Genomic DNA, 70,275 nt, shown 5'->3' with positions numbered 1-70,275 from the left:
ACACCTTAGGCTTTCGGTTGGAGGTGGGGAATGCTAATGAGATAATTACCAACTCCCAGGCGCTCCTGGACCGTGAATGGCCCTTCCCACGATGCTTCCATTTTATGGGCCTGGAGCGCCTTTAAGACCATGACCTGGTCACCTACTTTGAAGGAACGCTCTCTGGCATGTTTATCATACCAGGCTTTTTGCTCTTTTTGAGCTTCCCGTAGGTTTTCTTTAGCAAGGGCTAAAGAGGTTCGGAGGGTGTTTTGTAGGTTGGTTACAAAGTCCAGAATGCTAGTTCCTGGAGAAGCTGTAAATCCCTCCCATTGCTGCTTCACCAACTGTAATGGCCCTTAACCTCACAGCCATATACAAGTTCAAATGGGGAGAACCCTAAACTGGGATGTGGTACAGCTCTGTAGGCAAAGAGCAACTGCTGCAACACTAGGTCCCAATCATTACAGTGCTCATTTACGAATTTACGTGTCATGGCCCTCAGAGTTCCATTTAACTTCTCCACCATGCCATTTCTTTGATGGTGGTAAGGAGTGGCAACCAAGTGATTTACCCCATGAGCTTCCCAAAGGTTTTCCATAGTTTCTGCCAGGAAATTAGTCCCTGCATCTGTGAGGATGTCAGAGGGCCAACCTACCCTGGCAAAAATGTCTGCTAGTGCCTGGCACACACTTTTAGCCCTGGTGTTGCTTAGAGCTACTGCTTCCGGCCATTGGGTGGCAAAATCCATGAAAGTCAGTATGTACTGCTTTCCTCTGGGTGTCTTTTTCAGAAAAGGACCCAGAATATCCACAGCTACTCGCTGAAATGGAACTTCAATGATGGGGAGTGGCTGGAGAGCGGCTTTGACCTGGTGTTGGGGTTTTCCCACTCTTTGGCATACTTCACAAGACCGGACATAGGTAGAAACATCCTTGCCCATTCCCTCCCAGTGGAATGACCCCCGCAAACAGTCTTTGGTCCTGTTCACCCCAGCATGGCCACTAGGATGATCATGGGCTAAGCTGAAGAGCTTGGCCCGGTATTTAGTTGGAACTACCAACTGTCTCTGAGGATGCCAATCTTCCTTGTGTCCACCAGAAAGAGTTTCCTTGTATAAAAGTCCTCTTTCTACAACAAACCTGAATCGATTAGAAGATCTGAGAGGCAGTGGGTTGCTCCATGCCACCCTCCAAGCTCTCTGGAGGTTTTCATCTGCTTCCTGTTCGGTCTGGAACTGTTCCCTTGATGCTGGAGACATCAGTTCCTCATTGGGTTGTGGACCTATGCTTGGTCCCTCTGGAAGCGATGTAGGGGATGGGGCTGTTTCCGTTGACTGTGAACCTCTCTCTGCTGCGGCACTATGTTGGGGTTCAGGCTCTGGCTGAGCCTCTTGTGTAGGGTTATGGGCTGCTGCCGGTTCAGGTTCAGTGGGGCCCTCTGGTGTTGGGGTTGCAAGAACTGGATTCAGTGCTGGCAATGGGTCTGGTGCTGGTTGTTCCGCCATTTCCGATTCTGGGACTGGTTCCATCTGGGTCTCTGGGACTGGATCCACGACTGCTGTTGCAGACATTGGCCTGGGGTCCAGGTCCATCACCTCTGACCGGATCCTGATAGAAGTTTCCAGAACAGAACTAGGCGTCACGGCTTGTTTAGCCTGGCTGCTGGTGACCATTCCCCCCCTCTTGGCCCGCTTCACATGATTGGCCAAGTCTTCCTCCAGCAGCATGGGGATGGGATAATCATCATAAACTGCAAAAGTCCACATTCCTGACCAGCCCTTGTACTGGAGAGGCAACTTGGTTGTTGGCAAATTGAAAGAGTTGGACTTGAAGGGGTGAATCGTCACTTGGATCCCTGGGTTGATTAAACTGGGGTCCACTAAAGAAGCATGGATAGTCGACACCCATGCTCCTGTGTCCCTCCACGCGGTGACCTTCTTCCCGCCCACACTCACAGTTTCCCTCCACTCCAAGGGTATCTAGGAGGTATCTGGGCCTGAGGACCTCTGGGGTGGTTCCGGTGCAATGAACTGTAATCTGTTGCGGTTCTTGGGGCAGTTGGTCTTTACATGCCCCAGCTCGTTACATTTATAACATCATCCAGCTGACGGGTCACTGGGGTGAGGTGGGTTGCTGGAGAACGGTGTGGCGGGACGATAAGGTGGCTGGAGGGTTCCTTGTCGGGGTAGATGGGGCCTTGGGCAGGCCCCGGTAGTAGGGTGTGGTCTGAGGTTGTCCCTGCTGGTCTCCGCTCCAAATGTGACCAGTTTTTTTTTCTCTCTGCCACCTCCACCCATTTGGCTCCAATCTCTCCTGCCTTGATTACAGTTTTGGGCTTCCCATCTAGGATGTATCTTTCTATTTCCTCAGGAACACCCTCTAAGAACTGCTCCATTTGCATTAGGAAGGGCAACTCTTCTGGAGATTTAACACTTGCTCCTGATATCCAGGCATCCCAATGTTTCAAAATGTGGTAGGCATGTCAGGTAAATGACATGTCTGGTTTCCACCTTAGGGCTCTGAACCGCTGACGGGAATGCTCAGGTGTTAGCCCCATTCTGACTCTCACCTTGGTTTTAAACAGTTCATACTTGTTCATATGGTCCTTAGGCATTTCAGCTGCCACCTCAGCTAAGGGTCCACTGAGCTGTGGCCTCAGCTCTACCATGTACTCATCTGTAGAGATGTTCTACCCAAGGCATGCCCTTTTGAAGTTTTCTAAGAAGGCCTCGGTATCATCACCTGCCTTGTAGGTGGGGAACTTTCTGGTTTGGGAAGTGATACCTGGAGAAGGATTGCTAGGGTTTGTTGGTATATTTGGTGGAGCCCTTATGTTCTCCATCTCCAGTTCATGCTTCTTCTCTTTTCCTTCTCTTCCTCCACATGCTTCCTCTCTTTTTCCTTCTCCTCCGGTTCTTTGGCCCTTGCCTCCATATCTTTTTTCCTTTGCCTCCATAGCTCTCCTGTGAGCAGCCGCTTGGTGTTGTTCTGCCTCTTTCACTGCCTCCCTTTCTTTGTCCTTTGCCTCCATAGCTCTTCTGTGAGCAGCTTCTAGGGCTTTTTCTGCTTCTTTCACTGCCTCCAGTTTCGCTAACTCCTATTTGTGTAGAGCCTTGGTATCTGTCATCTTTACCTCTCTGTTTTTAACTAAGTTTACACTCGAGGGTTAGAAATAAAACAAACAAAACTTGGCTTGTAAAATTTTGCTGTGCTGTAATCGGACACCTGTTCTCTGATAGTGATTGTCAGCGTACAGAAAAATCCACACACACACCCCAAAAAACCAACAACAAGAATAATAAAAAAAAATTCAAAAAAAAAAAACCCAACCCCCCCCCCAAAACCCTAAAACCTTTTTCTCCAGGCAAATAGGCAGAAAACCCCTCTAGTTACTTTTAGGCAAAAAAAAAAAAAAAAAAAGAAAACTTCAGGTCTGTGAAGACTTGTGAATTCCCTGCAGGAGATTAACTACTCTGCCTTTAGGTAGAGAAAACCTGCAATTCACAAAAGATAATTCCGTTTTGTCTCTGCTCTGGCCCCAAAGCAAAGTAAAAAAGCTTCCAACTATTCACAGTTGGAGATCTGCTTTCCAGCAGCCCCAAAGGAAAAAAAAATATTTCCTTTTAAAATCTGTGTTTCTGGTTCTCACCAAAACCTTGCACCCCCCTTTCTGGGGAAGATCTGGTAAAAAAAACCTCACCAATTTCCATAGGTGACCATAGACCCAAACCCTTGGATCTTAGAAGAATGAGAAAGCATTCAGTTTTCTTACGAGAAGACTTTTAAGAGAAGTAAAAAGTAAAAAAGAATCACCTCTGTAAAATCAGGATGGTAAAGACCTTACAGGGTAATTAGATTCAAAACATAGAGAATCCCTCTAGGCAAAACCTTAAGTTACCAAAAAAGACACACAGACAGGAATAGTCATTCTATTCAGCACAGTTTATTTTCTCAGCCATTTAAAGAAATGATAATGTAATGCATATCTAGCTAGATTACTTACTAAGTTCTAAGACTCCATTCCTGTTCTGTCCCCAGCAAAAGCACCACACAGGCAGAGGCAGACCCTTTGTTTTTCTCCCTCCTCCCACCTTTTGAAAGTATCTTGTGTCCTCATTGGTCATTTTGGTCAGGTGCCAGAGAAGTTATCCTAGCTTCTTAACCCTTTACAGGTGAGAGGATTTTTCCTCTGGCCAGGAGGGATTTTAAAGGTGTTTACCCTTCCCTTTATACTTATGATACATGCCTTGTGAGGTATCATTTAAGAAGTCTTTCTCGGTTGAAAATGAATATCCTGTTGAATGGTGAGTGCTATCACTGTAGGTGAAGTTACAAGTATTTCAATATATTTGCTTCTGAAATATGTGGTAAGTGGGAAATGCACATTATTCCTTATCCACATTTATCTGAGGCTGGGCCAGACACGTATTGATGGCCAATCAAGAAGAATCCAGACTCCTAGTGACATCACCACTTGGCCTCTCTTTTCCTGCATCTCAATATCATTGGGAAGACAGACTTTGAACTGGGGAGATGGGTCCCAGGCTGAGAAGGAAATCCAGCCTGTGTACAGAGAACTGTCAACAGCCTGGAACACCCAGTGGGGTGAGAAATGTTCTTGGATTCAAATCTTCTAAGTTTAACAGACTAAGCAATTTAGACTGCGATTCTATTTTTATTTCTTGTGTAACCAACATTGACCTCTGTGTTTATCACTTCTAATCACCTAAAATCGATCTTTCTGTAGTTAATAAACTGACTTTAACACTTTATCCTTACCAGTGAGTTTGCCTAGAGGGCTTGGGGAATCAGCTCAGGCTAGAAAGGCTGGTGCATGTCCACTTTCCTTTGACAAAGTGGTGAAGTAAATAATGAACTTGCGCTGTTTAAGAGAAGGTCTTGAGGCATGGAAAAGGGTACATTTCCTGGGTCCAAGGCTGGGGAGATTTGCAGATGTCTGTATCTGTCTAATTAGAGCATTCCTGCAATTTAGCTGGGTGTCTCCTTGCCTGTTGTTGGCAGAGTGAGCTCAGCCCCTGGATGGGTTTTGCTGCTTGTCACTGGCAAAGCATTGTAAGAGACAGTCTGGGTTGGAGAGGTAAGAGGGCACAGCGGTGCCCCAATTCAAGGTTCTACCCTGGGGATCCAGTCACAGGGGGCAGTACAGAGGCATGGGAAATAAATTGGGGAGGGTCCAGGAGAACTCAGAGTCACACCCCCTTGGAGGAAGGGCCCAGGAGCAGAGAAGACCATGCCCTCTTCGGGAGAGGGGGCGGCTATGGAAGTAGAGTCCCACCCTACTTGGGAGTACAGACCCACACTCCCAGAACTGGAGTTGGAGGGAACGGGCCCCAGAGATGAGACAGCCACGCCCTTCTAGTCTAGGGAGATGACCCCAGGAGAGGAGGAGCCTCTGGGAAGAGCCCCAGATAGGGCAGGGAGCACTAGGGCATGAGAATCATGCTCCCATGAGGGTATCAAACAGCCATGTCTCTTCAGTGAGGGGTTGGGGCTTGGGACCATACAGCCACATCCCATGGGGTTCAGGAAGGGGTAGGGCTTAGGCAGGCAGCTGAGGGGATGGGGGGTTAGTGTGAGTCTGCCCATTTCAGGGAAAGAGGCCACCCCAGGTCCAGCCCCAGCACAGAACTCCTGGGTTCTGGCCCCTGTTATGAGAGGGGAGTGGGGTCTAGCGGGACAGAGTAGGGGGGCTGGGAGCCAGGGTTCTCTCCAGTCTCTGGGTGGGGAGGAATCACAGAAGCCCCCAAGTAACAAAAAGAGATGATGATTTCATATTCTTTTCACAGCATCAGCGCGAGGCCAATTTACAAAGAAGCTTTAGACGGGGGTTACCATGAGCTTCCCTTTACGGTTAAGTTCAAAACCCTCAGCCCGACAATCCCTTCCAGCCCCGCAGCATCCCCACTCCAAAGCGCCGCAGGGAATCAATGAATTGCTCTCACAGACTGCTCCAATTGCCTCCAGCAGGGGGCAGCGCCACCCCCCACACACTTATACGCATGAGGACGGTATTTCACCAGTCAGACACGCCCGATGGGGTGGGGCCTGGAACCACAGAGCCACGCCCCCTGGGGAGTGAGGGGCCAGTAGAGCCACAATCCCGGGGAGGGAGGGGCATTGAACCATGTGTTGTTAAGAACATAAGAATATAAGAATGGCCAGACTGGGTCAGACCAAAGGTCCATCCAGCCCAGTATCCTCTTTGCCAACAGTGGCCAATGTCAGGTGCCCCAGAGGGAGCGAACCTAACAGGCAAAGATCGAGTGATCTCTCTCCTGCCCTCCATCTCCACCCTCTGAAAAACAGACGCTAGGGACACCATTCCTCACCCATCCTGGCAAATAGCTATTAATGGACTTAACCTGCGTGAATTTATCTAGTTCTCTTTTAAACCGTGTTATAGTCTGAGCCTTCACCACCTCCTCAGGCAAGGAGTTCCACAGGTTGACTGTGCGCTGTGTGAAGAAGAACTTCCTTTTATTTGTTTTAAACCTGCTACCCGTTAATTTCATTTGGTGGCCCCTACTTCTTCTATTATGGGGACAAGTAAATAACTTTTCCTTCTTCACCCTCTCCACACCACTCATGAATTCATATACCTCTATCATATCCCCACTCAGTCTCCTCTTTTCCTAGCTGAAAAGTCCTAGTCTCTTTAATCTCTCCTCATATGGGACCCGTTCCAAACCCTGAATCATTTTAGTTGCCCTTCTCTGACCCTTTTCTAATGCCAGTATATATTTTTTTGGGATAAGAAGACCACATCTGTATGCAATATTCAAGATGTGGGCGTACCATGGATTTATAAAGGGCAATAAGATATTCTCCATCTTATTCTCCATCTTTTTTTTAATGATTCCTAACATCCTGTTAGCTTTTTTGACTGCCGCTGCACACTGCGTGGACGTCTTCAGAGAACTATCCACGATGACTCCAAGATCTCTTTCCTGATTAGTTGTAGCTAAATTAGCCCCCATCATATTGTAAGTATAGTTGGGGTTATGTTTTCCAATGTGCATTACTTTACATTTCTCCACATTACCTTTCATTTGCCATTTTGTTGCCCAATCACTTAGTTTTGTGAGATCTTTTTGAAGTTCTTCACAGTCTGCTTTGGTCTTAACTATCTTGAGCAGTTTAGTATACTCTGCAAACTTGGCCACCTCACTGTGTACCCCTTTCTCCAGATCATTTATGAATAAGTTGAATAGGATTGGTCCTAGGACTGACCCCTGGGGAACACCACTAGTTATCCCTCCCCATTCTGAAAATTTACCATTTATTCCTACCCTTTGTTCCCTGTCTTTTAACCAGTTCTCAATCCATGAAAGGATCTTCCCTCTTATCGCAGGACAACTTAATTTACATAAGAGCCTTTGGTGAGGGACCTTGTCAAAGGCTTTCTAGAAATCCAAGTACACTATGTCCACTGGATCCCCCTTGTCCACACGTTTGTTGACTCCCTCAAAGAACTTTAATAGATTGGTAAGACACAATCTCCCTTTACAGAAACCATACTGACTTATGCCCAACAATTTATGTTCTTCTATGTGTCTGACAATTTTATTCTTTATGTAAGCAGGGGAATAGTCCCGCTATTGTTGGGAACTTTCCTGGCTTCTGCACTAACCCGGTGAAGTGGGTTAGCGAAAGGATCTGAGTCCTCGCTCCCACTTCCTTTACCCAGTGGCCTCCCTGCCCTTGAGGACTCCCCTTCCACTCTCCTGTCTGGCAGAGTCCTCGTAACCTCAACAAGGCTGGGCCCAGGATTCCTGGGGGGCTCGACCCCCAACCCTGCTGTGGTCACCTAGGACAGGGGCTAGGGTGTCCCCACTCCGGGGTACTCTCTCTGCACTGGGCGCTTCTCTGACCCACTGACCATTACATACAAGTTAAAGCAAATGCAAGTTATTTCATCAACAATTAATTTAAAAAAGAATAAGGAAACATGGGAAAGGTTAAAGGAAACACATCACCCCGCTCTGTGGCAGGGAACATCACAAACAGCGTCTCTGGAACGTCAGGGCGGTTCACAGTCTGTTCCTTGTAAGTCCCAGGCCTTCTTCTCTGGCCCTGGCTGTGCTGCAGGGATGCTGTGAGTTGGACACTCGCTCTGGTGGTGGCTGCACGCTCTCAGGCTCTAAGTGTCGGGGTTATGATCCAAGCCTGGCCTGCAGAGCCTCTTGGCTGAGGCGTCTCCCTGTGCTGGGCCCGCTGCCCAGGGTCCCCCTCGCTCTCCCCAGCTGCTCCAGCCCCAACTCCACCACTCGGTCTCTGCTGCTCTGCCCCCAGCTCCCTGGGCTGCTTCTCTGGCCCCTCTGGCTCTGGTGGCTGCAGCTCTGCTCCCAGGACAGGGGCTGCTCTCTCTGGGCTGCTTTTCTGGTCCCTCTGGATCTGGCCCAGCTCTGCTCCCCAGCTCAGCTTGGGCCCCTGCTTTCTCCTTAGCTCGGCCCCCCTCTGTCTGACCCAGGCAAATCCAGCTCACAGGGAGGATGGGACCTCCCTGGCCTCCTGACTCCCTGATTAGCCTGCCTGCCCTGTCATTCAGGCTGACCAGGAGCATTGGCCTCCCCCCATTGTTCCTGGGGACTGTCAGTTTCAGGGTTCTGGTTTCCCATCGACCCTTCCCCTTTTAGTACTGGGAGCTAGCAACTAAAACACCCCCACTGAATGTTAGGAAGGGGGCAACAGTCCCCTTACATTTACTATTGTTTCAACTAATCTGCCCGGTACTGACATTAGACTTACCGGTCTGTAATTGCCGGGATCACCTCTAGAGCCCTTCTTAAATATTGGCGTTACATTAGCTGTCTTCCAGCCATTGGGTACAGAAGCTGATTTAAAGGACAGGTTACAAACCATAGTTAATAGTTCTGCAATTTCACATTGGAGTTCTTTCAGAACTTGTGGCTGAATGCCATCTGGTCCCGGTGACCTGTTACTGTCAATTAATTCCAAAACCTCTTCTAATGACACTCCAATCTGTGACAATTCCTCAGATTTGTCACCTACAAAGATCGGCTCAGGTTTGGGATTCTCCCTAACATCCTCAGCCATGAAGACTGAAGCAAAGAATTCATTGAGTTTCTCCGCAGTGACTTTGTGGTCTTTAAGTGCTCCTTTTGTATCTCAATCGTCCAGGGGCCCCACTGGTTGTTTAGCAAGCTTCCTGCTTCTGATGTACTTAAAAAATATTTTGTTATTACCTTTTGAGCTTTTGGCTAGCTTTTCTTCAAACTCCTTTTTGGCTTTTCTTATTACATGTTGACACTTAATTTGGCAGTGTTTATGCTCCTTTCTATTTACCTCACTAGGATTTGACTTCCACTATTTACAAGATGCCTTTTTATCTCTCACTGCTTCTTTTACAGGGTTGTTAAGCCACGGTGGCTCTTTTTTAGTTCTTTGACTGTGTTTTTTAATTTGGGGCATACATTGAAGTTGGGCCTCTCTTAGGGTTTTCTTTGAAAAGGGCCCATGCAGCTTGCAGGGATTTCACTCTAGTCACTGTACCTTTTAATTTCTGTTTAACTAACCCCCTCATTTTTGCATAGTTCCCCTTTCTGAAATTAAAGGCCACAGTGTTGGGCTGTTGAGGTGTTCTTCCCACCACAGCATTTCATCGTCACTATCACTGTCCTGGTCCGGTCGACAATAGATCCCTACTGTTATATTCTTACTTGAGCCTGGAATTACTATCCACAGAGATTCTATGGAACATGTGGATTCATTTAAGATTTTTACTTCATTTGATTCTACATTTTCTTTCACATATAGTTCCACTCCTCTGCCCCCCCTCGCACGACCTGTTCTCCTTTCATAATCTCCCCAGCCTCCTACCCCTCCCCAGGGCAGCAGAAGGACAAGAGAAGGAGACTGCTTGGTGTAGAGCCCACGCTCAGTTGGGGAACAGGCCCCCCCATGTCTTGGGGAACAAAAAGCAACCCCCCGTGGGGGCTCAGGAGAGGGAGGGGCCCAGGAGATGAGACAGTTACAGCCCCTGGAGGAAGTGTCTCATAGCCACACCCTTAGAGTGAAGGGGAGGAGCCTGGGAGCACAGAGCCATGCCCCCATGGACCCAGAAGAATGAGGGGTTCTAGGGGAGCAAACAGCTATGTTCCAGAGAAAGTGTGGGTTAGGGGCTCAGAGCCATGCCCCCCAGGGACTCAGGAGGGGGAGGAGCCCTGGGGGGCATATAGCCATATAGAGGGGTGGGGATCCTCTGAGGGCTGAGCAGAGCAAGGAGCCCCAGGGGGATCAGAGGCCATGCCAACATTGGGGGCGGGGGTTACCAAAGAGCCAAGCCCCCAGAGGGGGTGGGCCCCAGTGGCACACAGAGCCACCCCCCGCAAAGAGAGTTGAGGGGCCCCAGTGGTGCAGAGATCCATGCCCCCAGAGCGGGGAGGGGCCGCAGCCACGCACAGAGCCACTCTGTTGAGAGGGGGTGTGGGGCTCAGGCCGGCATGGTTGGAGAAGCCCTTGCTGCATTTGGGTCATTCGCAGGCAGGGGGAGACGTTCGGGCTGAAGCAGATCGTAGGGCAAGGCGAAGGCCTCCCCGCCCTAGGGGCAGGTGGGCGCCCCGGGACCTGCCTCCTGGTGCTCCCCCTGCTGGAAGCGCCACAGTGCCCCTGCATCAGGGAAGGTGCCCGGCAGAGGCAGCAGCCGTACCGCGCCATGGCCCCTGCCTCCTCCCCATCCCGCCGCTAGCCATGCGTCCGCTCGTGCTCGTGGAGGCTGGAGGAGACCACAGAGGTTTTCCTGCAGCGGTCGCACTGGAAGGGCCGCTCGCGCGAGTGCGCCCGGTGGTGCCGCATGAGATCCCAGGAGGCCAGGAAGGTCTCGTCGCACTGCAGGGACGTGTAGGGGCGCTCGCCAGTGGGGATCCGCTGCTCCGTCCTGTCGAACGTCTTCTCCAAGAACAGGAGGGCGAGCGACAGACCATCCCTACACCTGAGCTCCAGGAGGTCCCAGACCAAAAACAAATGATCAAAGATGGTGAGGCCTAGGATGGTGTACGTCTCGTTGGATGGACCACATCCACCAGCACGGACCCCAGCTGCAGCGAGATGGCCTTCGCAACGACGTTGTAGACCGTACTGAGGAGGAAGTCAAGATGCCAATTCTGAAGGTCACAGAGGTCCCCCTTCTTCGGTAGCAAGGCGAGCACGGCTCGCCTGCACGACAGAGGGAGGATCCTGCTCCCTGAGGACTAGCCCCAGACAGTGACAAGGTCAGGCTGAGCATGTCCCAGAATACGCAGTAGAACTCCAAGGTCAGCCCGTCCATGCCCGGAGATTTATTGGTAGGTATACGGTAGGAACTCTTTCTTTCAAAGCTTGGTCCCCAGACCAGTTTGTGGAAAAATACTGACATCCCAAGTGGAGCCCAGAGACCTGTGGTCTGATCACATGCCCTTGCCTTGTTGTAGCAGCCATTGTTTACAAGCTGGCCAAAATGCCCACAGGAAGGTTAAGCTATTCCAGTCCATTGTCTTTGCTGATGGGCCACCAGCACGGTCTGGCTTCTTCATTGTTGTACCAGAAAGTCTAGTTGTGCGTGTCACGTAGAATAAGCACAATTGAAATACAGAGATATCGTCAATATTCCTAAATTTAGATACAAAAAGGATACATACATACACATAGGATAATCACATTCAGAAAACTGTATCTTTTCCAATGACACCTCACATGACCTATCTTGTAGAAAATGCATTATAATTATGCCATAATCATTTCATAATAATATTACGATGAGAAATATGGCATGCAGTATCACACCCATGGGTCCAGCTAGCCCAGTATCCTGCTCCAACCGCACCACTCCTGAGCAGACCCATGGTCCCATCTAGCCCGGTATCCTTCCCCCTCCATGCCACTCTGGATTAGACCCATGGGCCCTTCTAGCCTGTTATCCTGCCCCCGAGAAGAGCCATGGGCCGATCTAGCCTTGCATTTTGCCCCTCCATGTACTCTGATTTGGGGGGAAGGTATTGGGGGGGTTTCATGCAGGTCCCCACATCTGTACCCTAGAGTTCAGAGTGGGGAAGGAACCTTGACAGCATGTATTGCACAAAACATTTCATTGTCATATCACAGTGTTGAATATGGGGGTTCCTGGCTGTTATTTTGAGGTACAGTGTGCCAGACCCCCACCCCCAGCTTGTATCTCCATGGGGGGGAAGGAGACAAAAGCGGATAGGGGGCATGCTGGGATGGAGTGAGGGAGACCCTTGGTAGAATATATGGTGATGCAGAAAGTGGGGTGACCCCTGGCAAGATAATGGGGGTGAAGGGTGATGGGGTCCTACCAGCAGGGGGTGAAGGAGTGAGCAGAATCCCCTGATAGGGGAATATGGGAGCTGTGGGACCCTGGGGTTGGAGTCCCAGGGCATGAAAGGGTGGATAGAACAAAACTTGGGAGAACAGAGACAGAGAAAGAAACCTCAAACCTGCTCTATTGCAGCCAAGGGTCATTGTCCCCCGCTCAGTGCCCAATTTCCCCACCTCTGCCCCAGCCTGCCCCACAGGGCCAGGGCATTGAGCTTGCTCTGGATTTACCCAGGGATCAGAATCCTGGCCTGATTCCATTGGCAGCGGTGGGGTGGCTCTGTATTTACAGTGGGGTCCCTGAGGCACTAGATGCTGGCCCCAGTGTGGCACTAGGGGGTGCTGTGCTGCAGGGCTGTGGCTCAATAGGGGGCGCTCTTCCCGGGCATGCAGTGCTGGCCCCAATGACTCAGTGCAGGATTTGTCTCACTGTGGGTTCCTTTTCAGCCTCTCTAACTCCTCATAACCTGGGTTGACACCCATGGTAGGTGCGTTTGTTTCACTACATGAGTGGAACAATTGCTGGCCACAGCTTCCTTCCCAGCTAGCTGTGGCTGGGGGTGTAAAGGGGGGCAGGAGCTCAGTGCTGGGTGGAGTGTGAGGATGGTTGAGCCACTGAGAACACAGGAGACCTTTTGCAGTGCCTTGATCCACCTTCAAAGCGCGTCTCTCCCAGCAGAGACACAGACCAACCCTGGCTGCCGACGGGCCCCAGAGCTGAAATCTACCTCAGCTTGAATCCTGAGGCAGGTGAGTGATGGGTGGGTCTGCTCATACCCCAGCTGAGATCGGGAACCCCACTGCACCAGGCCCTGCACAGACCCCAACCGAGATCAGGGACGCCATCGTGCCGGGCACTGCACAAACCCCGACCAAGATTGAGGACCCCATCACTCTGGGTGCTGCACAGACCCGTCCCAACTGAGATCTGGGCTCCCTAATGCTGAGCACTGCACAGACCCCTCCCCCCATTGAGACTGGGGGCTCTGTCACACCGGGTGCTACACAGGACTCAACCAAGATCATGGTCCCCTGTCCCTCCTGCTATAACCCACTCAATCCCACTCCCCTCCCACTACGACAATAGAACCCAGGAGTCCTGACTCCCCCACCACCCTACATCCTCTAACCCATTTCACCCCAAACCCCTGCCAGAGGAAAAAAAGAACCCAGGAGTCCTGAGTCTCAATCCAGTGCCCCAGCCAACTCGCCCACATTGCCACTCAGCTTTTGATCATTAATTTACCTAGTTGATACCTTTCATATCGGGGCATCTTGCAATTTCAGGCTGTTTCATTTTCTATTGGCAACAAAGCAGTGGGGGACAGCAGATCTGGACTGAGGAGCACCGGCAGAGTTGGGGGGGAGGGAACCCCAAGGCTTGGATTGCAGGGGGCTGGGGGCTGTCCAGAACCAAGCAGTCCATATTCAAATAGGTTTTTCCTGCCTGGTTCAGCTGGGGTGAGTTCAAACATTTACTGTCCCCTCCCAGTCCGAGCCTGCTACCCTGACAGGAGGCAGAGCTGTTACCCTTTCCTGCCCCTCAGCCAGCATTGCTGTACAGTTCCAACCCAAGTGGAACATAATTCAAATCGACATTTAACACAGCATCCCTTGTGGTTAGTACGGCAGGGGATGCAAAGAGAAGTGTGAGATGCTCAAAGCATCTGGGGCGGAAGGAATAAGACAGTGGTTCACAGGCTGGAAGGGCATAACAAGTGGGGTCTCACAGGGATGGGTTCTGGGTCCGGTTCTGTTCAATATCTTCATCAATGTTTTAGATAATGGCATAGAGAGTGCACTGATAAAGTTTGGGGACGATACCAAAGTGGGAAGGGTTGCAAGTGCTTTGGAGGATAGGATAAAAATTCAAAATGCTCTGGACAAACTGGAGAAATGGTCTGAAGTCAATAGGATGAAATTCAAAAAGGCAAAATGCAAAGTACTCCACTTAGGAAGGAACAATCAGTTGCACACATACAGAATGGGAAATGACGGCCGAGTAATGAGTACTGCAGACAGAGATCTGGGGGTCAGAGCAGATCACAAGCTAAATATGAGTCAACAGTGTAACACTGTTGCAAAAAAAGCAAACATCATTCTGGGATGTTGTCATAAATATAAAGGGAAGGGTAAACCCCTTTAAAATCCCTCCTGGCCAGAGGAAAAATCCTCTCACCTGTAAAGGGTTAAGTAGCAAAAGGTAACCTCGCTGGCACCTGTCCAAAATGACCAACGAGGAGACAAGATACTTTCAAAAGCTGGGAGGAGGGAGAAAAACAAAGGGTCTGTGTCTGTCTGTGTGATGCTTTTGCCAGAGACAGAACAAGAATGGAGTCTTAGAATTTAGTAAATAATCTAGCTCAGTATGTGTTAGATTATGATTTCTTTCAATGGCTGAGAAAAGAGCTGTGCTGAATGGAATGGATATTCCTGTTTTTGTGTCTTTTTTGTAACTTAAGGTTTCGCCTAGAGGGATTCTCTGTTTTGAATCTAATTGTCCTGTAAGGTATTTACCATCCTGATTTTACAGAGGTGATTCTTTTATTTTCTTCTATTAAAAGTCTTCTTGTAAGGAAACTGAATGCTTTTTCATTGTTCTAAGATCCAAGGGTTTGGGTCTGTGGTCACCTACGCAGATTGGTGAGGATTTTTACCAAACCTTCCCCAGGAAGTGGGGTGCAAGGGTTGGGAGGATTTTGGGGGGAAAGACGTTTCCAAACTACGTTTTTTCAGGAACCCGGATAAACGTTTGGTGGTGGCAGTGGAAGTCCAAGGGCAAAGGGTAAAATAGTTTGTACCTTGGGGAAGTTTTAACCTAAGCTGTTAAAAGTAAGCTTAGAAGGTTTTCATGCAGGTCCCCACATCTGGACCCTAGAGTTCAGAGTGGGGAAGGAACCTTGACAATGTATTAACAGGAGTGTTGTAAACAAGACATGAGAAGTAATTCTTCCACCCTACTCTGCACTGATTAGGCCTCAAGTGGAGTAATGTGTCCAGTTCTGGGCTCCACATTTCAGGAAAGGTGTGAACAAATTGAAGAGAGTATAGAGAAGAGCAACAAAAATGATTAAACGTCTAGAAAACATGACCTACGAGGGAAGATTGAAAGAACTGAGTTTCTTTAGTCTGGAGAAGAGAAGACTGAGGGGGACGTGATAACAGTTGTCAAGTACATAAAAGGTTGTTACAAGGAGGAGGGAGAAAAATTGTTCTTCTTAACCTCTGAGGATGGGACAAGACGCAATGGGCTTAATTGCAGCAAGGGCAGTTTAGGCTGGACATTAGGAAAAACTTCCTACTTGTCAGAGTGGTTAAGCCCTGGAATCAATCGCCTAGGGAGGTTGTGGAATCTCCATCACTGGGGATTTTTAAGAGCAGGTTGGACAAACACCTGTCAGGGATGGTCCAGATAATCCTTAGCCCTGCCTTGAGTGCATGGGACTGGACTAGATGACCTCTCAAGGTCTCTTCCAGTTCTATGATTCTATTATTCTATGGGTCTACTCTGGGTAGCAGGGAGGGGTCAAGATAGTGGGCTAGATGGGACATTGGCCTCCTCCAGGGCAAAACGGAGGGAGCAAGATAAGAGGTTAGATGGGCCCAGGATCTCTTCCGGGGTGGTAACATTTCCTGCCTTCTTTCCCCAACAGCTGCAGTGTCAAGGTGGCAGCGCCAGACGCTAGGGCTGATGCTGGCCAGGAGAAACCCCAGAAAATGACCCTCCGTCAGTAGTTCAACACAACCAAATCCACCACTTGGCGTGGCCACAAGGGGGCCCCAGTAGTTTCTACGCCAAAGCCAGTCATGCCTAGCATGACCCAAGCTCCCGCTGCTCTTGCTGGTTAAAAAGCCAGGACATGGGTTGTGCGTGGCTTTGCACTGCCCACTAGTGGCCAGACCCAGCCACTGAATCAGCTCACTCAGTACAAGCCATGTGGCACAGCCCTCTAGTGGCCCCATTGGGGAATTGCAATGACGTATTATTATATTGCGCACCGTAGAGTAGGCATGTGAAACTCTACCTCCTCCTCGTAGTTAGTCCTGGTATTACAACATCTGGGAAGTAGGGAGGGGAGGGAATTGATGCAAATTAGGTAATCTGTAGTCAAACATGCAAATGAGGCATAACGTCATTTGTGTAATGCCTCCTGGAGCCCAGAGTTTTCGTAGGTGTGCAACAAAACATGGCTGATGTCGTCGGTGGTAGGTGGATGTCTCTGTCTCTACAACAGAGATAACTTACAGAACTGCCTGCCACTGGATTGTCACTAATTCTGGACCTCTGTGTGTCTGTTCCTCTAGGCTGTTCAGAGGCTGACGGCCTCTCCTTGGTGCGGGAACCCATCACATCAGCCATGCCCAGATTTGGTGCCTTCATCCCCCTCCTCCTCTTCGTCTTCCCTGGGGCCTCCTCTCATTGTCACACAAGTACGGTCAATGAATGCAAGAAAAACACAGCCTTTGTGCCCGGGCACAGCCTGGCTGGGGAGGGCATCGATGTGACCACGATGGCCAGAAAGGGGGCCTATCTGGTAGACAGCAGCCTCTGGCAACATCAGGACGGCACCTGCACCCTGTGCCGCAACCGACTTCAAGGAGGGCAGTGGCAGAGGCTGCCACTGGCCGTGGTGGACTGGAGGGTCCGTGTCTCGTGCCGCCGGAAGCTGAGCAGCTCGGTGCAGCAATCTGCGATGGGCATGATGGATTTGGCGGCGTCCGCGGTGCAGAATGACTGGAAGGTGGGGCTGGACGTGCCTGTGAAGCCCAAGGTTAATGTGCAGGTGGCCCTGGCTGGATCGCACTCCAAACTGGCCAGTTTCGTGGTAGACCACGCGCGAATGGACAAATACAGCTTCATGAGCCACAAGGTCTCCTGTGGCTATTACAGGTGAGAGCCAGCCTGGGTCGAGAGGGTTCACCTCAAATTGGGATCACAGCAACACCACACAGTGATACGGGGTCTTTCCCCTCTATGGGGCACCAGCTCTGATCCAGGCCTAGGAGGGCTGGCTCAGGGGGGCAGAGAATGTGACACAGAACCTTTCCTCTCTAGGGAACACTGGCTTCAATCTGGCAGCAGGATGGGGGACTGATTAAGGATAATGGGGAATGGGACACAGGAGCTTTCCCTTCTAGCGGGCACCATCTCTGATCTGGCCCCAGGCCAGGGGACTGGTTAGCTAGGAAGGCAGGGAATGCTACACAGGACCTTTCCCCTCTCGGGGGCACTGGCTCCCACGTGGGACTGGACAGTTATGGGGATTTTCTTCTCATGCATGTCAGGACAGCCCAGTGACCTGCTATGACCAGAGCGGGGGCAGTCTGTCAGAACAATCAAGCAGCCGGTGGTATCCCCAGCAAGTTTGTGAGGTTCAGCACAATGGATGGCTGTTTTGAGTAGGAGCCACCTGCTTAGACCCTTTCGTCTGGGTTGGCTGGAGCCTTAGGACTGGCAGCTATTAAACACAGCTGACTCACCGGGCGCACAATCCACCTCTTGTGTCCCTGACCAGGTTCCGGGTCAGCGAGACGCCCCCGCTCACCAGCCATTTCACTCTGGCGCTGGAGAACCTCCCGGAGCAGTACAACAGCAAATCCAAGCTGGAGTACCAGCAGTTAATCAGCAACTACGGCACCCACTACCTGTCCCAGCTGCTGCTTGGGGGCCGGCTGCAGTACGTGACAGCTGTGCGGGTCTGCGAAGCGTCAATGAGCAGCTTGACTGGCGACAAGATCAAGGACTGCTTGAACATGGAGGCAGCCGTGAGTATCGGAAAGGGCTCGATCAACGGTGGGTACAGCAAGTGCAAGGAGGAAAAGAAGAAGGGGAAGGTCCAGGGGAGCTTCCACGAGACGTATCGGGAGCGCCACGTGGAGGTGGAGGGAGGAGAGAGCACAACTGATGTGCTCTTCTCCAGGAGTGATGCCAAGGTCTTCTCGGCCTGGATAGAGAGCCTCAAAGACAGCCCTGGCCTGGTGTCCTATTCGCTGCACCCCATCCACATCCTGCTGGAGCAGGACGACCCCAAGCGGGAGGCGCTGAGGCAGGCGGTGAGTGAGTACATCCGTGAGAGAGCCCTGTGGAGGAATTGCACCCGAAGCTGCCCTCCAGGGACTCAACGCAGCGCCCATGACCCCTGCTCCTGCGTCTGCACTGGGGATACCATGACCAACACCATGTGCTGCTCGCGGGAGCGCGGCCTGGGGAAGCTCACGGTGACAGTGAAGATGGCCAGCGGCCTGTGGGGGGATTACTTTACTGCTACGGATGCCTTCGTCAAGGTCTTCTTTGAGAGAAGGGAGATGCGGACTGGCACCATCTGGAACAACAACAGTCCCATCTGGAACGTCCACTTGGACTTCGGTACCGTCCGCATCACCAGCGCCAGCAAGATCCGAGTCCAGGTCTGGGACGAGGACAACAAGTGGGACGATGACCTGCTGGGAAGCTGCGACATCCCGCTGGAGGCTGGGGGGCCCCACCAGAAGGATTGCTACCTGAACCATGGCCGCATCTGGTTCCAGTACAGCCTGCGCTGTGGGCCCCACCTCGGGGGCCAGAGCTGCTCTGATTATGTCTCCCAGCCACCCCAGCTGGGAACAGCCAAGGGGAATGAGGTGGAGGCCTTCTGGTGAGCCCCTTAGATAGGGGATCGGAGAGGGGCATGGGTGTGCATTGGTCAATAGCACTCCCTGTCCAACCATTTGCTAGTTCCCGCTCTGCTGATGCTGCTGATCTTCATGCTGTCCCTCTTGCTCGGGAATCGGGGTCTCCTATGCCCATAAGAGACGTCTGCTCCTGTGGGTCCGTTATCCTCACAGCTCCCTCTGGGAAAACATCCCATCAAGAACCGTCCATTTCAAATCCATCAGACCAGCCTGTCCAATGATTCCAACCATCCAATGGATCCCTCCAATCAACAAACTAATGTGTGTATCTACTGCATACCTGTTCTCAACCTATTTACCATTTTGCGTTGCATATGTAGGGGAGGTTGCATTGTGGGTTGCATATGCGGCTCTCTATGTGTTATTCTGGCCACATCCGCAGTGCATATATACTATCTGTATGGCCCTCAGATGTGACACGAGCTTCAGCTGTGTGCTGACTGGGGCACGAGCGACTTCGGGTTGAGAACTACTGATCTAGTGCATCCAATATAACTAACCAAGCAACCAACTAAGGTCTTATATACATCCAACCAACCAACCAAGCAATATGTGTAGCCAGTGCAACCAACCAACCAATGAATGTCCCAAGTACATCCAACCAACCAGCCAACCAAGATGTGCAGGCCAGGCAACCAATCCACCACCCCATGTCTCCAGCCACCAATGGTATTTATCTGTCTAGTGTATCCACTGGAAAAACGATGTTCTCTGCAGGAAGGGATAAGTTCCAGAGCTTAGCCCTGTCCTATTGCGGCTTCAGTGATCAACCCTCTGTAGAAACCTGAAGATATTCCAGGGTGGACATGGTTCAAAACACCCAGCAGATGGGCCAGAGTCCCAGGGGGAGGATTCATTAGGGGGCTGTTCCCTAAATGTTGTTTCTGTTGCTTTCCACAATTACCCAGCTGCTTTGGGGTTAGTTATATCATTATAAATACACAGGCCCCACCCACCAACCAGATGGATGTTCTCTGCTCAGATGGTCGTCACAGATGATGACGTATCACTCACCATCAGGAAGCTTCAGAGTTAATACACAGGAGGACATGCCACAGGGCTATTGATTGAGGCTGTCAGCAGGCTCAGGGAGATGGCACTGCATTGGGGTCACATTTGGGAAGAGCAAATTCTCCCTAATTCGGGGATTCAAGATTCTTCCTGTCTCACTTCTACCTGCCTCTGTTGAGAGCCTAGATCAATAGCTCCACGGTGCACCTCACTGATGATGGGTGTGGTTAACTCTGAACCCTACTGACTGCAAGTTAAACATCTCCAGCCTGGAAAACTGCCATGCAGCTTTGCAGCACCACTGCAAAATGATTTGTTTCTGGGAGGATTCCAGGTCTCTGGATCTTTGCAAATGTATCTCCCTGCCTCAATAAACATGTGTGAAATCAAATTTCTAAGCAGGAAGTCTTGTGATTCTTCTAACCTCAGTGGGCTGGACCTAGATCTAGAGTAGAAACGAGTGGCTACAATACATGCTTGGGAACACTAGGGGGAGCTCTGGGATGGAGGGAAGCAAGGCATGGCAAGAGAGGGGAGCTAGACAGCTGGATGAATTTGCTGCAATGGGGAATCTGGTGTAATGTGGCTAATGCCAGTCAAAGGGAGTGGCTTCTGTCCGGGAGAGAGTGTGGTGGGTGGGTGTGACTCTCTTTACCTCTGGGGAACATCCTAGGTTGCTGACCTAGGCAACAACAAAAGAATCTGTTAGACTCTCCAGGGAGTCACCCCCTTCCTTTGGTCAGTTTGGGACTGCAATGAGGTAATGCTCACCTGACTCTGAAGGGGCTCGGGGCCTGGGGGGCAAAGCCAAGAGAGAAGAAAGGACATGGTAAAAGGGAGAGACATTTGCCACGCTCTCTCTCTCTCTTCCACCTACATCTACGGACACTACAACAAGCGAATGAAGCGCTGATCAAAGGGGAGATTTTGGCTGCAGAGCAACCAGCCTGTGGTAAGTAGCATCTAAGGGCTTGGCTACACTTGCGAGTTACAGCACAATAAAGGAGCCCCGGGTGCACTAGCTCACTCCCCGTCCACACGGGCAAGGCACTCAGAGCGCTCTGACTCCACAGCTACAGCGCTGCTGGTACTCCACCTCGGCGAGTGGAATAGCGTTTGCTGCACCCCCGCTGGAGTGCCGCGGCGCCAGTGTGAAAGAGGTGTTGCATTACTGTGCTCTCGTCAGCCTCCGGAAACGTCCCATAATCCCATTAAGTCAAGTGGTCACTCTTGTCATTGTTGTGAAGTCGGCTGCAGGAATGCGGAAATGCCCGTTGAGAGCTCCGTTTCGGAGAAGCCGGAGACAAAGTAAACATTTACTGTTTGCTTTGAGTGAGTGAGAGAGAGGCGGGGGGCAGAAGGGGGGTCTGAACTTACAAGACAGCATGCAGACACACTCTCAGAACCCCAATAACCCACTCTCTCTCCCCCCATATACACACAACACACTCCCTGTCACACTTCACCCCATCCCACCGCATTGGAAAAGCACATTGCAGCCACTTGCCCGCTGGGATAGCTGCCCACAATGCACCGCTCCCAATGCCGCTGCAAGTGCTGCAAATGTGGCCACGCCAGTGCGCTGTCCCTGTGGACAGACTGCAGGGTTTTCCCGACTGCGCTCTGCGAAGGCGGGTTTAACTCACAGCACTCTACATCGGCAAGTGTAGCCAGGCCCTAAGTTTGTAAGGGCACTGAAAGCATTAAGATCAGCTTAGAATGTGTTTTGCTTTTATTTCATTTGACCGATACTGACTTGTTGTGCTTTGACTGATAATCAGTTAAAATTTATCTTTATAGTAATATATCTGTTTGTGTATTCTACCTGATGCAGTGCGTTTGGTTTGAAGCATGTCAGAGACTCCCCTTGCGATAACAAGCCTGGTACATATCAATTTTATTGTTAAATTGACGAACTTATATACGCTTGCAGCATCCAGCGGGCATAACTGGACACTGCCAGACGGAGGTTCCCAGGGTAGTGTCTGGGACCGGAGATATTGGCTCGTGTCATTCGGTTGCACAATACAAAGAGCAGCTTGAATGCAAGAGGTTGTGTGTGAACAGCCCAGGAGTGGGGGTTCTCACAGCAGAGCAGGGTCAGGCTGGCTCCCAGAATCAAGCATTGGTGTGACCTAGCAGATCACCAGTCCAGATAACACCAGAGGGGAACATCACAGTGGGAAAGACCTACAGGGAGATGGGCTATGTTATTAGGGGGTATTAATATCCCCCAGCTGATATTTGCAAGACACTGCTATTGCCAAGGGATCCAGAAGGGGATATGAGGAATTTTCCTTCTAAGGGGATTCAGCTCTGATCTGGCCCTAGAGCAGGGGGATTGGCTATCTCAGGGGGCTGGGGAATTGGACACGAGGCCCTTCCGCTCTTGGGGGCGCTGGTTCTGATCTGGCCCCATGACTCTCATCTGGGCCTTTGTTCCAGTCTCTTTCAGGCATCTCTTGTGGGTAGAGAGGCCATCTCTTGAGCCAGCTGAAGACAAAATGGAGGGGGTTCCAGGACCTTTTATATTCTTCCTCTTGTGGCCAGAAACCCCTTGTTCTCGTGTGCAAAATCACAGCAACAAGATGGAGTTTGTAGCCACATGGACAAATCACATGTCCATGAATGATTCAGCTTTTTGCAGGCCGACATCAGTGTTTACATGTCAGTTTGAATGTTCCCAAGGAAAGCTCAGATGTGGAATGGCGTCTCCCAAAGTCCACTGTCAATTAAGTATTTCTTGACTGGGCACTTACTGAGAATTGTCCTTTCTCAGGAAGCTGACCAAATGCTTCCCTGAGGCTAATTAGAATCAAACACTTTGAGATACAAGTACATAGCCAATATTCATAACTTAAAATACAAAAATGGTACACACATACAGACAGCATAAGCATAACCAGCATATACAGTCTTCCCATAGACACCCAATTTGACCTCCTCTGTACAAGACCTGGTGCAGCCATAGGACCCTGGTTGCAACAATGATCTATACTGTCAAAGTTTGACTCAGACTCACAATTTATCAGACCACTCTGTTTTATTAGCAAAGCTGCTCTGCTAATACATTTAGAAGTGAGCCCCCCGAGTGGGGCTTGTGTCTCTTAATTTATACAGTTTTTTGGAGAACAAGTTACAGAGAAGTTACAGACAAAAGAAGAAAAAGATTTTAGTCACCACCCTTCGAGATCCCTGAGACCAGTCACGTATCTTCAATTACCTGCCACCCTTAACAATCTCCTTTAACAGCTTCCAGTTAACTTAACTAATTGCCCTTCACACCTTCCATTCTGATGCCTGCTTCTTAGACGTGCTGGCTCTATCTTAATTGCTTCTCCATTCAAAAGCTAACTGTCCCTACATGTGCTCCCTCAGATACTTTGTAACATGTTTTGGCATGCCCTCTCATATACAATGTATCCAGCATGTCCCCTTATACAACGTTATACTTATACAATATTATACTTCCACAATACGGTCACAGTTCATGTCAATAATGTCACAGCATGGTGGACTGGTGAGGATCTTTCCATAGTGTCCTCCTGCCCCACCACACACCCAGTGGCTTCAGAGCATATCCCTGCAAAGTACCAGTCCTTAGCTGGCACGGCCCACTTCCAACCCACTGCCCCCTGGCCCTAGCCCTTCCCTATACCCCAGTGCCCTGGGGCTAGGATTCACACTGAGTGTGAATCAGTGAGTTGCTGAAGCGCCCTGACAGGGAAAGCAGGATGGGCAAAAGTGGGAGTCCCATGGCAGGTGGTGGAGCTGAAATGAATGGGAGAGGAGATAAGGACATAGTGAGGCTGATGAGACACTGGGGCCAATACAGGTGACTTGTAGTGTTGCTCTCCTCATACAACCACGAGCAGTGGTGGGGGGGCGGGGTGCAAAAATTCATCCCAGAGCCCAGATCAGGAAACGAGGAGCCACAAAGACCAGGTCAGGATGGGGGCTGGGAGGCAGGAGATCCCAGTGCAGCATGCTCCCACCTGTAAGCTACCTCTGCTCCAAGGGGCTGAATGCTAAGGTCACGGAGCCCAGGTCGGGAAACTGGGAGCCATGCGGCCCACACCAGTATGGAGCTGGGACGTAGCCCATCCCAGAGCAGAATGCTCCTGCTGGGAAGGAGGCCAGGAGAAAAGGGGGCCTGGGAGATGTGACACGATGGGGGTGGGGTTCCCGTATCCCCCTCCCCTAGACTCATGGCCCCCTGCTCATAGGGGTCAAGCTGTAGCATCAGAGCCACACAGCCGAGTTTCTAGAGGCAGGGAGAGCGGTTCTGACCACCAGGCTTCCTCTTGCCCCTCTCTGCAGCTGCTCGGCACTGGGGCAGGGAGAGAGCGCCTGCGATGTCAATGATTGGGTTGTGGGGGGAGACCCCAGAGCTCCCTGCCACGCCCGCTGTCAGGACAGTCACAGCTGCCCCTCTGTCCAAGCCTGGGCCTTTCTCATCAGGAGAGAACCCAGGGGTCCTGCCTCCCACCCACCCAGCTCACCCCAAACATTAAGCCTTTGTCATGAGCACTCACTGGAGAGGTAGAAATCTTTACTGTGAGATCTGTTAAATTGCTTCTTTCTCCCAGATCTAGACCCCAGAGATATGAAATGTTCAATGTCTTAAGAAGTTCTATCTATCTGTCCCCATAACATATTTACAGATCAATCTAATCTATCTATCCATCCACATTCACCCCCATCTCTCTCCCAATACACCCTCGTAACCATCTATCATCTTATAAGTCTCTGGCTTTCAGTAAACTGCACTTTTGTGGTATCGCTTCTGTCATTCAATTGTGTGAAAAACACCGCCCCACCAAACAAGGAGTTTTACTAACAGAAAGTGCCGGTGTGAACAGCTCTTGGTCAAAGAGATTTTCACATCTTCAATGTCAACACCTGCAATCCACAAACAGCATGTCAGGGGCGTAGTCCTGCCCCCCCGAATCAGAGGGAGACCTTGTGCGCTGCCTTGATCCACCTTCAAAGTGCGTCTCTCCCAACAGAGAAGGTCAGGACTCCTGGGTTCTATTGTCACTCTGGCAGGGGAGTGGGGTGGAGTTGGTTAGAGGATGGGGGGCAGGGAATCAGGACTGTTGACTTCTATTGTTGCACTGGGTGGGGAGTGGGATCGAGTGGGTTAGAGCAGGAGGGACTGGGGACCATGATCTTGGTTGCGGTCTGTGTAGAACCCAATGTGACAGGGCCCCCAATCTCAACAGAGGGGTCTGTGCAGAGCCCGGCATTAGGGGGCCCCCCGATCTCAGTTGGGATGGGTCTGTGCAGCACCAAGAGAGACGGGGTCCTCAACCTGGGTCGGTAAGACTGTGCAGCACCCGGCGCAATGGGGTCCCTGATCTCTGTCAGGGTCTGTGCAGGGCCTGGTGCAAAGAGTTTCCTGATCTCAGCTAGGGTCTGAGCAGACCCACCCATCACTCACCTGCCTCAGAAACTGAGCTGAGGAATATTTTAGTTCCGGGGCCTGTCGGCAGTTAGGGCTGGCCACAAGGGGGCCCCACCAGTATCTACGGTAACGCCAGTCACGCCGAGCGTGGCCCAAGCTCCCACTGCTCTGGCTGGCTATAAAAGCCACCACTCGCAATCCACGGGTTGTGTGTGGCTTTGCACTGCCTACTAGAGGCCAGACCCAGCCACTGCATCAGCCCACTAATTACGAGCCACGGTTTCTTTTCACAGTGCACTGCCCCCTAGTGGCCAGACCCAGCCACTACCTCGGCTCACTAATTATAAACCACAGAATCTGTCCACATTGCACCGTCCTTTAATGGCCTCTCTGAGGAACTGCAATGACCCATGATTATATTGCACGCTGTAGAGTTGGCATGTGAAACTCTACCTCCTCCTCGTAGTTAGTGCCTGTATTACAACATCTGGGAAACAGGGAGGGGAGGAATTGATACAAATTAGATAATCTGTAATCAAACATGCAAATGAGGCACCAGGTCATTTGTGGAATGCCACCAGAGTTCCTAGAGCCCAGAGTTTTTTGTAGGTGTGCTACAGAACATGGTTGATGTCATGGATGGTAAGTGGATGTCTCTGTTGCTACAACAGAGTTAACCAACGGAACTGCCTGCCACTGGATTGTCACTAATTATGGATCTCTCTGTCTCTCTTCCTCTAGGGGAGGTCAGAAGCAGACGGCCCCTCCTGGGTAGTGGAACCCATCACATTAGCCATGCCCAGATTTGGTGCCTTCATCCCCCTCCTCCTCTTCATCTTCCCCGGGGCCTCCTCCCATTATCACACAGGCATGGAAAATGAATGCAAGAAGCACACCGCCTTCATCCCAGGGCACAGCTTGGTAGGAAGGATCATCGATGTGACCACAATGTCCTGGAAGGGGGCCAATCTGGTGGACAGCAGCGACTGGAAGCATCCAAATGGCACCTGCACCCCATGCTGGAACCAACTGCAGGGAGGGCAGTGGCAGAGGCTACCGCTGGCCGTTGTGGACTGGAGGGTCCACATCTCGTGCTGCCGGAAGCTGAGTAGCTCGGTGCAGCAGTAGGCCATGGGCATGATGGAGTCCGCGGTGTCCCCAGTGCAGAACAACTGGAAGGTGGGGCTGGACATGCCTGTGAAGCCCAAGGTTAATGTCCAGGTGGCGCTGGCCGGATCGCATTCCAAGCTGGCCAATTTCCTGCCTGACCACACGTGGATGGACAAATACAGCTTCACGAGACATGAGGTCTCCTGCGGCTATTACAGGTGAGAGCCAGCCTCAGTCAGGAGGGCTCATCTGGAGTTGGGATCACAGCAACACCACAAGGTGACACAGGGCCTTTCCCCTCTAGTGGGCTCTGGTTCCCATCCGGCCCCAGGACAGGAGACTAGCTTGTTTTAGGGAAACAGGGAATGGGACATGGGGCTTTTCCCCTCTAGTGGGCTCTGGTTCCCATCCAGCCCCAGGACAGGAGACTAGCTGGTTTAGGGAAGCAAGGAATGAGACATGGGGCCTTTCCTCTGTAGGAGGCGCCAGCTCACATCTTGGCTGGCCAGCTATGGAGGATGTTCTTGTCCTGTGTGCCAGGACAGCCCAGTGGCCTGCAGTGGCCAGAGCACGGGCAGTCTGTCAGGGCTATCAAGCAGCCGGCAGTATCCCCACGAAGGTTGTGAGGTTTGGCAGACTGGGTGGTTGCTTTGATCCACCTGCTTAGATCCTTACTTGTGGGTTAGCTGGGACCTTAGGATGCACAGCTAATAACCTCAGCTGACTCACCGGGCTGAGCACACTTCTCCTCCTGTGTCCCTGACCAGATTCCTGGTCAGCGAGATGCCCCCGCTCACCAGCCATTTCACTCTGGCGCTGGAGAACCTCCCAGAGCAGTAGGACAGAAAATCCAAGCTGGAGTACCAGCAGCTAATCAGCAACTATGGCACCCACTACATGTTCGAGCTACAGCTGGGGGGCCGGGCGTGGGATGTGACGGCCGTGCGGGTCTGCGAAGCGGCAATGAGCGGCTTGACTGACGACGAGATCAAGGACTGCTTGAGCATGGAGGCAGCCAAGACTATCAGAATGGGCTCAGTCAAAGGTGGGCACAGCAAGTGCGAGGAGGAGAAGAAGGGGAAGGTCCAGGGGAGCTTCCATGAGATGTATCAAGAGCGCCATGTGGAGGTGGACGGAGAAAACAGCACGACTGACATGATCTTTTCCAGGAGTCTATTCAGCCTGGATGGAGAGCCTCAAAGGCAATCCTGGCCTGGTGTCCTATTCGCTGCACCCCATCCACAACTTGCTGGAGCAGGATGACCCCAAGTGGCAGGCACCGATGCGGGCAGTCAGTGAGTATATCCTTGAGAGGGCCCTGTGGAGGAATTGCACCCGAAGCTGCCCCCCAGGGAATCAACGCAGCACCCATGACCCATGCTCCTGCGTCTGCCCTGGGGATACCATGACCAACACCATGTGCTGCTCGCGGGAGCGCAGCCTGGGGAAGCTCACGGTGACAGTGAAGAGGGCCAGCGGCCTGTGGGGGGATTACATTACTGCTACGGATGCCTTCGTCAAGGTCTTCTTTGAGAGAAGGGAGATCCAGACCCGCACCATCTGGAACAACAACAATCCCGTCTGGAACGTCCACTTGGACTTCGGTATCGTCCGCATCACCAGCGCCAGCAACATGTGCATAGAGGTCTGGGACGAGGACAAGTGGGACGATGACCTGCTGGGAAGCTGCGACATCCCGCTGGAGGCTGGGGGGCCCCACCAGAAGGATTGCTACCTGAACCATGGCCGCATCTGGTTCCAGTACAGCCTGCGCTGTGGGCCCCACCTCGGGGGCCGGAGCTGCTCTGATTATGTCTCCCAGCCACCCCAGCTGGGAACAGCCAAGGGGAAGGAGGTGGAGGCCTTCTGGTGAACCCCACAGACAGGGGATCGGAGAGGGGCATGGGTGTGCATTGGTCAATAGCACCCCTGTCCCCCAGAGCATTTCCTAGTTCCCGCTCTACTGACGCTACTGGTGGGTGCCCTGCACCCTCTGGCAGCCCCCTGCACCCCCACCCCAGCTCCCTTCCACCTCTGTTCCGCCTCCTTCCCCTGAGCGCGCTGCGTCCCGCTCCTCCCCCCTCCCTCCCAGCACTTGCCGCTGTGAAACAGGTGTTTCGCGCAGCAAACGCTGGGAGGGAGGGGGAACGCGGCGCACTCAGGGAAGAGGCGGGGCCAGGGTGGGGATTTGGGGAGGGGTCTAATGGGGAAGGGAGGGGGCAGAGTTGGGGCAGGGACTTTAGGGAAGGGGTTGGAATGGTGGCAGGGCAGGGGCGGGGAAGGGGTGGAGTCGGGGTGGGGCCGGGGGGGCGTTAGCACCCACCGGCGCCAGGTAAAGTTGGCGCCTTTGGTCATGGCCCCCCTGTCTGGCACATGTAGCCCCTCTGACTCAAGCTGCAGCATCGGGCAGTGCTAGAGCCGCACATCTGAGTTTCTAGAGGCAGGAAGAGCGGTTCTGACCACAGGCTTCCCCCCGCCCCTCTCTGCAGCTGCACGGCGCTGGGGCAGGGAGAGAGCACATGTGAGTCAGGGATGGGGGAGTGGGGGGAGATCCCAGAGCTCCCTGCCGCGCCAGTCAGAGCTGCCCCTCCTTCCAAGCCTGGGCCTTTCTCATCAGGAGAATTGTTTCTTTCTCCCAGATCTAGAACCCGGAGATATGAAATGTTTAATGTGTTAAGTTCTATCTATCTGTCCCCATAACATATTTGCAGATCTATCTATCTATCTATCTATCTATTTATCTATCTATCTATCTCCATACACCCCCTTTCTGTTTATGCAAACACCCCCATACACCCCCCTCTATCTATCTGTCTGTCTGTCTATCTATCTCTACCTATCCCCATACACCCTCATAATTAGCTATCTATCCCCATACACACCCCTCTATCCGCATCCACCTCCCTCTATCTGTCTGTCTATCTATCTCTCTATCTATCCCCATACACCCTCGTAACTAGCTATCTATCCCCATACACTCCCCCACACTATCCCCATCCACCTCTCTCTCTATCTGTCTGTCTGTCTGTCTGTCTATCCCCATACACCCTCATATCTATCTATCTATCTATCTATCATCTTATATGACTTTGGCTTTGTCTACACGGCACTCTTGTGGGTAAAACTTCTGTCATTCAGAGGTGTGAAAAACACACACACACACACACCCCCGAATGACAGAAGTTTGATCAAGAAAAAGTGCTTGGTCAAAGAGATCTTCAACGTCAGCCCCTGTGACCTACAAAGAGCATGTCAGCGGCATAGTCCTACCCCCCGAATCAGAGTACATGGAGGGGCAAAATACAAGGCTACATCGTTCCATGGATCTGATCGGCGGCAGGATACCAGGCTAGAGGGGCCCATGGCTCTAATCCAGGGTAGCACAGAGGGAGAAGGAAACCGGGCTCGATGTGACCATGGGTCTGATCAGGAGTGGCAGGGTAGGGGTAGGATACCGGGTGAGCTGACCTCGGGGGTGTGACACTGCACGCCATATTTGTCATCATAATATTATTATGATATGATTATGGCATAATTATGATGCATTTTGTACAAGATAGGTCAAGTGAGGTGTCATTGGAAAAGGTACAATTTTCTAAATGTGATTATCCTAGGTGTATGCATGTATCATTTTTGTATCTAAATTTAGGAATATTGGCTATATCTCTGTATTTCAATCGTGCTGATTCTGTGTGACACCCACAACTAGACTTTCTGGTACAACAATGGCGAAGCCGGACTGTGGAAAAGCTTAACCTTCCTGTGGGCATTTTGGCCAGCTTGTAAACAATGGCTGCTACAACAATGCAAGGGCATGTGATCAGACCACACGTCTCTGGACTCCATCTTGGGATGTCAGTATTTTTCCACAAACTGGTCTGGGAACCAAGATCTGAAACAAAGAGTTCCCACCCTATGCTAAAGCTATATAAGGCAGAGAGTGACATCATCTGGTTCTTCACTCTCCACACAAGAAGACTCCTGGAAACACCTGAGAAACAAAGACTAAACTGGGGGAAGCGCTGGAGCCAGGCTAAAGGGATTTTTAGCCTGGGTATGTAAGACCTGGGGCTTCCAAGATGTAAAGCAAATGCAGCTGGCCCCTTAAGAACCTGCAGCCCCAATTGCAGCTCCTCCAGAACCTCCCACTGCCATTCGGGCTCCACTTTCCCCCCCACCTCTTCACATATTCATACTGTTTCTGTGGCCCCAGGAAGTCAAAGTTTGTCCCAGTGCTTTTCCTGCCCCACCCCCTGCCTGTCTCCAGGTCATTCCCCTTATCTTCCATTGCCCCTCCCTTCTTCAGCCGCCTTGCTTTGTGCGCCCATGCCCCCTCCCTAAGTGCTTGTGCCCCTTTACATTGCCCCCCCACACTGTTCACGATCCCCCCATTGATATTGTAGTCTCTCTCTCCCCAGTGCAGCCGGAGGAGCCAGTATCCCTATCCCATGCTGCTGATCACTCCCCGCCTCCCGCCTCAAGAGACCTTCCCACGCCCCACCCTCTTGGTATCCTTCCCCTCCCCTGCCCGCACCCTAGCGGGGACAAGTGGTTCGCCTTTCCCCTCTCCCCTAACCATCCCTTCTCTCTCCTGCCTCGTGCCAAAATACTGGGGGAAACTGTGGGTGGGGCCCCTCACCTTGACCCGGTGGCCCCACCCCTGCCAAATCCCCCATCTCTCCCTCTGGCTAATCTCTTCACCACCACCACCGGCCCCTCTGCCTCTGCCCCTCATCGGGCGCCGCTGGACATGGGTCCGGACTCCGCAGCTGTCATGGCCACAGCCCTTCAGTTTGCGGGGAGCCTCCTCGGCTGGTAAAAAGGGCCAGGGGAAGAAAAAGGGCAAGAGCCCACCCGCCTCCCAGGATGTCAAGAAGGCCTCACGCTAGCGGCGGGCGAGTTCCCTCTGGCTGTTCCGCTGGCTGGAGGTCTCCCCGGCTCCGGCTGCTGTTGCTGCTCGGGGTAGCCCTGCCGGCCTGCCCTCCGGGGGCCAGCGGCTGACCCCACCTCCATCTCTGGGGTCTCTCCTGGCTGGCTGCGGGTTGCTTGCTGCTGCTCCCTCGGAGCCGGCTGCATCCCTCCCTCAATGCCCAATTTCCCCACCTCCACCCCAGCCTGCCCCACAGGGCCAGGGCATTGGGCTTGCTCCAGATTTACCCAGGGGTCAAAATCCTGGCCTGATTCCATTGGCATCAGTGGGGTTGCTCTGTATTTACAGTGGGGTCCCTGAGGCGCTAGGTGCTGGCCCCAGTGCGGCATTAGGGGGCGCTAGGCTGCAGGGCTGGGGGCTCAGCAGGGGGTGCTCTCCCCTGGCAGGCAGTGCTGGCCCCAATGCCCCAGCGTGGCGTTCGGGGGTGCTCTCCCCTGGCAGGCAGTGCTGGCCCCAATGCCCCAGTGTGGTGTTAGGGGGGTGCTGTGCTGCTGGGCAGGGGGCTTAGCAGGAGGAGTTCTCCTCGGGTACGCAATGGCCCCAATGACTCGGTGCAGGTTTCGGCTCACTGTGGTTTCCTTTGCAGCCTCTCTAGCTCCTCATACCCTGGGACGAGACTCACGGGAGGCGCGTTTGATCCACCACAGGGGTGGAAAAATTGGTGGCCACAGCTTCCTTCCCAGCTGGCTGTGGCTGGGGGTGTGAAAGGGGGGCAGGAACTCAGCGCTGTGGGAAGCGTAATGACGGCTGAGACACTGAGAACACAGGAGCCCTTTTGTGGTGCCTTGATCCATCTTCAAAGCGCGTCTCTCCCAGCAGAGACACATCCCAGCCCTGGCTGCCGACGGGCCCCGGATCCTAAATATACCTCAGCTTGGCTCCTCAGACAGGTGAGTGATGGGTGGGTCTGCACAGATCATGGCTGAGATCAGGAACTCCATTGTGCCAGGCTCTGCACAGACCCTGACCGAGATCAGAGACCCCTTCACGCCGGTCATTGCACAGACCCCGGCCAAGATCAGGAACCCCATCGCGACGGGTCCTGCACAGACCCCAGCCGAGATCAGGAGCCCCATCGCGACAGGTCCTGCACAGAACCCAACCCAGATCAGGAACCCCATCGCGCTGGGCACTGCACAAACCTTGACCAAGCCCAGGGACCCCATCGCGCCGGGTGCTGCACAAACCCCAGCCAAGATTGAGGACCCCATCACTCTGGGTGCTGCACAGACCCATCCCAACTGAGATGCCCCCCTCCGCTAATGCCGGGGTCTGCACAGACCCCCCCTCCCATTGAGATTGGGAACCCTGTCACACCGGGTGCTACACAGACCTCAACCAAGTTCACCTCTTCTGCTCTAACCCACTTCACCCCACGCCCCCGCCAGAGCGAAAATAGAACCCAGGAGTCCTGACGCTCAATCCAGGGCTCTATACACTAGCCCATGTTGCCACTCCGTTTTTGATCATTAATTTACGTAGTTGATACCTTTCATATCAGGGGCATCTTGCAATTTCAGGCTGTTTGATTTTCTATTGGAAACAAAGCAGTGGGGAGCAGCAGATATGGACTGAGGAGCACCGGCAGAGTTGTGGGGGAGGGAACCCCAAGGCTCGGATTGCAGGGGGCTGGCCAGAACCAAGCAGTCCATATTCAAATGCGTTTTTCCTGCCTGGTTCTGCTGGAGTGAGTTCAAACATTTACTGTCCCCTCCCAGTCCGAGCCTGCTACCCTGACAGGATGCAGAGCTGTTACCCTTTCCTGCCCCACAGCCAGCATTGCTGTACAGTTCCAACCCAAGTTGAAAACAGTTCAAATCGACATTTAACACAGCATCCCTTGTGGTTAGTAGGGGGAGGGACGCAAAGAGAAGTGTGGGGTGCTCAAAGCATCTGGGACAGAAGGAAGGGGACAGGATACCAGAGTAGATGGGCCCGGGGTTTGCTCCACAGTCGTAGGAAGCAGGCGGGATACCAGGCTAGATGGGCCCATGGACCTGATCCAGGGCCAGATTACTGGGCTAGATGGGCCTGGGGCCTGATTCAGGGCGCTAGGGTTTCCTGCCATCTTTCTCCGACAGCCACAGTGTAAAGGTGGCAGCGCCAGACACATGGGCTGATGCTGACCATGAGAAACCCAGGAAAGTGACCCTTTGTCAGTGGTTAAACATAACCAAATCCACTACTCGGCGTGGCCACAAGGGGGCCTCAGCAGTTTCTACGGCAAGCCCATTAATACCTAGCATGCTGCAAGCTGCCGCTGCTTTTGCTGGCTACAAAAGCCACAACTTGCAAGCCACAGGTTGTTTTGGCGTTGCACTGCCCCCTAGTGGCCACACCCAGCAACTACATTGGCTCACTATTTACAAGCCATGGACTCTGTCACCGTGGCACCGCCCTCTAGTGGCCCCATTGAGGAATTGCAATGATCTATTATTATATTGCACGCTGTAGAATGGGCATGTGAAACTATACCTCCTCCTCGTAGTTAGTGATGGAATTACAACATCTGGAAAACAAGGAGGAGACGGAATTGATGCAAATTAGATAATCTGTAGTCAAACATGCAAATGAGGCATCACGTCATTTGTGTAATGCCTCCAGGTTTCCTAGAGCCCAGAGCTTTCTTAGGTGTGCAATAAACATGGCTGATATCATGGGCGACAGATGGATGTCTGTCTCTACAACAAAGGTAACCTACAGAACTGCCTTCCACGGGATAGTCACTAATTCTGGATCTCTCTGTGTGTCTCCCTCTAGGGGGGTTCAGAGGACGGCGGCACCTCCTGGGTGGGGGAACCCATCGCAGCAGCCATGCCTAGATTTGGTGCCTTCATCCCCATCCTCCTTTTCATCTTCCCTGGGACCTCCTCCCATTGTCAGAAAGCCACGGCCAATGAATGCAAGAAGCACACGGCTTTTGTGCCCGGGCACAGCCTGGCTGGGGAGGGTATCGATGTGATCACAATGGCCAGAAAGGGGGCCTATCTGGTAGACAGCAGCCTCTGGCAACACCAGGACGGCACCTGCACCCTGTGCCGGAACCGACTTCAAGGAGGGCAGTGGCAGAGGCTGCCACTGGCCGTGGTGGACTGGAGGGTCAGCGTCTCGTGCCACCGCAAGCTGAGCAGCTCGGTGCAGCAGTCGGCGATGGGCATGTTGGAGTCGGCAGCGTCCGTGGTGCAGAACGACTGGAAGGTGGAGCTGGACGTGCCTGTGAAGCCCAAGGTTAATGTGCAGGTGGCCCTGGCCGGATCGCATTCCAAACTGGCCAGTTTCGTGGTAGACCATGCGCGAATGGACAAATACAGCTTCATGAGCCACGAGGTCTCCTGCGGCTATTACAGGTGAGAGCCAGCTTGGGTCAGGAGGGCTGATCTGGAATTGGGATCACAGCAACACCACACAGAGATACGGGGCCTTTCCCCTCTATGGGGTACTGGCTCTGATCCATGCCCAGGACTGGCTGTCTCAGGGGTCCATTGAATGTGACACAGAACGTTTCCTCTCTAGGGAATGCAGATTCAATCTGGCCCCAGGGCGGGGGACTGCCTGGCTAGGAAGGCAGCAGGGATTGGGACTTGGAGCCCTTCCCCTCTAGGAGATGGCGGTTCCCACCTAGGACTGGACAGCTATGGGGGATTTTCTTCTCGTGTGTGTCAGGACAGCCTGGCGACCTGCTGTGGCCAGAGTGGGGGACGTCTGTCCCAACTATCAAGCAGCTGACAGTATCCCCAGCAATGTGGGTCAAGTTCAGCTGACTGGGTGACTGCTTTGAGTAGAAGCTACCTGCTTAGATCATTGCTTGTGGGTTGGTTAGGGCCTTAGGATACACTGCTGTCCCACTAGGCTAAGCACACTCCTTGCCTTGTGTCCCTGACCAGGTTCCGGGTCAGCGAGATGCCCCCGCTCACCAGCCATTTCACTCTGGCGCTGAAGAACCTCCCAGAGCAGTACAACAGCAAATCCAAGGTGGAGTATCAGCAGCTAATCAACAACTACGGCACCCACTACCTGTCCCAGCTGCAGCTGGGGGGCCGGGCACGGGACGTGACGGCCGTGCGGGTCTGCGAAGCGTCAATGAGCAGCTTGAGTGACGACGAGATCAAGGACTGCTTGAGTATGGAGGCGGGTGTGAGTATCGGAATGGGCTCAGTCAAGGGTGGGTACAGCAAGTGCGAGGAGGAGAAGAAGAAGGGGAAGGTCCAGGGGAGCTTCCATGAGACATATCTGGAGCGCCATGTGGAGGTGGAGGGAGGAGAGAGCACGACTGACTTGCTCTTCTCTGGCAGTGATGCCAAGGTCTTCTCGGCCTGGATGGAGAGCCTCAAAGCCAGCCCTGGCCTGGTGTCCTATTCGCTGCACCCCATCCACATCCTGCTGGAGCAGGGCAACCCCAAGCGGGAGGCGCTGAAGCGGGCAGTCAGTGAGTATATCCGTGAGAGGGCCCTGTGGAGGAACTGCACCCGAAGCTGCCCCCCAGGGACTCAACGCAGCGCCCATGACCCCTGCTCCTGCATCTGCCCCGGGGATACCATGACCAACACCATGTGCTGCTCACGGGAGCGTGGCCTGGGGAAGCTCATGGTGACAGTGAAGTGGGCCAGTGGCCTGTGGGGGGATTACTTTTCTGCTACAGATGCCTTCGTCAAGGTCTTCTTTGAGAGAAGGGAGAGTGGGACCAACACCATCTGGGACAACAACAATCCCGTCTGGAACGTCCACTTGGACTTTGGTACCGTCCGCATCACCAGCGCCAGCAAGATCCGTGTCCAGGTCTGGGACAAAGACAAGTGGAAGAATGAATTGCTGGGAAGCTGCGACATCCCGCTGGAGGCTGGGGGGCCCCACCAGAAGGATTGCTACCTGAAGCACGGCCGCATCTGGTTCCAGTACAGCCTGCGCTGTGGGCCCCACCTTGGGGGCCAGAGCTGCTTCGACTATGTCTCCCAGCCACCCCAGCAGAGCACAGCCAAGGGGAAGGAGGTGGAGGCCTTCTGGTGAGCCCCTTAGACAGGGGATCGGAGAGGGGCATGGGTGTGCATTGATCGTTCGTGCTCCCTGTTCCCCGTGGCGTTTCCTAGTCCCCTCTCCGCTGATGCTACTGGGCTTCATGCTGTCACCCCTGCTCAGGAATCTGTGTCTCCTATGCCACAAGAGACAGCCTGCTCCTGTGGGCCCGTCATCCTCACAGCTCCCTCTGGGAAAATATCCCACCATGAACCGCCCATTCCAGATCCCTCAGACCAGTGTGCCCGATGATTCCAGTCATCCAATGTATACATCCAACCAACAAACCAAAGTATTTACCTTCTGCATCCAACCTATCTGCCCCCCACATCCAGCCAACTGCCAGCCAACCAACCAATTGTTGCATTTACTTTATCCAACATATTCAACCAGTAAGCCATCAACCAATGAATGTATCCAGTGCATCCATACAACCTACACATTTTATCGAGAGCTGCCAATGTAAAAAAGTCAGCCTGCCAGCTAACCAACCAGTGGATATGTTCAGGCTGTCAGACGTAACCAGCCAACCAACAAATGTGTTGAGCATATCCAGCCAACCTGCCAACCTATTCAACCAACATATCCACTACATCCAATGTATCCATCCAGCCAACCAACCAGTGGATATGTTCAGGCTGTCAGATGTAACCAGCCAACCAACAAATGTGTTGAGCATATCCAGCCAACCTGCCAACCTATTCAACCAACGTATCCACTGCATCCAATGTATCCAGCAACCCAACCAACCAGTGTATGTACCTCGTCCATCTGGTGTATCCAACCAACTAATGCCTTACATACGTCCAACCAACATGTGTAGCCAGTGCAACCAACCAACCCATGAATGTCAAGATCATCCAGTCAACCAATATGTGCCGGCAGTGCGACTAATCCCCCAGCCCACGTATCCATTCACCCACGGTCATTACCTGTCTAGTGCATTGAGCTGAAAAGAGATCATCAGGAGCAAAGCTCACCCCCTGTCCTATTGTGGCATCAGGGATTAACCCTCTGCAGAAACCCAATGATACTCCAGTGATGGGCACAGTTCTAAACACCCAGGGCATGGGATGGGCTCCCAGAAGGAGGATTCACTCGGAGGCTGTTCCCTGGCTGTGATTTCTCTTGCTTTCCACCATTACCCAGCAGCTCTGGGGTTAATTATCTCATCCTGAATGTGCAGGCCCCACCCACCATCCAGCTGGATGTTCATTCCTCAGATGATCAGGAGTGATGCTGATGTATCACTTGCCATCCATAGAAATCAGAGTTAAATGATGGAAGTCATGCCACAGGACTGTTGATTCCGGCTGTCAGCAAGCTCAGAGAGAAGGCACAGTATTGGGGTCGCATTGGGAAGGGCATCTGCCTCTAATGCGGGGATTAAAGCATCTTCCTGGTTCACCCCAATCTGCATCTGTGGGATCCTAAGTAAATAGCACCATTGTGCAGTTAACTGGTGAATGAGGGTTGTTAATTCTGAACCCTACCGACTGCAAGTTAAATATCTCCTCTGCCTGGAAAACCGCCATGCTGCTTTGCAGCTCCACGTCAAAATTACTTGCTTCTGGGAGGATTCTAGATCTCTGAGTTCTTTCAAATGTATCTCCCTGCTTCAATAAACATTTGTGAAAGCAAATTTCTAAGCAGAAAGCCTTGTCATTCTTCCATCCTCAGTGGGCTGGACCCAGATGTAGAGTAGAAATGAGTGGCTGCAATATACGCTTGGGAACAGTATGGGGAGCTCTGGGCTGGAGGGGAGTGTGGCATGGCACGACAGGGGAGCTAGACAGCTGGACAAATTTGCTGGTATAGGGAATCCAGTGTAATGTGGTTAAAGCCAGTCAAAGGGAGTGGCTTCTGTTGGGGACAGAGTGGGGTGGGTGGGAAAGAGATACAGGGAGATGAGCAGTGTTCTTAGGGGTGCATTAATATCCCAAAGCTGATATTTGAAAGACACTGCTATTGCCAAAGGATCCAGGAGGGGATATGAGGATTTTTACCTCTAAGGGAATTCAGCTCTGAGCTGACTCTTCTGCAGAGGGATTGGCTGGCTCAGGGGGCTGAGGAATGGGACACGGGGCCTTTCCCCTCTTGGGTGCGCTGGTTCTGATCTGGCCCCATGACATGACTGGCTCCGGGGACTGGAGAATTAGAAGTAATAGTCCTCCTCTAATGGTGCAGCTCCGATTCCCGCCAGCAGATGGCAGCCTGTTCTCATATAGCCCCCAACTGGTTGATCAACTAAATCAGGGGTAGGCAAATTAAGGCCCACATCTGGCCCATCTGACCTTTTGATCCAGCCCTCAAGCTCCCACTGGGGGATTTCCGTGTGGCTCCCGGAAGCATTGGCGTGTCCCCCCTCTGGCTCCTACCCATAGGGGCAGTCATGAGGCTCTGCACACCCCAAGCGCCGCCCTCCACAGCTCCCATTGGCTGGGAACCACCGCCAATGGGACAGGTAGGGGCGGTGCCTGCGGACGCGGGAGTGTGCAGAGCCATCTGAGCGGTGCCACGCCTCTGTGTAGGAGCCAAAGGGGGGACATGCTGCTTCTTCCGGGAGCTGCTTGAGGTAAGCACCACTCCTGACCCCTTCCCAGACCCCAACCCCCTGTCCCAGCCCCAATACTCCTCCTGCCCTCAGAACCCCTTGGTCCCAGCCCGGAGCACCCTCCTGTACCCCAAACCCCTCATCCCCAGCCCCACCCCAGAGCACACAACCCCAGGCAGAGCCCTCACCCTCGCTGCACCTCAACCCCCTTGTACACCATGAACTCCTCATTTCTGGCCCCACCCCAGATCCCACACCCTGAGGCAGAGCCCTCACCTGCTCCTGCACCCCAATCTCCAATTTTGTCAGTATTCATGGCCCGCCATACAATTTCCGATATGTGGCCACCTCGAGCTAAATACATCTTGCACGTCAGTTCTAACAGTGCATGGAAGGTGTTATCAGTGGGTGGGGAACGGCTCTGAGTTCCTGACCTGCACCTGGAATGAAGGCTGGGATCCTGGTGCAGAGGCTGAGAGATGGGGAGGCTCCGGAGAGCCGATGAGAGTGCGGTTGTGATGCATGGTGGACAGGAGAGGATCTTTCCATAGCCTCCTTCTGCTCCACCACACACCCAGTGGCTTCAGAGCAAGCCCCGGCAGGGTACATGGTCCTAGCTGGCATGGCATGAGGCAGGCGGTGAGTGAGTACATCACTGAGAGGGCCCTGTGGAGGAATTGCACCCAGCACTGCCCCCCAGGGACCTAATGCAGCTCCTGCATCTGCCCTGGGAATGCCACAACCAACACCATGTGCTGATCACGGGAGTGCATCCTGGGGAAGATGACGGTGATTGTGAAGCAGGCCAGTGACCTCTGGGCAGACCACTTGACTGCTACAGGTGCCTTCGTCAAGATCTTCTTTGAGAGCAAGGAGATCTGGACTGGCACCATCTGGAACAACAACAATCCCATCTGGAACGTCCACTTGGACTTCGGTACCATCTGCATCACCAGTGCCAGCAAGATCCGAGTCCAGGTCTGGGACGAGGACAACAATTGGGATGATGACCTGCTGGGAAGCTGCGACATCCCGCTGGTGGCTGGGGGGCCCCAAGCTGACCCCTTATATGTCACTGGCCTCAGCAGGCCGGGTTGAGCGGCACTTTCAATCTGCCACCCTCATAGGCCCCTGGTTCAGCATGTCTCTAGACCCACTTTCACATTACAATTTTTCTGGTAGTAACCCACTTGATGAGAAAACCCCACAGGATTTTTGGGTGCTGCAGGGATCTTTTAGCTTAGGTAAGAGGAATATTGCTGCAGAGCGAATGAGGAAACCAAAAAAAAAACACCCACAAGGGGGAGGGAGAAAGAGAGAGAGAGAGAGAGAGAAGCAACCAGCTTAACCATGAAAATTATTTATTGCCAGGTAATAACCACAGGGGAGCCAAACAAGCAAAACAGTGATAATATTAAATCTAACTTAAATTTGGTTATAAAAGTCGGGTTTACAAAACTATAACGGATCACACAAGTCAGGGTCAGAAGGCTATACCGAGACAGAGAGAGAGAGGGAGAGAGAGATCCGTTTTCACCACTCCATTAAGCTTGAATCGATCGGGGGTCCCAGGTGGTGGTAGTATCTGAGGGTCTGGAGTGCGGGAGACAGGCAGAGCCCCCAACACAATCAGTCAGGAGAAGCTGAAGTCCCAATGGACCTGATGCAGAGTTTGGATCCTGGCATCAGAACACTTACTTGAGCATAGGTATCCAGTGCATCCAAAGAACCAATGAATTTATCTTGAGCATGCGATGTAAAAGCCAGCCAGCCAACCAACCAACCAGTGAATGAGTTTATTATATAGAAAATTTCCAGCCAGCAAACCAAAAAATGTATATAGTGTGTCCAGTGTAACCAGCCAACTATCAAATATATTTAGCATATCCAGCCTACCTGCCAACTAACCAGTGTATGTATCTAGTGCATATCTATTCTCAACCTATTTACCATTGTGGGGTGCATACACAGCTCTCTATGTGTTATGTGGGCCACATCCACAATATATATATATATTATCTGTATGGCCCTCGGGATGTGATACGGGCTACAGCTGTGTTCCGATTGGGGCACAAGCAGCCCACGGGCCACGGGTTAAGAACTACTGATCTAGTGCATCCAGTGTAACTAACCAACCAACCAACTAAAGTCTTAAGTACATCCAACCAGCCAACCAATAGGTGTAGCCAGTGCAACCAACCAACCCACGAATGTCCTAAGTACATCCAACCAACCAATCAACCAATATGTGTAGGCAGTGAAACCAATCCACAGCCCCATGTATCCATCCACCAATGGTATTTATCTGTCTAGTGTATCCACTTGAAAACAGATTGTCTCTACAGGAAAGGAAAAGGCTCAAAGCTCAGGCCTGTTCTATTGTGGTTCAGTGATTAACCCTCTATAGAAACCCTAAGATGTTCCAGGGTGGGCATGGATCTAAACACCCAGCTGATGGGCTGGGGTCCCGGGGGGAGGATTCATTAGGGGGCTGTTCCCTAAGTGTTGTTTCTGTTGCTTTCCACAATTACTCAGCTGCTTTGGAGTTAGTTATATCATCATGAATACACAGGCCCCGCCCACCATCCACCTGGATGTTCTCTGCTCAGACTATAAAGAAAGATGGTGATGTATCACTCACCATCAGTAGGCTTCAGAGTTAATACACAGGAGAACATGCCACAGGGCTATTGATTGAGGCTGTCAGCAGGCTCAGGGAGATGGCCCTACATTGGGGTCACATTGGGAAGGGCAATTTCTCCCTAATTCGCGGATTAAAGTTTCTTCCTGTCTCACCCCTCTCTGCATCTGTTGAGAGCCTAGATCAATAGCTCCATGGTGCACCTCACTGATGGAGTGGGGGTGGTTAACTCTGAACCCTACTGACTGCAAGTTAAACATCTCCAGCCTGGAAAACTGCCATGCAGCTTTGCAACACCACTGCAAAATGATTTGTTTCTGGGAGGATTCCAGGTCTCTGGATCTTTGCAAATGTATCTCCCTGCCTCAATAAACATGTGTGAAATCAAATTTCTAAGCAGGAAGTCCTGTCATTCTACAAGGGTGGCAAGTTGTATTAGCCCATGGGCCCTGGGCTCTAGCAAATTCAGGGCCTGGTGGGCACAGATCCACCAATGTTAGGGGCCGGGTCTCTCCCCCGTCCCCGCCTGCTGCCCCTGCACACCTCCCCCGGAGTGTCCCCAGGCCTCGCCTGCTTCCCCGCGCACCTCCTCTACCTGCCCTGGGCAGTGGGTGGCTGCCCCCACAGCTCTGCACTGTGCTCCCTTACCGGCCACTGGCGCAGCTGGCTACAGGGAGCAGTGCCAGGGGCAGGCCGAGGCGGCTGCTACACCTGCGAGGGAGGAGGGAAGGAGGTGTATTGTAGCCCCCCCCCCAGCAGGCGACTCCAAGTCGACTCCGGGGGGTAGGGCTTATCCTGGCTGGACCTCATGAGTAGCAGCCTGGGGGGCTTGGGTGAGTGTTGGGCCAGGGGGTCCAGGGAGGGCCTCCCCTCCAATGGAGTTCACTGCTGCTGGCAGGGAGGAGGCTCGGGGGAGTCCTCCTCTCTGGCCCCCAGCCCCAGGGCAGCCTGCTGATCCACCCCAAACGCTTCATCCCCGGCCCAGTCCCATGCCCCACATCCCAACTCTTTGTCCCAGCCTAGAGCCCGCAGCCAGCACCCAAACCCCCTCCGAAAGCCTGCAGCTAGCACCCAAACCCCCTCTTGCACCCAGTACTCCAAACTCCCCCAGCACCCCCTCCTGTACCCCAACCCCCTGTACCAGCCCAGAGCCCACACCCAGCACCCAAACTCTCTCCCAGAACCTGCACCCCAAACCACCTCTTGCACCCAAACTACCTCCCAGAGCCCACACCCCGCACCCCTCCTGCACCTCAACCCCCTGAGTCAGCACCCAGCACCCAAACTCCGTCCCGGAGCCTGTACCTCTTCTGTACCCAAACTTTCTCCCAGTGAGTTGGAGGGAAGTGTATGGGACTCATAGCTCAAGGGGCAAAGGCTGTTCTCCACACTGAGGGAGGGGGCAAACATTATGAGCCTTTATGAGTGCTCTGTAATGAACTCTCAATGGTCAGCGTGGGTGACTGGGACTGGCTTGTGCTACTTCTTGTTCTGGCCAAGTTCTCGGTAGCCCTCCATCTCATGCCCACTGTCATAAATATAAAGGGAAGGGTAACCACCTTTCTGTGTACAGAACTATAAAATCCCTCCTAGCCAGAGGCAAAACCCTTTCACCTGTAAAGAGTTAAGAAGCTAAGATAACCTTGCTGGCACCTGACCCAAAATCACCAATGAGGAGACAAGTTACTTTCAAAGCTGGAGGGGGTGGGGAACAAAGGGTCTGTCTGTCTGTGTGATGCTTTTGCCGGGACCAGGTCAGGAATGCTCTTCAGAACTTCTGTTAAGTTAGTAAGTAATCTAGCTAGAAATGCGTTAGATTTTCTTTTGTTTAAAAGGCTGGTAAATAAGCTGTGCTGAATGGAATGGATATTCCTGTTTTTGTGTCTTTTTGTAACTTAAGGTTTTGCCTAGAGGGATTCTCTATGTTTTGAATCGGATTACCCTGTAAGGTATTTACCATCCTGATTTTACAGAGCTGATTCTTTTACTTTTTCTTTAATTAATATTCTTCATTTAAGAACCTGATTGCTTTTTCATTGTTCTTAAAATCCAAGGGTTTGGGTCTGTGTTCACCTGTACCAATTGGTGAGTATTTTTATCAAGCCTTCCCCAGGAAAGGGGGTGTAAGGCTTGGGGGGATATTTTGGGGGAAGACGTCTCCAAGTGGGTTCTTTCCCTGTTCTTTGTTTAACACGCTTGGTGGGGGCAGCAGAGGGTTCAAGGACAAAGCAAAGTTTGTACCTTGAGGAAGTTTTTAACCTAAGCTGGTAAGAATAAGCTTAGAGGGTCTTTCATGCAGGTCCCCACATCTGTACCCTAGAGTTCAGAGTGGGGAAGGAACCTTGACACCTACCAATACATCTCTGAGCATGGATGGGCTGACAATGGAGTTCTGTGTGTTCTGGGACATCCTCGGCCCGGACCTTGCCACTGTCTGGGGCTAGTCCTTGGAGAGCGGGGTCCTCCCTCTGTTGTGCAGGCGAGCCGTGCTCGCCTTGCTACCGAAGAAGGGGGACCTCTGCGACCTTCAGAATTGGCATCCCCTCTCACTCCTCAGCATGGACTACAAAGTCGTAGCAAAGGCCATCTTGCTGCAGCTGGGGTCTGTGCTGGCGGATGTGGTCCATCCAATGAGACCTAGACTGTCCCAGGCTGCACCATCTTTGATCATTTGTATTTGGTCCAGGACCTCCTGGATCTTGGGCGTACAGATGGTCTGTCATTCGTCCTCCTGTTCCTGGACTAGGACAAGGTGTTTGACAGGATAAACCACAGGTATCTCCTGGGTACTCTACGGGCATTTAGCTTTGGGCCCCAGTTTGTGGATTTTCTCCAGGTGCTGCATGCTTCTGTGGAGTGTTTGGTCAGGCTACACTGGACCTGACCAAAATGGTCAGCTTCAAGCCAGGGGTCCATCAGGGCTGTCCACTGTCAGGCTTGCTGTCTACTCTGCAATCAAGCCCTTCCTCTGTCTCCTCCACAGGAGGATGACACGGTTGGTGATTCGTGAGCCGGAGTTGCGGTTGGTCCAGGACCCAGGAGACCTGGTGCGGGTGGAGACCTCCCAGGGGATCTACTCAGTGGCCTCCTTTGTCCGGGTCAGCTGGGTCAAGGGCTCTGTCCTGATGGTCAGAGATGGGTGCCAGATGAACTCCCTCCCACCCGTGCTTCAAGCCATTCGGTGGAGTGTGGGTCCACTGCCCTATCTTGGCTGTCACCTTTCTGTCATATATCCTTCTCTACTGGAGAACTGGCAAGATTTGGAGGCCGGGGTGGGTGAGTGGCTGCGGAGGTGGACAGGACTGCTCCATTGCCTTTCCCTGTGGGAGAGGGCACTGGTGCTCAACCAGCTGGTCCTGTCCATGCTTTGGCACCGACTCAACACCCTGAGCCCAGTCCCAGGGATCCTGGCCTGGCTCCAGAGGATGGCTCTGGAGTTCTTCTGGCCAGGACTGCACATGGTCTCTGCGGGGGTTCTGAGTCTACCCCTGGAGGAGGGAGAACAGGACCTGGTCTGTCTCTGCAGCCAGGTCCATGTCTTCTACCTCCAGGCCCTGCAGAGACTCCTTTACGGTGTAGGTAGTCTGGCGTGCAGCACATTGGCACACGCCTTCTTCCGCTGCCTCTGAGGGCTCCGATACGACCGGCAGCTCTTTTTTCTCTATCCAAGGGGTCTTCCAAGATCTCTCCAAGCTGCCAGTCTTCTACCAGGACCTCCTCCAGACCTGCAAGCAGTTCTAGGCAACCAGGTCCATTGTGACCACCAAGGGAGCAGACCTGCTCACGGAGCCCCTGCTGCACGACCCCCAGTATGTAAGTGGCGGAGTCACCCTTGATTAGCCAGAGGCTGGTCCTGGCAGAAACCACAAGAATCTGACACTTCCTGGACTACAACGAGAGGGACTGGGTGGATCCCTGAGCACTCATTTGGTGCCTGGGGCTCTCCACCCTTCTCCACCCTCCGCTCCCGTGTGCGTACTCCAGGAGGTAGGGCAGCCTTATTGCCCACCTCTCAGGTTTTCCTTGAGCAGGTCCTGCGAGGGGGTGCTCCCCACCCACCCCTCACCCCAGGGCCTCCAGAGCTTTTAGTCTGGCCACTATCCCACAAGCCCCTGACTGCCGGCCCCCCTACTCTCCATAGGCCGAGCTGCCTGCGCGCCTTGAAACCGGTTCATTTCCGAACTGTGCCAAGGGAACAATTTTACAAGGTTGTGCTCACACTTTCCACTTCCTCACACTGGTGTGCTGTGCTTCAGTGTGGGGGGCTCAGCAGGGGGCGCTGTCCCTCGCAGGCAATGCTGGCCCCAATGCCCCAGTGTGGCATTAGGGGCTTCTCTGCTGCAGGGTGGGGGCTCAATGGGGGACACTCTCCCCAAAAGGCAGTGCTGGCCCTAGTGTAGCACTAGGGGGTGCTGTGCTGCAGGGCGGGGTGCTCAGGAGGGGGCCGCTCTCCCTGGGAGGAAGTGTTGGCCCCAATGACTCAGTGCAGAGTTTGTCTCACTGTGGTTTCCTTTGCAGACTCTCTAGCTCGTCATACACTGGGTCAAGACCCATGGGAGCCATGTTTGATCCACCACAGGGGTGGAACAATTGCTGGCCACAGCTTCCTGTCGAGCTGGCTGTGGCTGGGGGTGTGAAGGGGGGCAGGAACTCAGGGCTGGGGGGAGTGTGATGACGTCTGAGACACTGAGAACACAGGAGCCCCTTTGTGGTGCCTTGATCCACCTTCAGAGCTCATCTCTCCCAGCAGAGACACAGACCTGCCCAGGACGCCGACAGGCCCCAGGGCTGAAATATACCTCAGCTCAGTTCCTGAAGCAGGTAAGTGATGGGTGGGTCTACTCAGACCCTGGCCAAGATCGGGGACCCCATCGTGCGGGATGCTGCTCAGACCTCAGCCGAGATGGGGAACCCCATTGCACTGGGTGCTGCACAAATCCTGGCTGAAATGAGGACTGTGCTGAGATTGAGGCCCCACTAATGCCGGGCACTGCACAGATCCCCCCAATTGAGACTGGGGGCCTGTTCACCCCATGTGCTCCACAGACCTCAACCAATATCATGGTCCCCACTCCCTCCTGCTCTAACCCACTTGATCCCACTCCCCTCCTAGTGTGACAAGAGAACCCAGGAGTCCTGACTGTCAATCCCGTGCTCTACCCACTAGAGCCTTGGTTATAAAACTGCGGGTGGCAACCCAGTACTGGGTCGCAGAATGTAAGGCACTGGGTCATGGCGGCTGTGGTCAGCACTGACGACTAGGCTGTTAAAAGTCCAGGTGGTGGCGGTGCTGCCTGGCTAAGACAGACTAATCCCTGTCTGTTCTGACACCACTTTGCGACCCTGAAGCGGCCAGCAGCAGGTCTGGCTCTTAGGCGGGGGGGCCACAGGGCTCCGTGCGCTGTCCTCACACCGACCACCAGCTCCGCACTCCCATTGGCCAGTTCCCAGCCACTGGGAGCTGTGGGGGGTGGGGGTGCCCGCAGGCAAGAGCCACGCAGAGCCACTTATGCACCTCCACCTAGGAGCCGGACCTACCTAGAGACCCTTCCTGCACACCAAACCCCTCATCCCTGGCCCCACCCAAAGCTTGCACCCCCAGCCCAGAGCCCTGACCCCCTCCCTCACCCTAACCCCCTGCCCCAGCCCAGATCACCCTCCTACACCCTGAACCCCTCATTTCCAGCCCCACCCCACAGCCCTCACCCCCATACCCCAACCCTCTGCCCTAGCCATGAGCCCCTCCCACACCCCAAATCCCTGATCACCAGCCCCGTTGGGTCACGGGAATCAACCATTTTCTTCAGCTGGGTCACCAGAAAATAAGTTTGAAAACCACTGCTCTGGACCACATTGCCATTCAGCTTTTGATAATTAATTTACATCTTTTATACTTTTCATATCAGGGGCATCTTGCAATTTCAGACTGTTTGATTTTCTATTGGCAATAAAGCAGTGGGGCAGCAGGTCGGGACTGAGGAGCACCAGCAGAGTTGGGGAGGGAACCCCAAGGAAGGACTTGCAGAGGGCTGCAGGCCGGGCAGAATCAAGCAATCAATATTCAAGTGAGTTTTTCCTGCCCGGTTCTGCTGGGGTGAGTTCAAACGTTTACTGTCCCCTCCCAGTCAGAGCCTGCTACAATCATAGGATGCAGAGCTGACACCCTTTCCTGCCCCATAGCCAGCATTGCTGTGCAGTTCCAACCCGAGTGGAACACAATTCAAATCTACATGTAACCCAGCATCCCTTGTGGTTAGTAAGGGGAGGGACACAAAGAGAAAGGTAAGGTGGTCAGGTACCTGGTGAGAAAGGAAGGGGACAGGATACCAGAGTAGATGGGCCCATGGATCTGCTCTTGCATGGTAGGGAGGGGGCAGGATACCAGGCTAAATGGGCCCATGGGCCTTATCCAGGGCAAAAGGGAGGGAGCAGGTTACTGGGCTGGATGGGCCCAGGATCTGTTCCGGGGCGGTGGCATTTCCTTCCGTCTTTCCCCAACAGCCACAGTGTAAAGCTGACAGCGCTAGATGCTGGGACTGATGCTGACCATGAGAAACCCCAGAAAATGACCCTCCGTCAGTGGTTAAACATTACCAAAACCACCACTCGGCATGACCAGAAGGGGGACCCAGAAGATTCTACAGTGAGGCCAGTCATGGCTAGCGTGGCCCAAGCTCCCACTGCTCTCGCTCGTTATGAAAGCCACCACTCCCAATCTACGGGTTGTGCCTGGCTTTGAACTTCCCCCTAGTGGCCAGACCCAGCCACTGAATCAGCTGACTAAGTACAAGCCACGGACTCTGTCCACATGGCACTGTCCTCTAGTGGCCCCATTGAGGAATTGCAATGACCCATTATTATACTGCACACTGTAGAATGGGCAAATGAAACTATGCCTCCTCCTCGTAGTTAGTGATGGAATTCCAACATCTGGAAAACAAGGAGGAGAGGGAATTGATGCAAATTAGATAATCTGTGGACAAACATGCAAATGAGGCATCAGGTCATTTGTGTAATGCCTCCAGGTTTCCGAGAGCCCAGAGTTTTCGTAGGTGTGCAATAAAATATGGCAGATGTCGTGGGTGATAAGTGGATGTCTCTGTCTCTACAACAGAGTTAACCAAGAGAACTGCCTGCCACTAGATAGTCACTAATTCTGGACCTCTGTCTGTCTCTACCTGCAGGAGGGTTCAGAGGCCGACAACCCCTCCTGCATGGGGGAACCCGTCACATCAGCCATGCCCAGATTTGGTGCCTTCATCCCCCTCCTCCTCTTCATCTTCCCTGGTGCCTCCTCCCATTGTCACACAGGCACTGTCAATGAATGCAAGAAACACACGGCCTTTGTGCCCGGGCACAGCCTGGCTGGGGAGGGCATCGATGTGACCACGATGGCCAGAAAGGGGGCCTACCTGGTTGACAGCAGCCTCTGGCAACACCAGGACGGCACCTGCACCCTGTGCCGGAACCGACTTCAAGGAGGCCAGTGGCAGAGGCTGCCACTGGCCGCAGTGGACTGGCGGGTCCGCGTCTCATGCCGCCGGAAGCTGAGCAGTTCGGTGCAGCAGTCGGCGATGGGCATGATGGAGTCCACGGCATCCGCGGTGCAGAATGACTGGACGGTGGGGCTGGATGTGCCTGTGAAGCCCAAGGTTAATGTCCAGGTGGCCCTGGCCGGATCGCATTCCAAACTGGCCAGTTTTGTTGTAGATCACACACGGATGGACAAATACAGCTTCGTGAGCCACGAGGTCTCTTGTGGCTATTACAGGTAAGAGCCAGCCTGGGTCAGGAGCATTGTTCTCTCTAAGCTGTGTGCCTGGGAGTGCACACACAGATACTAAACCCCACGTACACGGCGAAACACCGCGTGCACAAATATTTGCACACAAGCACAAAAATTTGCACAGAAGACATTTTTTGCACACACGACCTGTCAATAATTGGAGGGAACATTGGTCAGGAGGGCTCACCTAGAACTGGTATCAGTGCAACACCACACAGTGATATGGGGCCTTTTTGACCTCTAGCGGGTGCTGGCTCCCACCTGGGAGTGGACAGCTATGGGGGTGTCAAGGTTCCTTCCCCACTCTGAACTCTAGGGTACAGATGTGGGGACCTGCATGAAAACCCCCCAAGCTTACTTTTACCAGCTTAGGTTAAAACTTCCCCAAGGTCCAAACTATTTTACCCTTTGCCCTTGGACTTCCACTGCCACCACAAAACGTTTATCTGGGTTACTGGGAAAGCATTGTTTGGAAACATCTTTCCCCCCAAAATCCTCACCAAAACCTTGCACCCCACTTCCTGGGGAAGGTTTGGTAAAAATCCCCACCAATTTCCATAGGTGACCACAGACCCAAACCCTTGGATCTTAGAACAATGAAAAAGCATTCAGTTTCCTTACAAGAAGACTTTTAATAGAAGTAAAAAAGAATTACCTCTGTAAAATCAGGATGGTGAATACCTTACAGGGTAATTAGATTCAGAACATAGAGAATCCCTCTAGGCAAAACCTTAAGTTACCAAAAAAGACACACAGACAGGAATATCCATTCCATTCAGCACAACTTATTTTCTCAGCCATTTAAAGAAATCAGAATCTAACGCATATCTAGCTAGATTACTTACTAAGTTCTAAGACTCCATTCCAGTTCTGGCCCCAGCAAAAGCATCACACAGACAGACAGAGACCCTTTGTTTTTCTCCCTCCTCCCAGCTTTTGAAAGTATCTTGTCTCCTCATTGGTCATTTTGGTCAGGTGCCAGCAAGGTTACCTTTAGCTTCTTAACCCTTTCCAGGTGAGAGGATTTTTCCTCTGGTCAGGAGGGATTTTAAAGGTGTTTACCCTTCCCTTTATATTTATGATGGGGGGATTTTCCTCTCTTATGTCTCAGGACAGCCCGGTGACCTGCCGGGACCAGAGCGGGGGCAGTCTGCCAGAACACTCAAGCAGCTGGCAGTATCCCCAGCAAGTTGTGAGGTTCAGCAGACTGGATGGCTGATGCTAATGATCAGGATGCACAGCTAATGATCTCAGCTGACTCACCGGGCTGAGCACACTCCTCCCCTTGTCTCCCTGACCAGGTTCCGGGTCAGCGAGACGCCACCGCTCACCAGCCATTTCACTCTGGCGCTGGAGAACCTCCCCGACCAGTACGACAGCAAATCCAAGGTAGAGTACCAGCAGCTAATCAGCAACTACGGCACCCACTACCTGTCCCAGCTGCAGCTGGGGGGCCGGGCACGGGACGTGACGGCTGTGCGGGTCTGCGAAGCGGCAATGAGCAGCTTGACTGACGACGAGATCAAGGACTGCTTGAGCATGGAGGCAGCTGTGAGTATCGGAATGGGCTCGGTCAAGGGTGGGTACAGCAAGTGCAAGGAGGAGAAGAAGAAGGGGAAGGTCCAGGGGAGCTTCCACGAGACGTATCGGGAGCGCCACATGGAGGTGGAGGGAGGAGAGAGCACAACTGATGTGCTCTTCTCTGGCAGTGATGCCGAGGTCTTCTCGGCCTGGATAGAGAGCCTCAAAACCAGCCCTGGCCTGGTGTCCTATTCGCTGCACCCCATCCACATCCTGCTGGAGCAGGATGACCCCAAGCGGGAGGCGCTGAGGCAGGCGGTGAGTGAGTACATCCGTGAGAGGGCCCTGTGGAGGAACTGCACCCGAAGCTGCCCCCCCGGGACTCAACGCAGCGCCCATGACCCCTGCTCCTGCGTCTGCCCTGGGGATACCATGACCAACACCATGTGCTGCTCGCGGGAACGCGGCCTGGGGAAACTGATGGTGACAGTGAAGAAGGCCAGTGGCCTCTGGGGGGACCAATCTACTGCTACGGATGCCTTTGTCAAGGTCTTATTTGAGAGACGGGAGATCCGGACTGGCACCATCTGGAACAACAACAGTCCTGTCTGGTACGTCCCCTTGGACTTTGGTACCGTCCGCATCACCAGCGCCAGCAAGATCCGTGTCCAGGTCTGGGACGAGGACAAGTGGAACGATGACCTGCTGGGAAGCTGCGACATCCCGCTGGAGGCTGGGGGGCCCCACCAGAAGGATTGCTACCTGAACCATGGCCGCATCTGGTTCCAGTACAGCCTGCGCTGTGGGCCCCACCTCGGGGGCCGGAGCTGCTTCGACTATGTCTCCCAGCCATCCCAGCAGAGCACAGCCAAGGGGAAGGAGGTGGAGGCCTTCTGGTGAGCCCCTTAGACAGGGGATCTGAGAGGGGCATGGGTGTGCATTGGTCAATAGCACCCCTGTCCCCCAGAGCATTTCCTAGTTCCCGCTCTGCTGATGCTACTGGGCTTCATGCTGTCCCTCCTGCTCGGAAATCGGGGTTTCCTATGCCCATAAGAGACGATCTGCTCCTGTGGGCCCGTCATCCCCACTCTGGGAAAACATCCCATCACGCACCGTCCATTTATAATCCATCAGACCAGTGTCTCCAATGATTCCAAACATCCAATGTATCCATCTAATCGACAAATCAACGTATGTACCTACTGCATCCAAACTATCTGCCCCTCCCCCATCCAGCCAACCAACCAACAAATGCTTGCATTTAGTTTATCCAAGGTATTCAACCAGTAAACCACAAACTGGATTTAGTGTATCCAATTTATCCATCCAGCCAACCAATCAAAGAACGTATCCAGTGCATCCGCCATATCCATCCATCCAACTAACTAAAGCATGTATCCAGTGCAGGGATTCTCAAACTGGGGGTCAGGACCCCTCAGGTGGTTACAAGGTTATTACATGGGGGGTGGTCGTGAGTTGTCAGCCTCACTCCAAACCCCGCTTTGCCTCCAGCATTTATAATGGTGATAAACAAGTTTAAAAGTGGTTTTAATTTATAAGGGGGGGTTCATTCAGAGGCTTGCTATGTGAAAGGGATCACCAGTACAAAAGTTTGAGAACCACTAATCTCGTGCCTCCAATATATGCAACTAGCCCACCAATGAATGTATCCAGTGCATCCAAACAATCAATGAATTTATCTAGAGCATGCAATGGGAAAGCCAGCCAGCCAGCCAACCAACCAATGAACGTATTTATTATATATAAACTATCCAGCCAGCCAATAAACAAATGTATTTAGTGTGTCCAATGTAACCAGCCAACTAACAAATATATTTAGCATATCCATATCTATCTGTCAACCAATGTATCCAATGCATCCATCCAACCAACTTACCAGTGTATGTATCTAGTGCATACATATTCTCAAGCTATTTACCATTGTGGACTGCATAGGCATCTCTCTATGTGTTATGTGGGCCACATTCACACTATATATATGCTATCTGTGTGGCCCTTAGGATGTGACACGGGCTGCCGCTGTGTGCTGATTGAGGCACAAGTGGCTCACGGGCCATGGGTTGAGAACTACTGATCTAGTGCATCCAGAGTAGCCAACCAACCAAACGACCAACTAAGATCTTAAGTACATCCAGCCAACCAACCAACCAACCAATATGTGTAGCCAGTGCAACCAACCAACCAATGAATGTCCTAAGTGCATCCAACCAACCAGTCAGCTAGTATGTGCAGGCAGTGAAACCAATCCACCGCCCCATGTGTCCATCCATGAACTGTATTTATCTGCTTAGTGTATCCATTTGAAAATCGATTGTCTCTACAGGAGGGGATAAGGTGCACAACTCAGGCCTGTCCTATTGCTGCGTCAGTGATAAACCCCCTGTAGAAACCCTAAAATATTTCAGGGTGGGCATGGTTCTAAACACCCAGCAGATGAGCCGGGGTCCCAGGGGGAGGATTCATTAGGTGGCTGTTTCCTAAGCAAATTCTCCCTAATTCGCGGATTGAAGATTCTTCCTGTCTCACCCCATCTGCATCTCTTGAGAGCCTAGATCAATAGCTCCATGCTGTACCTCACTGATGGAGGGGGGGTTAACTCTGAACCCTACTGACTGCAAGTTAAATATCTCCAGCCTGGAAAACTGACATGCAGATTTGCAGCACCACTGCAAAATGATTTGCTTCTGGGAGGATTCCAGCTCTCTGAATTCTTGCAAGTGTATCTCCCTGCTTCAATAAACATTTGTGAAAGCAAATTTGTAAGCAGAAAGCCTTGTCATTCTTCTAACCCCAGTGGCCTGGACCCAGATGTAGAGTAGAAATGAGTGGCTGCAATACACTTTTGGGAACAGTCGGGGGAGCTCTGGGCTAGAGGGGAGTGAGGTATGGCAAGACAGGGGAGCTAGACAGCTGGATGAATTTGCTGAAACGGCAAATAGAGTGTAATGTGGCTAACTCCAGTCAAAGCAAATGGCTTCTGTCGGGCACAGAGTGGGGTGGGTGGAAAAGGGATACAGGGAGATGGGCAGTATTATTAGAGGGTATTAATATCCCACAGATGATTTTTTCAAGACACTGCTATTGCCAAGAGATCCAGGAGGGGATATGAGAAAGTATCCTTCTAAGGGGATTCTACTCTGATCTGGCTCTAGGGCAGGGGGATTGGCTGGCTCAGGAGGCTGGCGAATGGGACACGGGGCCTTTCCCCTCTAGGCGGGCTGGTTCTGATCTGGCCCCATGACATGGCTGGCTGCGGGGACTGGGGAATTAGAGTAATAGTCCTCCTCCAATGGTGCAGCTCCAATTCCCACCAGCAGGTGGCAGCCTGGACTCGTGCAGCCCCGAGCCGGTTGATCAGCTAAATCCATCTTGCAGGTCAGTTCTGACAGAGCATGGAAGGTGTTAGCTAGGGAGTTGGGGAATAAGCTCCTGATCTGCCCCTGGAATGAAGCCTGGGATCCTGGTGCAGAGGCTGAGAGATGGGGCGGCTCCGGGAGTGCTGCTGTGATGCATGGTGGACAGGAGAGGATCTTTCCATAGCCTTCTTCTGCCCTGCCGCACACCCAGTGGCTTCAGAGCAAGTCCCTGCAGGGTACATGGTCCTATCTGGCATGGCCCACCTCCAGTCCACTGCCCCCTGGCCCTAGCCCTTCCCCATACCCCAGTGCCCTGGGGCTAGGAGAGGTAGAGTATGAATCAGCTAGTTGCTGCAGCGCCCTGGGCCATACTTTAAGCTGGCAGGGAAAGCAAACCCCAAAGCAATTTATTCCCCATGCCTCTGATAGGCCTCCTGTGACTGGATCCCCAAGGTAGAAACTCAGACTGGGGTGCCACTGTGCCCCCTTAACTCTCCAACCTGGGCTGTCTCTAATGTTACAAATTACACCTGGTAGGACACGCACACAACTGCTGCGAATTATACCTGGTAGGACGTGCACACCAATGCTGCGAATTACACCTGATAGGTCACGCACAGTTCGAATCTAGGCTGAGGCACAGAAACAAAGTCCACAACTGCAGAGTTCCCAAAAGACACTAAGTTTATTACGCTCGAGCGTGGTGCCCCCCTGCTAGCCGGGGGGGACCCTGAATACAGATTATACAAAGGTTATATACTTTTTAGCAAAGCATGTTGCCCTCGTGCATCGGAAACCTTAGCCAATAAACAAACCCTTTTCTTATCTACCACCTATCCCTGCTTGGTGCATTCCTCCTGCTAAACCAGTATCTTAATTACACAGCATGGTCCTAAAGCCATGCATCAGTAACTTTTATTATCAAGATGGGAGGCCTCACATCAAGGCCAAGAGACAGGGAGTTAGAGACTGACAAAAACCAGATACTGGGAGTCAAGGCAGGCTGGAGACAAGGAGGAGGATTTTCACAGGGATTCAGTATCTAAGGATCACTCCTCCTGGTGTATGATGTGCTGGCATTTAAACAATGGTGGGCCCCAAACCAAAATGGAGTCACATGTGCTAACTTTTCCTTAACACTAACAATGCTTTGCCAGTCACAAGCAGCAAAACCCCTTCAGGGGCTGAGCTCACTCTGCCAACAACAGGCAAGGAGACACCCAGCTAAATTGCATGAATGCTGTAATTAGACAGAGACAGACACCAGCAAATCTCCCCAGCCTTGGACCACAGAAATGTACCATTTTACATGGCTCAAGAAATTCTCTTGAACAATTCAAGCTCATTAATTTGTTCACCACTTTGTCAAAGGAAAGTGGACATGCGCCAGCCTTTGCAACTGGAGCCGATTCCCCAAGCCCTCTAGGCAAACTCACTGGTAAGGATAAAATGTTAAAGTCAGTTTATTAACTACAGAAAGATCGATTTTAGGTGATTAGAAATGTTAAGACACAGAGGTCAAAGTTGGTTAAACAATAAATAAAAATAGAATCGCAGTCTAAATTGCTTAGTCTGTTAAACTTAGAAGATTTGAATCCAAGAACTTTTCTCACCCCACTGGGTGCTCCAGGCAGTTGACAGTTCTCTGTACACAGGCTGGATTCCCTTCTCAGCCTGGGACCAATCTCCCCAGTTCAAAGTCTTTGTCTTCCCAACGATATTGAGATGGGGGAGGAGAGACGCCAAGTGGTGATGTCACTGGGAGTCTGGATTCTTCTTGATGGGCCATCACCAGGGGTCCGGCCCATTCTCATATAAATGTGTCTTGTTTGCTATGCCTTTGTTGCCACTGAAAGGCGTTTCCCACTTACCACATGTTTCAAAAGCAAACATAGCAATACTTGATAACCTCACTTACAATGAGAGCACTCACCGTTCAACAGGATATTCATGTTCAATAGATCACGACTTCTTCAATGATATCTCACAAGGCATGCATTGTACAAAACCTCTCAGTCATAACACAGTGGTTCCCAGGTGTTATTTTGAGGTACAGAATAGCATACCTCCACCCCCAGCTTGTAAATGCATGGGGGATCAGGAGAGAGAAAAGCAGGGGGCAGCCTGGGATGGAGTGAGGGGGACCCCTGGCAGAATAATGGGGGGGTTCAGGCAGTGAGGTGACCCCTGGCAAGATAAATGTGAAGTTTAGGCAGTGGGAGGACCTCTGGCAAGATAATGGGGGTGCAGGGGGATGGGGTCATATCAGCAGTGGGTTGGAGTGACAGAATCTTCTGATGGGGGGCACACAGGGGCTATCATGGGGGCTGTGGGACCCTGGGGTTGGAGTCCCAGGGGATGAAAGCATGGATAGAACAAAACACGGGAGAACAGAGAGAGAAGGAAACCTCAGACCTGCTCTACAACAACCCAGGGCCATCTTCCTTCCACCCCTGCCCTCAGTGCCCCATGTCCCCACTCCCACCACAGCCTGCCCCACAGGGCCAGGGCATCGGGCTTGATCCAGATTTACCCAGGGATCAGAATCCAGGCCTGATTCCATTGGCATCAGTGTGGTTGCTCCGCATTTACACTGGGGTCCCTGAGGCACTAGGTGCTGGCTACAGTGTGGCACTAGGGGGTGTTATGCTGCAGGATAGGGGCTCAGCAGGGGGCAAACTTCCCCCAGCAGACAGTGCTGCCCCCCAATGCCCCTGTTCAGGGCTTCTCTCACTACGGGTTCCCCTGCAGCCTATCTCCTCAAACCCTGGATGGGGACCCACGGGAGGCGCGTTTGATCCACCCTGGTGGTGGAACATTTGCCAGCCACAGCTTCACGCCCAGCTGGGGTGAGACAGTGAGAAGAACCTCAGGAGACTTTTTTTGGTGCCTTGATCCATCTTCAAAGTGTGTCTCTCTGAACAGAGACACAGCCCAGCCCTGGCCGCCGGTAGGAGTCATGGCAGAACAGCTCAGCTCCTGAGACAGGTGAGTGATGGGTGGCTGTGCTCAGACTGTGGCCATCATCAGGGGAACCCATCACTCTGGGCAATGCTTAGACCCCAACTGAGATCAGGGCCTCCATCACTCTAGGCAGTGCACAACTCCCCCCCCCCCCCGCCTGCCCCCACCCCAACCAAGACTGGGGACCCCATTGCTCCAGGCACTTATTAGACCCCAACTGAGATTGGAGTCCCCATCACAGTGGGCATTGCACAGACCTCAACCAAGATCAGGGCTCCGAGTCCCCCCACTGCTCTCACCCTCCAGACCCCACTCTACTCCCAGGGCTGTGGATAGAACCTGGTGTGACATTCCCCTGGTGTTATCTGGACTGGTGATCTGCTAGGTCACTCCAATCCTCGACTCTGGGAGCCAGCCTTACCCTGCTCTGCTGTGAGAACCCCCACTCCCGGGCTGTTCACGCACAATCTCTGGCATGTAAGCTGCTCCCAGCTATGTGAGTGAGCACTTCTGGCCAGCTGCTGCTTGGATTGTGCAACCAAATGGCACTAGCCAATATCTCCGGTCCCAGACACAACCCTAGGAACCTCCATCTTGCAGTGTCCAGTTATGCCCGCTGGGATGCTGCAAGTTTATACGAGTTCATCAATTTAACAAAGAAATTGATATTTACCAGTCTTGTTATCCCAAGGGAAATCTCTGACATGCTTCAAACCAAACACACTGCTTCGGGTAGAATAAACAAACAAATTTATTAACTACAAAAAATAGATTTTATGTGATAAAACGTCAAAGCACAAGAAATCAGATTTGGTCAAATGAAATAAAAGCAAAATGCATTCTAAGCTGATCTTAACACTTTCAGTGCTCTTATAAACTTAGATGCTTCTCACCACAGGCTGGCTGGTTGCTTTTCAGCCAGGCTCTCCCCTTTGATCAGCGCTTCAGTCCCTTTGTGGTGGTGTCTGTAGATGTAGGTGGAAGAGAGAGCCAGTATGACAAACGTCTCTCCCTTTTATCATGTCCTTTCATCCCTTGGCTTTGCACCCCCCTTCAGAGTCAGCTGAGCATTACCTCATCATAGTCCCAAACTGACCAAGGGAAGGGAGGTGACTCACTCGAGAGTCCAGCAGATCCTTTCTTGCTGCCTAGGCCAGTGTCCTTTGTTCCTGAGAGGCTGGGCTGGGTTTGTCCCATACATGCCCTGATGAGGTGTGAACTGCCCCTCTGTTCCTGGAGAGTTTTTACTGGGCTTGTTTTAAGCCATGAGGACACATTTTTAGCCTCATAACTATATACATGAAATTAAAACCTATAACAGTGCTGTAACAACAATGCTCGGTGCATCAAGAGCATTCCGAAGACACCCGACATGACAAATTTTGCATTGGATACCACACAATCATATTATAAGCCTGCATATGGGGGTGCAGACTGTTCCCCCGAGATACAGAGAGTCACACCCAGGCATCCTGGTCCCCCTCTTTAACCCACTTGACCCCACTTGGCTTGGAAATAGTGACCATAATATAATAACATTTAATAACATTTAACATTCCTGTGGTGGGAAGAACACCTGAGCAGCCTAACACTGTGGCATTTAATTTCAGAAAGGGGAACTTTGCAAAAATGAGGAGATTAGTTAAACAGAAATTAAAAGGTATGAAGTGAGCTGTAGCTCATGAAAGCTTATGCTCAAATAAATTTGTTAGTCTCTAAGGTGCCACAAGTCCTCCTGTTCTTTTTGTGGATACAGACTAACATGGCTGCTACTCTGAAACAGTAACTAGAGTGAAATCCCTTCAAGCTGCATGGACACTTTTCAAAGACACCATAATAGAGGCCCAACTTAAATGTATACCCCAAATTAAAAAACACAGTAAAAGAACTAAAAAAGAGCCACCATGGCTTAACAACCCCATAAAAAAAGCAGTGAGAGATAAAAAGGCATGTTTTAAAAAGTGGAAGTCAAATCCTAGTGAGGTAAATAGAAAGGAGCATAAACACTGGCAAATTAAGTGTCAACATGTAATAAGAAAAGCCAAAAAGGAGTTTGAAGAACAGCTAGCCAAAAACTCAAAAGGTAATAACAAAATGTTTTTTAAGTACATCAGAAGCAGGAAGCTTGCTAAACAACCAGTGGGGCCCCTGGACAATCGAGATACAAAAGGAGCACTTAAAGACGACAAAATCACTGCGGAGAAACTAAATGAATTCTTTGCTTCAGTCTTCATGGCTGAGGATGTTAGGGAGATTCCCAAACCTGAGCCGTCCTTTGTAGGTGACAAATCTGAGGAATTGTCACAGATTGAAGTGTCATTAGAGGAGGTTTTGGAATTAATTGATAAACTGAACAGTAACAAGTCACCAGGACCAGGTGGCATTTGCCCAAGAGTTCTAAAAGAACTCCGATGTGAAATTGCAGAACTATTAACTATGGTTTGTAACCTGTCCTTTAAATCAGCTTCTGTACCCAGTGACTGGAAGATAGCTAGTGTAACGCCAATATTTAAAACGGGCTCTAGAGGCGATCCTGGCAATTGCAGACTGGTAAGTCTAACATCAGTATTGGGCAAATTAATTGAAACAATATTAAAGAATAAAATTGTCAGACATGTAGAAGAACATAAATTATTGTGCAAAAGTCAACATGGTTTCTGTAAAGGGAGAAACTTACAAATCTTACTGTCTTACTAATCTATTAGAGTTCTTTGAGGGGGTCAACAAACATGTGGACAAGGGGGATCCACTGGACATAGTGTATTTGGATTTCCAGAAAGCCTTTGACAATGTCCCCCACCAAAGGCTCTTACATAAATTAAGTTGTCCTGGGATAAGAGGGAAGATCCTTTCATGCATTTAGAACTGGTTAAAAGACAGGGAACAAAGGGTAGGAATAAATGGTAAATTTTCAGAATGGGGAGGGGTAACTAGTGGTGTTCCCCAAGGGTCAGTCCTAGGACCAATCCTATTCAACTTATTCATAAATGATCTGGAGAAAGGGGTAAACAGTGAGGTGGCCAAGTTTGCAGATGATAGTAAACTGCTCAAGATATTTAAGGCCAAAGCAGACTGTGAAGAACTTCAAAAAGATCTCACAAAACTAAGTGATTGGGCAACAAAATGGCAAATGAAATTTAATGTGGTGTGACAAAGCTCTGTCCTTGCCTCCATGGGTCCTGCATTTCCTGGTGGATTTCACTAGCCTCAGAGGCTCACTGTGACGCTCCATGTAACCCTTCTCTATCTGGAGACAAGGGTCACAGTCTACTGAGCCATTTTCATCATAAGCCAGCAAGGGAGGTGAGGAGAAGTTATCCTTCCTTGCACAGTCTCTGTTGTCTCCCAGTCTCAGTGATTAATCAGGGGGCAAAGGGGGGGGGAGCCTGGGCCCACCCTCTAGTCCAGGCTCCAGCTCAGGGACCCTAATAGTATCAGCTATGGTAGCTGAACTTTTAGAAACATGACATGTACAATTCCCTGGGCTACTTCCCCCACAGCAGCCCTCACTTCCTCAAGCTCCACTTCACCCTTACCGCAGGGCCTCCTTCCTTGTGCCTGATATGGTGTGTACTGCTCAGTCTCTCCAACAGCGCAACTTCCTCCCACAGCTCCTGACATGCGCACCCACCTGACTAACTGGGAGGCTTTTAACTAGCTTCAGCCAGCCCCTGATTGGCTTCAGGTGTCCCAATCAACCTAGCATTCTCCCTGCCTTCTGGAAAGTTCTTAATTGGCCCCAGGTGTCTTAATTGACCTGGAGCAGCTGCCATTTCACTTATCCTGGTACCAGGGATTTGTTTAGCCTGGGCTAATATATCTATCTCCCACTACTTTTCTATAGCCATCTGGCCTTGCCCCGTCACAGTGGATAAATGTAAAGTAATGCACATTGGAAAAAATAACCCCAACTATACTTACAATACGATGGGGGCTAATTTAGCTACAACTAATCAGGAAAGAGATCTTGGAGTCATCGTGGATAGTTCTCTGAAGACGTCCACGCAGTTTGCAGCGGCAGTCAAAAAAGCAAACAGGATGTTAGGAATCATTAAAAAAGGGATAGAGAATAAGAATAAGAGAATATTGCCCTTATATAAATCCATGGTACGCCCACATCTTGAATACTGCATACAGATGTGGTCTCCTCATCTCAAAACGGCTATACTGGCATGAGAAAAGGTTCAGAGAAGGGCAACTAAAATGATTAGGGGTTCGGAATGGGTCCCATATGAGGAGAGATTAAAGAGACTAGGACTTTTCAGCTTGGAAAAGAGGAGACGAAGTGGGGATATGATAGAGGTCTATAAAATCATGAGTGGTGTGGAGAAAGAGAAGAAGGAAAAGTTATTTACGTGTTCCCATAATAGAAGAACTAGGGGACACCAAATGAAATTAACGGGCAGCAGGTTTAAAACAAATAAAAGGAAGTTCTTCTTCACACAGCGCACAGTCAACCTGTGGAACTCCTTGCCTGAGGAGGTTGTGAAGGCTCGGACTATAACAGGGATTAAAAGAGAACTGGATAAATTCATGGAGGTTAAGTCCATTAATGGCTATTAGCCAGGATGGGTAAGGAATGGTGTCCCAAGCCTCTGTCTGTCAGAGGGTGGAGATGGATGGCCGGAGAGAGATCACTTGATCATTACCTGTTGGGTTCACACCCTCTGGGGGACCTGGCATTGGCCACTGTTGGTAGACAGGATACTGGGCTGGATGGACCTTTGATCTGACCCAGTCTGGCCATTCTTATGTTCTTATGAGTCCTGGCTCTCAATCCAATGCTCTATCCCCTAGACCACGTTGCCACTCAGCTTTTGACAATTAATTTACACAGTTGATATCTTTCATATCAGAGGCATCTTGCAATTGCAGGCTGTTTGATTTTCTATTCTCAACAAAGCAGTGGGGCAGCAGGTCGGGACTGAGGAGCACTGGCAGAGCGGGGGGAGGGGGGAGGAACCCCAGGGCTGGGCTAGCAGGGGGCTATGGGTTAAGGTGACCAGACAGCAAGTGTGAAAAATCGGGACGGGGGTGGGGAGTAATAGGAGCCCATATAAAAAAAATCCCCAAATATCGGGACTGTCCCTATAAAATCGGGACATCTGGTCACCTTTCTACGGGTGGGGATTGAGAGGCACCAGCAGAGCCAAGCAGTTAATATTCAAATGTGATTTTCCTGCTCAGTGATGCTGGGGCAAATTCACACATTTACTGTCCCCTCCCAGTCCGAGCCTGCTACCCTGACAGGATGCAGAGCTGTCACCCTTTCCTGCCCCACAGCCAGCATTGCTGTACAGTTCCAACCCAAGTGAAACACAATTCAAATCTACATTTAACACAGCATTCCTTGTGGTTAGTAACGAGAGGGACGCAAACAGAGGGGTGAGGTGGCCAAAACATCTGGGGCAGAAGGAAGGGGACAGGATACCAGAGTAGATGGGCCTGGGGTTTGTTCCAGAGTTTTAGGGAGGAGGCGGGATACCAGGATAGATGGGCCCATGGGCCTGATGCAGGGCAAAAGGGTGGGGACAGGATACTGGGCTAGGTGGGCCCGGGATCTCCTGCAGGATGGTAGGGTTTCCTGCCATTTTCCCCAACAGCCACAGTGTAAAGGACGCAGCACTGTATGCTGGGTCTGATTCTGACCATGAGAAACTCCAGAAAATGACCCTTCGGTGGTCGTTAAACGTAATCAAATCCACAACTCTGTGTGGCCACTAGGGGGCCCAGCGGCTTCTACAGGGAAACCAGTCACAGCCAGCATGGACAAAGCTCCCACTGGTGTCGCTGGCTATAAAACTCACCATCTGGGGGACTAATGTCTTGCAAGCCACGGGTTGTGGGTGGCTTCTCACTTCCTCCTAGTGGCCAGACCCAGCCACGGATTCTGTCCACATGGCACTGCCCTCTGTTGGTTCCACTGATAAATTTCAGTGGCCCCTTATTATATTGCATGTTCTAGATGGGAATGTGAAACTATACCCACCTCATGGTTAATGCTGGGATTACAACACCCAGAAAAGAGGGAGGGGAGGGAATTGATGCAAATTACGTAATCCAAAGTCAAACATGCAAATGAGGTATCACGTCATTTGCATAATGCTTCCAGGCTTCCCAGATCTCAAATTTTTCATAGGTGTGCTACAGAACATGGCTGATGTCGTGGGTGGTAGGTGGATGCCTCTGTCTCTACAACAAAGTTAAACAACGGAACTGACTGCAACTGGATTGTCACTAATTCTGGACCTCTGTGTGTCTCTCCCTCTAGGGACGTTCAGAACCAACAGCCCCTCCTGGATGGGGGAACCCGTCATGTCAGCCATGCCCAGATTTGGTGCCTTCATCCCCCTCCTCCTCTTCATCTTCCCTGGGGCTTCCTCCCATTGTCACACAGGCATGGTCAATGAATGCAAGAAGCACACGGCCTTTGTGCCCGGGCACAGCCTGGCTGGGGAGGGCATCGATGTGACCACGATGGCCAGGAAGGGGGCTTATCTGGTGGACAACAACCACTGGCAGCGAAAGGACAGTACCTGCATCCTGTGCCAGAACCGACTGCAGAGGCCAGTGGCAGAGGCTGCTTCTGGCCACAGTGGACTGGAGGGTCCACATCTCGTGCCGCCGGAAGCTGAGCAGCTCGGTGCAGCAGTCAGCGATGGGCACTATGGAGTCCGCGGTGTCCACAGTGCAGAATGACTGGAAGGTGGGGCTGGACGTGCCTGTGAAGCCCGAGGTTAAGGTCCAGGTGGCGCTGGCCAGATCGCATTCCAAACTGGCAACTTTCGTGGTAGACCACACACGGATGGACAAATACAGCTTTGTGAGCCACGAGGTCTCTTGCGGCTATTACAGGTGAGAGCCAGCCTGGGTCGGGAGGCATCACCTGGAATTCAGATCACAGCAACACCACACAGAGATACGGGGCCTTTCTCCTTTAGGGGGTGCTGGCTCCAATCTAGGTCCAGAAGGGAGAGACTGGCAGGCTCAGTGGGGCAGGGAATGGGACACGGAGCCTTTCCCTTCTAGAAGGCGCTATCTACCACCTGTGACTGGCCAGCTATGGGGGATTTTCTTCTCTTGTGTCTCAGGACTGCCCAGCAACCTGCCGTGGCCAGAGTGGGGGCAGTCTGTCATAACTATCAAGCAGCCGGCAGTATCCCCAGCAAGGTTGTGCGATTCAGCAGAGTGGGTGGTTGCTTTGAGTAGGAGCCACCTGCTTAGATCCTTACTTGTGGGTTGGCTGGGGCCTTAGGACACGCAGCTAATGACCTCAGCTGACTCACCAGGCTGAGCATCATCCACCTCTTGTGTCCCTGACCAGGTTCCGAGTCAGCAAGATGCCCCCGCTCACCAGCCATTTCACTCTGGCGCTGGAGAACCTCCTGGAGCAGTACGACAGCAAATCCAAGCTGGAGTACCAGCAGCTAATCAGCAACTACGGCACCCACTACATGTCCCAACTGCAACTCGGGGGCTGGGCATGGGACGTGACAGCCATGCGAGTCTGAGAAGCGTCAATGAGCAGCTTGACTGACGACGAGATCAAGGACTGCTTGAGTATGGAGGCGGCCGTGAGTATCTGAATGGGCTCGATCAAGACTGGGTACAGCAAGTGTGAGGAGGAAAAGAAGAAGGGGAAGGTCCAGGGGAGCTTCCATGAGACGTATCGGGAGTGCCACGTGGAGGTGGAGGGAGGAGAGAGCATGACTGACATGCTCTTTTCTGGGAGTGACACCACACTCTTCTCAGCCTGGATAGAGAGCCTCGAAGGCAGCCCTGGCCTGGTGTCCTATTCGCTGCACCCCATCCACACCTTGCTGGCACCGGACAATCCCAAGCGGGAGGCGCTGAGGCGGGCGGTGAGTGAGTACACCCGTGAGAGGGCCCTGTGGAGGAATTGCACCCGAAGATGCCCCTCGGGGACTCAACGCAGCGCCCATGACCCCTGCTCCTGCGTTTGCCTCAGGGATACCATGACCAACACCATGTGCTGCTCACGGGAGCGTGGCCTGGGGAAGCTCACGGTGACAGTGAAGACGGCCAGTGGCCTGTGGGGGGACTACATTACCTCTACGGATGCCTTTGACAAGGTCTTCTTTGAGAGAAGGGAGATCCGAACTGACACCATCTGGGAAAACAACAGTCCCGTCTGGAACGTCCCCTTGGAGTTCGGTACCGTCCGCATCACCAGCGCCAGCAAGATCCGCATAGAGGTCTGGGACGAGGACTTCAAGTGGGACGATGACCTGCTGGGAAGCTGCGACATCCCGCTGGAGGCTGGGGGGCCCCACCAGAAGGATTGCTACCTGAACCATGGCCGCATCTGGTTCCAGTACAGCCTGCGCTGTGGGCCCCACCTCGGGGGCCAGAGCTGCTTCGACTATGTCTCCCAGCCACCCCAGCAGAGCACAGCCAAGGGGAAGGAGGTGGAGGCCTTCTGGTGAACCCCACAGACAGGGGATGGGAGAGGGGCATGGGTGTGCATTGATCAATAGCACCCCTGTCCCCCAGAGCATTTCCTAGTTCCCGCTCTGCTGATGCTACTGGGCTTCATGCTGTCACCCCTGTTCGGGAATCTGTGTCTCCTATGGTACAACAGACTATCTGCTCCTGTGGGCCCGTCATCCTCACAGCTCCCTCTGGGAAAATATCCCAGATCCATCAGACCAGTGTGTCCAGTGATTCCAGTCATGCAATGTATCCATCCAACCAACTAACCAAAATATATATCTACTGCAACCAACCTATCTGCCCCACCCCATCAAACCAACTGTCAGCCAACCAACCCACAAATTGTTTCATTTATGTTATCCAACATATTCAGCCAGCTAACCACCAACCAATGAATGTAGCCAGTGCATCCAAACAAACAATAAATGTTTAGGCTGGTGTTTAGGTGTTTAGGCTGTCCAGTGTAACCAGCAAACCAACAAATTTATTTAGCATATCCAGCCAACCTTCCAACCAATTCAACCAATGTATCCAATGTATCCGTCCAATCAACCAATCAGTGTATGTATCTAGTGCATCTGGTGTATTCAAGAAACTAATGCCTTATGTACGTCCAACCAACATGTGTAGCCAGTGCAAGCAACCAACCAATGAATGTCAAGTTCATCCGGTCAACCAATATGTGCCAGCAATGCAACTAATCCCTCAGCCCACGTATCCATCCACCCACTGTAATTACCGGTCTAGTGCATCCAGCTGAAAAGAGATCATCAGGAGCAAAGCTAAGCCCCTGTCCTATTGTGGCATCAAGGATTAACCCTCTGCAGAAACCCAAAGATATTCCAGGGATGGACATGGTTCTGAACTCCCAGGGGATGGGCTGGGGTCCTCATTCACTAGGGGGCTGTTCCCTAACTGTCATTTATCTTACTTTCCACTACTACCCAGCAGCTTTGGGGTTAATTATCTCATCCTGAAAGTGCAGGCCCCACCCACCATCCCTGCTCAGATGATCAGCAGTGATGCAGATATATCACTTCCTCTTGGTAGGAAGTCATGCCACAGGGCTGTTGATTCCAGCTGTCATCAGGCTCAGGGAGAGGGCACTGCACTGGGATCACATTGGGAAGGGCAAATTCCCCCTAATTTGGGGATTAAAGCATTTTACTGCTTCACCCCATCTGCATCTGTGAGAGCCTAGATTAATAGCTCCATTGTGCAGTTAACTGGTGAATGACAGTTGTTAACTCTGAACCCTACTGACTGCAAGTTAAATATCTCCTGCCTGGAAAACTGCCATGCAGCTTTGCAGCTCCACAGCAAAATTATTTTCTTCTGGGAGGATTCCAGCTCTCTGAATGTCTTACAAATGTATCTCCCTGCTTCAATAAATGTGTGTGAAAGCAAATTTCTAAGCAGAAAGCCTTGTCATTCTTCCAACCTCAGTGGGCTGGACCCGGATGTAGAGTAGAAATGAGTAGCTGCAATACACACTGGGAACACTAGGGGGAGCTCTGGGCCAGAGGGGCTAGAGTGTAAAGTGGCTAATGCCAGTCAGCGCGAATGGCTTCTGTCGGGGACAGAGTGGGGGTGGGAAAGAGATACAGGGAGATGGGCAGTGTTCTTAGAGGGGCATTAATATCCCCCAGCTGATATTAGCAAGACTCTGCTATTGCCAAGGGGATATGAGGAATTTTCCCTTAAAGTGGATTCAGCTCTCATCTGGCTTTTGAGCAGGGGGATTGGCTGGCTCAGGGGGCTGGGGAATGGGACACAGGGCCTTTCCCCTCTAGGGGGCGCTGGTTCTGATCTGGCCCCATGACATGGCTGGCTCCGGGGGCTGGGGAATTATAGTAATAGTCCTCCTCTAATGGTGCATCTCTGATTCCCTCCAGCAGTTGGCAGCCTGGATTCGTAAAGCCCCCAGCCAGTTGATCAGCTAAATCAGGGGTGGGCAAACTACAGCCTGCAGGCTGCGACTAGCATGTCAGACCTTTTAATCGAGCCCTCGAGCTCTTTCTGGGGAGCAGGGTTGGGGGCTTTCCATGTGGCTCCCAGAAGAGGTGGCATCTCCCTTCTCCGGCTCCTACTCATAGGGGCAGCCAGGGGGCTCTGCACGCCCCAAGCGCCGGCCCCCAAAGCTCCCATTGGCTGGGAACCATGGCCAGTGGGAGCTGTAGGGGCAGCACCTGCAGACGTGGCAGCGTGCAGAACCGCCTTGCTGGCGCCACGCCTCCGCATAGGAGTCTGTCACTGTTTCCAGTAAGCGCCACCAGAAGCCTGCACCCCTGATCCCCTCCCGGGCCCCAAACCCCTGCCCTAGCCCTAATCCCCCTCTCACACTCGGAACCCCTTGGTCCCAGCCCAGAGCACCCTCCTACACCCCAAACCCCTCAACCCCAGCCCTGCACCCCAAGCCAGAGCCCTCATCCCCTCCCACACCCCGACCCTGAATTTCATGAGTATTCATGGCCCGCCATACAATTTCCATACGTGGCCCTCAGACCAAAAAGTTTGCCCATCTGTGAGGTAAATGCACCTACAGGTCAGTTCCTACAGTGCATAGAAGGTGTTAGCAGGGGGTGGGGAGCGGCTCTGAATTCCTGACCTGTCCCTGGAATGAAGGCTGGGATCACGGTGCAGCGCCTGAGAGATGGGGCAGCTCCGGAGAGCCGGCGGGAGTGTGGTTGAGACGCATGGTGGACTAAAGAGGATCTTTCCATAGCCTCCTCCCGCCCCACCACACACCCAGTGGCTTCAGAGCAAGATCCTTCAGGGTACATGGTCCTAGCTGGCACAGCTCACCTCCATCCTGCTGCCCCCTAGCCCTCCCCCTGCCCTGGTGCCTTCACACTGGGAGATGAGGAGCATAAATCAGCTAGTTTCTGCAGTGCCCAGGGCAATACTACAAACTGATAGGGGGCAGCGGGCTGGGCGGAAATGGGAGCCCAGTGGCTGGTGGTAGAGCAGAAATTAGGGAGTGGGGGGGAGATCAAGGACGTGGCGACACTTACGAGACACAAGGGCCAACACAGAAGCCTCATAGCTTGAACCATGGCCCAGTTGTGGTAGTGGAAGGGGGTGCAAACATTCATCCCAGAGCCCGGATCAGGAAGCAGGGAGCCACAACGGCCAGGCCAGGATGGGGCTGGGAGGCAGCAGACCGCAGGGCAGAATGGTCCCACCTGCAAGCTACTTGTGCTCCGAGGGAGGTGCAAACTGTGGCCGAATGCTAAGATCACAGAGCCCAGCTGGGGAACTGGGAGCCAAGGGGTGCAGACCAGGATGGAGCTGGGGCGTAGCCCACCCCAGAGCAGAATGCTCCTGCTGGGAAGCAGTCGGGTGGAATCATGGGGCAGAGGCCAGGAGAAAAGGGGGCCTGGGAGATGTGGCAGAACGGGCACAGCATTCCCGTAGCCCCCTCCCCTAGAGTGATGGCCCCCCTGCCTCGCACACGTAGCCCCTCAGACTCAAGCTGCAGCATCGGGCAGCACTGCTCTTCTAGCAGCAGGAAGAGCGGTTCTGACCACAGGCTTCCCCCCGCCCCTCGCTGCAGCTGCACGGCGCTGGGGCAGGGAGAGAACGCCTGCGACGTCAGTGATGGGGGAGTGGGGGGAGATCCCAGAGCTCCCTGCCACGCCCGCTGCCGCGCCAGTCAGAGCTGCCCCTCCGTCCAAGCCTGGGCCTTTCTCATCGGCCCTGCCAGCCCTGGGACAGTCACCCCCAGCAGGTGAGTGAATGGTGGAGGGAGAATCTCTGGGCTCCCAGGCCCCTCCTGGAGCTGGGGACAGAACCCAGGAGTCCTGGCTCCCAGGTCTTCTCCCCTCCCCGGCTCTAACCCACTTGACCCCACTCCCCTCCAACAGCCAGGACGAGAACCCAGGTGTCCTGACTTCCATCTCCCCTTCCTCCCAAACATCAAGCCTTTCTCATTAGTACTAACTGGGGATGTAGAAAACTTCACTTTGAGATCTGTCAGATTGTTTCTTTCTACCAGATCTAGACCCCAGAGGTAGGAAGAGTTTAAGATGTGAAGAAGTTCTATCTATCTATCTATCTATCTATCTATCTATCTATCTATCTATCTATCTATCTATCCCCATACACCCCTCTCATCTATCTATCTATCTATCTAATCATCTTATATGACTGTTTATCACATTGAAAGGAACTTCAAAATTGATGGGCACCCGCAGAGCTGTGGGGGTGGGGGGAACCCCGTTCTGCATTAGCAGGGGGCTGAGGGTTGGGGTTGAGGGGCACCAGCAGAGCTGGTTGTGGGGAGCTCAGGGCAGGGCGAGCAGCGGGCCGTGGGTGGAGATTCCTCTTTCCCTTCCACTGGTCAGAGCTCCAGCCCGTGTGTGACGAGTGGAAACACACACACACACAAGCTGGGGTGACATCCCACCCCCGCCCCTCTCCAGCTTCACTCTAAGTTTCAGTTTCATGTTCTGAGACATCCTGTGTCAGAGAGATTTTCACACCTTCAACAACAGCCCCTGTGAC

At 52.3% G+C, this 70,275-nt stretch overlaps 3 protein-coding genes and 2 pseudogenes across 3 annotated transcripts; all 5 read left to right on the top strand.

The window, feature by feature from the left end:
- Positions 1-12,952: 12,952 nt before the first annotated feature.
- LOC141989824 (perforin-1-like) lies at positions 12,953-18,971 on the top strand. The gene is made up of 3 exons (XM_074956746.1): positions 12,953-13,086; positions 16,638-17,223; positions 17,849-18,971. Exons 2-3 carry the CDS (start codon positions 16,691-16,693, stop codon positions 18,969-18,971), a joined length of 1,656 nt encoding a protein of 551 aa, XP_074812847.1. The 5' UTR covers positions 12,953-13,086; positions 16,638-16,690.
- Positions 18,972-26,217: 7,246 nt separating this feature from the next.
- On the top strand, positions 26,218-28,405 carry LOC141989823 (perforin-1-like; annotated as a pseudogene).
- A 3,746-nt stretch (positions 28,406-32,151) lies between these two features.
- LOC141989822 (perforin-1-like) lies at positions 32,152-36,466 on the top strand. The gene is made up of 3 exons (XM_074956745.1): positions 32,152-32,352; positions 34,223-34,809; positions 35,347-36,466. The coding sequence occupies exons 1-3, from the start codon at positions 32,203-32,205 to the stop codon at positions 36,464-36,466; spliced, it is 1,857 nt and encodes a 618-aa protein (XP_074812846.1). The 5' UTR covers positions 32,152-32,202.
- Positions 36,467-46,288: 9,822 nt separating this feature from the next.
- On the top strand, positions 46,289-51,874 carry LOC141989821 (perforin-1-like). The gene is made up of 3 exons (XM_074956744.1): positions 46,289-46,488; positions 48,852-49,438; positions 50,755-51,874. The coding sequence occupies exons 1-3, from the start codon at positions 46,339-46,341 to the stop codon at positions 51,872-51,874; spliced, it is 1,857 nt and encodes a 618-aa protein (XP_074812845.1). The 5' UTR covers positions 46,289-46,338.
- An 11,765-nt stretch (positions 51,875-63,639) lies between these two features.
- LOC141989820 (perforin-1-like) lies at positions 63,640-65,762 on the top strand (annotated as a pseudogene).
- Positions 65,763-70,275: the final 4,513 nt, after the last annotated feature.

The sequence above is a fragment of the Natator depressus genome, chromosome 6 (assembly GCF_965152275.1).
Source record: "Natator depressus isolate rNatDep1 chromosome 6, rNatDep2.hap1, whole genome shotgun sequence".
Taxonomy (NCBI): domain Eukaryota; kingdom Metazoa; phylum Chordata; order Testudines; family Cheloniidae; genus Natator; species Natator depressus.
This window is presented reverse-complemented; position numbering and strand designations above follow the sequence as displayed.

Excerpts from the sequence above, each read along its gene's own strand:
- LOC141989824 (XM_074956746.1), top strand. The coding sequence starts at position 16,691 with ATGCCCAGATTTGGTGCCTTCATCCCCCTCCTCCTCTTCGTCTTCCCT. Across the intron at positions 17,224-17,848 it reads GTCTCCTGTGGCTATTACAG|GTTCCGGGTCAGCGAGACGC; the intron begins GTGAGAGCCAGC and ends GTCCCTGACCAG.
- LOC141989822 (XM_074956745.1), top strand. The coding sequence starts at position 32,203 with ATGACGGCTGAGACACTGAGAACACAGGAGCCCTTTTGTGGTGCCTTG. Across the intron at positions 32,353-34,222 it reads CAGCTTGGCTCCTCAGACAG|GGGGGTTCAGAGGACGGCGG; the intron begins GTGAGTGATGGG and ends GTCTCCCTCTAG. Across the intron at positions 34,810-35,346 it reads GTCTCCTGCGGCTATTACAG|GTTCCGGGTCAGCGAGATGC; the intron begins GTGAGAGCCAGC and ends GTCCCTGACCAG.
- LOC141989821 (XM_074956744.1), top strand. The coding sequence starts at position 46,339 with ATGACGTCTGAGACACTGAGAACACAGGAGCCCCTTTGTGGTGCCTTG. Across the intron at positions 46,489-48,851 it reads CAGCTCAGTTCCTGAAGCAG|GAGGGTTCAGAGGCCGACAA; the intron begins GTAAGTGATGGG and ends CTCTACCTGCAG. Across the intron at positions 49,439-50,754 it reads GTCTCTTGTGGCTATTACAG|GTTCCGGGTCAGCGAGACGC; the intron begins GTAAGAGCCAGC and ends CTCCCTGACCAG.